Raw genomic sequence first — 72,089 nt, forward strand, 5'->3', positions numbered from 1 at the left:
CTCCATCTTACCTTCCCCCCCGCAACAACCCCCACCGACCCTCACAGCAGTCGACAGACCTGTCCCGGGGTGGCAAAACAAGTGCCCAGCCTCCAGAGGGGCCAGGCTGCCCCCCAGTAGCAGGCCGCCGAGTCCACTCAACCAGCCAGGACCCCCAGCACCTGCCCCCCCCCAGCACACCAGCCACCAGGACCCCCAGAAAAATAGGGAGAAGGAGACAAAAGGGAAAGAGGGAGTGAGAAAGGCAGAGAAGGAAAGAGGGAGATAGAGAAGAATTAGAAACAGAAGGAACGTACCTGAGGTCAGACATCCAGCTCCTCCCCCGCACCACTGGCCACCACCATCTTGCAATGAGAGCGACTAAAAGAAACCGACACCCAAGGAGTCCAAGGCAGCTTAACCAAGGGCATAGCTGCAGGCTATTGGGCCCGAGGTCTTTGCTTAAGGGAGGGGTCTGCTAACTCTAACAATGCCACATCCCAACTGGAAGAGACAAGTCCCGGGTCCAAGAAGTACTCTGTCCAGGCCGATCAGGTGCTAGAGTAACGCTCTCGGGTATTCCTACAAGTGGCGATCCAGTCCTCCGCCTCCCGTATCTCACCCACCTTGCGAATCCATTCCTCCCTGCTGGGAACCTGCGGGCGCTTCCAATATATTGGAAGTAGCCGCTTCGCTGCGTTCAAGAGATGGGGCAGCAGGCTGCGCTTATACTGGCTCGCCGGCATGGGAGGAATGTGCAACAGAAAGTGGATCGGGGTGAACAGGACGTCCAGGTCCAGAATTTCCTTAATCTGGGACTGTATATCCAACCAGAAAGGTCTGATCACTGGGCAGTCCCACCAGATGTGCAGGAGTGTACCCCTGTGGCCGCAACCCCTCCAGCATCGGTCAGACGTGGAAGGGTAGATCCTAGCTAAGTCCACAGGTACCCGGTACCAACGCGACAGTAGTTTGTAGTTTGTTTCTTGTGTCTTGGAATCAATGGAGCTAGATCGGGTGAATTGGTACAGTTGCGCCAGCTGGTTAGGGGTAAAAGTTGTTTCCAAGTCTCGTTCCCATGTCCGGACAAAAGCGGGTTTCTGTATGAGGGACGCAAAACTAAGCACGCGATAAAGTTCAGATATCATGTGTGGAATCGGTTCCTCTACAATAAAGAGGCATTCAAAGGCCTTGAGCATAGAGGTGTCCCTGATTGAGTCCCCGTGGGTCGCAAAAAAGTGATGAAGCTGTCGATAGCGCCAGAAGTCCATGGGAAAGCGTCTCTAGGGGCACAAGCTTACCGTCTCGCAGGAGCTTACCGCAGCTAGCGTTACTATCCTCCACCCATGGCCCGAAAAAACCCGCCTGCTCCCCCGGTGGGAACCACAGGAAGCCGCCCAATGGGGCTAAAGGGGACACAGGAGGGGCCAACGTCAGCCGAGCGTTGAGCCGGTCCCAGATCCCAAGGTCTGAACCGTCAGCGGGGAAGCAGAGTCCGACAGTCCTCTATCTCCCTGGGACAGCCAAGGGGCATAAGAGAGGTTCCTACCCGCCATACACTTTTCCATGGAAATCCAAATCTTAGAGGCAGTGTGGAAGCGCCAATTAAGTATCCTCTGGAGGACAATTGCCCTATGGTATCTCTGAATGTCAGGGAGACCCAGGCCCCCTGCCTCCCTCGGGCGTGTGAGCAACCGGAGCGCAATTCTCTGCCTCCGATACATTGGATACTCCTGATATAGCAGGAGTAACCTTACGCCTTCAAAAAACCTTACATAAACGATGGAAAAAAATCCGCCGGGCGCACGTACGTTCCTGAATCGGCGTATCTAGCTCATTTGCATATTCTACGCCAAAATCAACGGAAGCGCCACCTAGCGGACAGCGTAAATATGCACCCTAAGATACGACGGCGTAGGAGACCTACGCCGCTCGTATCTTAGCCTAATTTAAGCTTATCCGGTTTACAGAATACGCTTACATTTATGACGGCGTAGATTCAGAGTTACGACGGCGTATCTACTGATACGCCGGCGTAACTCTCTCTGAATCTAGCCCTATAGATTTTGCGCAAACCAACCGATAAACGCCTATTGCGATTTTTTTTATCAAAAATAGGTAGAAGAATACGTATCGACCTAAACTGAGGAATTTTTTTTTTTTTTATATATATATTTTTGGGGGATATTTATTATAGCAAAAAGTAAAAAATATTGAATTTTTTTCAAAATTGTCGCTCTATTTTTTTTAATAGCGCAAAAATAGAAACCGCAGAGGTGATCAAATACCACCAAAAGAAAGCTCTATTTGTGGGAAAAAAAGGATGCCAATTGTGTTTGGGAGCCACGTCGCACGACCGCGCAATTGTCAGTTAAAGCGACGCAGTGCCGAATTGCAAAAAGGGGCAAGGTCCTTTAGCTGCATTTTGGTCCGGGTCTTAAGTGGTTAAACATTGCTTGGAACTGGGGTACAAGCAGGGGTCAAGTCCTGGGGAAAAAAGTGTGGGAACTCCCACCCAAGATCCACCAAAAAAAAAAAAAAAATGATACGCTCATATGCATAATTACTAAATCACATGTTTTTTTTTTTTTCGATCCACTGTACCTTAGTAATCCTTTATGTTACTGGTCACTTCCTGTATATGGATTCATCGGATAGTGTGCGGGTATTCCGTCACTTCCTCGATGCCGCAATGTCTCCTGGGAGCTTTTGTCATTGTTCCCAGGAGACATTGCGGAGGTCTGCTGCGAGTTATAGCGGGATTTAGAAAGAACTTTAAGCACCTGACAGTGACTCAAGCTGGGCATTGCCGCTTAGTGAAGGATTGGCTCGAGGCTGCTCGAGGCTGCTCTAGTACTGCTAAGGGAACTGAGTTCCTGCTGTGAAAAAAGTGCAGAGACTCCGTTCCCACGCGTTCCCGCAGGACTTGAGCCCTGGGTTTGTGTCTGTTTGGGCAGTTAAAAGCAGAAGACATGTTTTTTGGCAAACTCTATTCTTGAATACTCACCTTTTTGGGACACGTTTCACACATGTAGACACCCAAAAAATGCACAGGAGCACCTGTGTGAGTCACCCTAAAAAGGTTGTTCTGGTGGCACACACTAGTGCTCTTGAATGCAGATGTGTAAAAAGCTGTGGAGTGTCCTCTCCTTTAGACTGATCTAATTTTGAGGTGAATTCTAGTTACAAACACATCAGCTAGACACCTATTTAAAGATATTTTTGGAATATAATCAAGCCTAGGTAAATTAAGTTAACCCTGTATCTTCTGAAAACACTGGGCCAGATTCAGAGACATTTGCCCCATTTGCCCTGGCGCAGCGTATCAGGGCAAATCAGCGTATCCGCTCCCTGAAACTTGGCTTGAACCCCGGACTTATCTCTGTCTGTTCCCTGAACCTGAACTACACCTGCATTCCGGACCTGTTTACATTTGTCTCCTGATTCCGGCTGCCGCCCCGCAGGATCTGCTGCTGCCTACTACAGCCACCATCAAGTTCTGCTATCCCACTGGCACCGGTACCTCCTCGTGCTTCTGCCTCCTGTCTCAACTCCAGGGGGCGGGCCTGCTGGGTCGTAAAGGTGAGCCGCCCTCAGCATTTTGGTCTCGGTGAGTACTTGAGTCCTGACAGTATAAACCAGCCAAAATGTCCGAGGCCGACAGGGCGCGCTCACCTTTCGAGACACTCTGCCAGCAGGTGTCCGCACTTACCGAGGCGGTACAAAAGCTCCAAGAAGGATACGTACAGATCGATGGCCATCTTCAGCAACTAACTGGTTCTCCTGGGCCCTCACCTCCACCTGCTGTACCTTCTGCTGGAACCTCATCACCTCAGGCAGCTCCAAATCCAGCTGTAGTGGTGACCCACCCAGAACCTCGGGTCCCCACTCCGGAGCGATTTTCAGGCGACCGCCGAAAATTCCGAGCCTTTAAGAATGCTTGCAACTTATACCTGGCTCTCCAACCCAGGACCTTCTTCTCTGAATCCGTGAAGGTGGGATTTGTGATATCCCTCTTGGCTGAAGAACCTCAAGCATGGGCTCACAGCCTTATGGAACAACGAAGCCCAATCCTGGACTCTTTCGACACCTTTTTCGATCATATGGCAAAGTTATATGACGATCCACAGCGCACGGCCTCGGCCGAAGCAATCCTCCATAACCTTATGCAAGGGCGAAGGCCGGTTGAGGACTATACCGCCGAGTTCCGGAAATGGTCAGCTGATACAGGCTGGAACGAAGCCGCACTAAAGTACCAGTTCCGCCAGGGTCTTTCAGAGACACTTAAAGATGAGTTGGCAAGGACAGAGACCCCTGCTTCCCTGGAAGCCCTGATCCAATCCGCTACTCAATTAGATAGACGCCTGCGGGAAAGACAATCTGAGCGGTTTCAAACTTCACGTCCTGCCTGGGTTCCTCCTAGGCCTGCTTCAGCTCCACCTCCTCCCTCGGCTCCACAAAATACCATACTGCCTGAGCCGGAGCCCATGCAACTCGGTCTGGTCCGAGCTCCCCTTACCAGTGAGAAGAGGCTGCGGAGGCGCCAGAACAACTTGTGCCTGTATTGCGGAGCAGCTGGCCACTTCCTCCGCACTTGCCCTATAAGACCTAGTAAGTCTACACCTCAACCTGCCCTCAATTATCAGAATATTAGCAAATATTCCTCAAGCTCATCTTGTCCTCTTTATTTCTTTACAGTTGCCGGAAGGGACCACCCGCCTACCGGCCATCATTGATTCAGGTGCATGCAGTTGCTTCCTGGACTCCGCTTTGGCCCAAAAACTGCACGTTCCTCTCCGCAATAAGGACCATCATCTTCAAATTCACTTGGCCGATGGTTCCCTTCCTCAATCTGGACTGATCACACAAGAGACTGTACCCCTTCAAGCCACCACCGATTCAGGCCACCGGGAATTCCTACGGTTAGACCTCATCCCATCTCCACTGTTTCCCATCATCCTGGGACTTCCCTGGTTACAGGCTCATCAACCCTGCATAAATTAGCTAAAGAAAGAGGTCAACTTCACATCTTCCTACTGCACCCAACATTGCTTTGCATCCACAGTTGCCACTTGTTCCACCATGACAACCTCACTTGAACTTCCTCCTCACGTCCCCCCTGTCTACCGGGAGTTTAAAGACGTTTTTGATAAGCAGCAGGCCGAATGCCTTCCTCCCCATCGGCCGTATGATTGTCCGATTGATCTTTTACCCGGTTCCGAGATCCCCTTCAGCCGTATCTTCCCGTTATCGGAAACTGAACTTGAAGCCCTCAAGGCTTATATTGATGAAAATTTACAAAAGAACTTCATTCGCCCTTCATCCTCTCCAGCTGGTGCGGGAATTTTTTTTGTCCAAAAGAAGGACGGCTCCTTGAGGCCTTGTATAGACTATAGAGAGCTCAATAAGGTCACGATCAAGAATAGGTACCCGTTACCTCTCATACCAGAACTTTTCCAGCGGTTCCGATCAGCTCAAGTGTTTTCTAAATTGGATTTGAGAGGTGATTATAACCTCGTCAGAATCAGGGCCGGGGACGAGTGGAAAACCGCTTTCAGGTCGCGGTTTGGACATTTTGAGTATCTCGTTATGCCGTTCGGACTCTGTAACGCTCCAGCCACTTTTCAACACTTAGTTAATGACATTTTCCGTGAACATCTAGATGATTTTTTGGTCGTGTACCTGGACGACATTCTTATTTTTTCAACCTCAGTCGAGCTGCACAGGCACCACGTCAAAAGGGTACTCACTATTCTCAGGGAGCATAAACTATACTTAAAAGCTGAAAAGTGTGAGTTTGAGAAAACTTCAGTACAGTTTCTGGGGTTCATTATCTCCACTGGTGGGGTTGCCATGGATCCCCAAAAAGTTAAAGCCATCCAGGATTGGCCGACCCTGGTGGATAAGAAGGGGGTGCAGCGGTTTATTGGCTTTGCCAACTTCTATCGGAGGTTTATCGTTGGGTTCTCTTCCATCGTAGGCCCTATCACCCAGCTTACCCATCAGGGCAGTCGCTTCCACTGGCCACAGGAAGCCCGAGAAGCCTTCGAGAAACTGAAGGGGGTTTTTTCTACTGCACCCATTCTGCAACACCCAAACCCAACGTTGCCCTTTACCCTGGAGGTAGACGCCTCAGAGACCGCCACGGGAGCCATTTTATCACAGAGACAAGGCGTAAAATCCCTGCTACACCCTGTGGCTTACGCCTCTCGGAAATTGACAGCTCCCGAGAGGAACTATGATGTCGGAGACAGGGAACTACTCGCCATTAAGTTTGCTCTCAAGGAGTGGAGGTATCTTCTGGAAGGAGCGGCCCATCCTATAATGATCTTTACCGACCACAAGAACCTCGAGTATTTGCGATCAGCAAAGCGCTTAAGACCTAGACAACTTCCACATCACCTACAGGCCCGGTTCAAAAAATGGGAAAGCGGACGCTCTTTCCAGGATGTTCCCCGAAACTCCCAGTACAGCAGAGCCAAGTACCATCCTGCCTTCCCGGAATTTCCTTCTGATCTCCCAAGTTGACCTGTTAAATTCCATTAAAGCAGCATCCAGACAACACTCTGACCCGGAATTATCGTCATTAGAGGAGCATGACGATCTACTTTGGTTTTGGGGTAAAATCTATGTCCCAGCCGAAACCAGACAACTGGTTTTGAGTACCTTCCATGACCTTAGACTGGCAGGCCATTTTGGGGGCACGGAAAACCTCCGAATTGATTTCCCGGTACTTTTGGTGGCCAAAATGGAGACAGGACTGTAAAGCTTACGTTACATCTTGCACCAGGTGTCAGCGAAACAAGGGCCCTAACACCAAGACCTGGGGACCCATGGGCCAATATTTCCTTAGATTTCATTGTGGACTTGCCCCCGTCTGAAGGATTTACCACAATCCTAGTTGTCGTAGATCGCCTGTACAAAATGGCACATTTTCTACCTATGGTAGGAACTCCATCCGCTGTTGAGACAGCTAAAATCTTTTTCAAAGAAATCGTTAGGCTCCATGGGGTTCCCAAGAGCATCGTCTCGGACAGGGGCGTCCAATTCACCTCCAAATTTTGGAGAGAACTCTGCAAGTCCTTGGAAGTTAAAACCTGCCTTTCCTCTGCTTACCATCCGCAGAGTAACGGCCAAACGGAAAGGACAAACCAAACACTTGAGCAGTACCTTAGATGTTTTTGTTCTGCCCCCCCAGGATGATTGGTCATCTTTGTTGCCTTCCGCTAAATTTTCTTATAATAACTCTGTTCACGCTACCACTAACCAAACGCCTTTCTGGGCCAACTTCGGCTTTCACCCACCCTTTCTTCCAGACCCTCTCCCGGAGATACCCATCCCAGCTGCCCAGGAGCACATAACTGCCATTCAATCAAATTTTTTGAAGCTTCAAGAGGTGATGCAACAGGCCCAGGAGGATTATAAAAGGTTCTACGATAAGGGAAGAAAGGACGGTCCCGCTTTTGAAGTTGGGGAGGAGGTCTGGCTTTCTGCCGCTAATCTAAAATTACCGGTCCCCTCTCGGAAACTGGGTCCGAGATTCATTGGCCCCTTTAGGATCAGACGAAGAATTAATGCTGTGACCTTCGAACTTTCCCTACCCAATTCCTACAGGATCCACCCGGTCTTCCATGCCTCCCTCCTCAAACCTGTCACCCCTGATCCCTTCCAAGGGAGGGTGGGACTCCCTCCACCACCAGTGGAGGTCGAGGGGGAAGAGGAGTTTGAGGTAGAATCCATTGTGAGCTGTAGGAAGAAGGGAAGGCAACTCCAGTACTTGATCAAATGGAGGGGTTACCACCCGGAGGACAATTCCTGGGAACCTTCAAGAAATTTGCATGCTCCTCGGTTAATCCGTGCCTTCCACCAAGAACACCCAGAGTTGAAGTCCAGTTTGGGCGTCCAGAGTCCGCCCCTCGGGAAGGGGCACTGTCAGGGCCCCAGCTCTACAGTCGTCCGTGCGGCGCGCATGCGCGGTAGATCTGCGCTCCGACGCTTACATGGGCACTGTGAGCAGGTGCGCGTGCGCATGCGTGGTGCGGGGCGCCGTGTGCATGGGCGCGTGCACGGGCGTGCAACATTGCGGGACCAATCAGAGGCATGACCGCCTTATTTAAACCAGCCCCTGTCTGAGGACAGGTTGCTGGTTTATCGTCAGCTCATGTGTCCCTGTTGCTGTTCCCTTGTACCTGGACTTGGAATTCCTCCTGACTCAGCTCTCTCCCGGAACTTCGACCTTGGCTTGTTTCTGACTTCGCTGCTCTCTCCTGACCCCGACCTTTGGCCTGTGACCCGGATCTTGCTACTGTCTCCTGCCCCTGAACCTTTGGCTTGTGACCTGGACCTGCTGCTGTCTCCACTCCCTGAAACTTGGATTGAACCCCAGACTTATCTCTGTCTGTTCCCTGAACCTGAACTACACCTGCATTCCGGACCTGTTTCCACCTGCCTCCTGTTTCCGGCTGCCGCCCTGCAGGATATGCTGCTGCCTACTACAGCCACCATCAAGTTCCGCTTTCCCGCTGGCACCGGTACCTCCTCGTGCTTCTGCCTCCTGTCTCAACTCCAGGGGGCGGGCGCGCTGGGTCGTAAAGGTGAGCCGCTCCCAGCATTTTGGTCTCGTGAGTACTTGAGTCCTGACACACCTGCTCATCTGCTTCGGCCACGTCATCTTTTATGGATGATCTAGGTCGAATTGGAGACACCTGCTCATGTAATGCCGCCACGTTGGTTTTTCTGGATGATCTAGGCCTCATTACAGACACCTGCTCATCTGATTCCGCCATATCGTCGTTTTCTGATGAACTTGGCCTAATATCAGACACCTGCTCATCTAATTCCGCCATGACGTCGTGTTTAGACGAACATGGCCAAGTATCACACACCTGCTCATCTAATTCCGCCATGTCGTTTGCGTGCCGAAAGAGAAGGGGCGGGGAAACATCGAGTAAGAACGTCATGGGCGGGCGACGTGTGCGGAGTGTCACAAATGCGTAGTGTATATAAAGCTTAACACACATGTGTCGTACGTACGATCGGTGTGCGGAGGAAGACGTTAGAACGATGAACGTGTGGACGAAGGTATGATTTGAACTTGGGACATCAGTGGCCTATACTGCTAAGAGATTTAAAGGCTATATGGGGATAAAGATTACTAGAGTTTATAGACTGTGATTGACATTAGTATATTTGTCTTTTGTTATGTCTGGCAGAAAATATGAATCCATTTCATGAGAGGGAGTTCCTGGCGGAATTCATTGATAGGCTAAGGGAGCAGTCCGTTCTTTGGGCGACAAAAGACCCCAACCACAGAAATAAAGAATTAAGGACAGCAGCACTGAATAGCCTGCTCCCATTTGTGCACACAAAGGTGCCCCATGTAACAGCTGGAGACCAAAAATTGGGACCTTGAGAGGCACATACAGGAATGCACGCAACATGGTCCTGGCTTCTCAGAGGTCTGGAGCATCATTAGGGAAGATATATGTCCCGAAGTTGTGGTACTACAGCAGAATGTCCTTTCTGGATGACCACCAGATTCACTTTCCAGCCTTCCCCCCAGACAACCCTCCAGAAAAATCACAAGAAAAAGCTCCAGCCTTTCCTCCAGCCAAGCCTCCAGCCTTCCCTGCAGCCAAGCTGATACTTCTCAAGGTGAGCCCTCTCAGGAGCAAGATGAGCCTTCCATCCTGGAGGAAGACCCGGATTTGGCTGTCTGGAGCATGGTATAGTATTTAAAAAAATTTGTTTGGTGAAAAAAAGGATAGGAAATAGAGGTAATATGTAAAAAATATCTAATGTCTGATCTAAAAGTGTTTTCCATATCAATAGTCAGTAGTGGCCGAATAAGTTGGTGGGAAAAGAATGCAAACTGCTGGGGTCAGAATGATTGTCTTTTCTATTTATTTTCAATCAATTTGCAACAGTCATGAGCTGAAAATTGTGTGTGATTTTTGAACCCAAATCTCAAACTGTCCCTTTTTTAAACACAGGAGGACATCAGCCAGGATGAGGGTCTGGAAAGTGTCAGGCAGGAGAAGGCCAGGGTGAGTGTCACAGAGGAGATGACAGGAGTGAGTGGCACAGAGGAGGTGGCAAGGCCAAGTGGCAGCACAAGGTGCCAGGTGCCTCCCATACGCCCTCCTACAAGAAGGGCCAGGGATATAAGGGTGAGCGAGGCAGCACTGGCCCTGATTAGAGAGGCACAGGCCACCCTCCAGCAGCCAACCACCCCTGAAGATGGCTATGGCACCCTCGTAATGGACAAAATGAGCCAAATGACCGAGGAACAACGCCTTCTCCTTCTCCTTCTTCTCCTCCTCCTTCTTCTCCTCCACCTTCTTCTCCTCCTCCTTCTTCTCCTCCACCTCATCCACCTCCACCTCCTCCACTTTCTTCACCTCCACCTCCTCCACCTTCTTCTCCTCCTCCTGGCACGAGTACATCTCCAGAGGCACAGGCTCCAGCCAAGCAAAGAAGAAAGGCTGCAGAGAAGGCTGCAGAGAAGGTTGCAGAGCAGGCTGCAAAGAAGACAGCAAGGAAGGCTGCAGGGAAGGCTACCAGGAAGACCAAGAAGTGATGGCCTTGCTTCAAGGTGGTCTGACAGAAGGCAGCCTGCTGTAGTACCACGACCTTGGGACATATATCTGACCTGCTGCTTTTCCTGACCTCTGGGAGTCCAGGACCAGATTGGGCTCCCTCCTGTATGTGCTACTCAATGTCCCAACTTTAGTGTCCACACACAAGTGCACAAATGGCAGCAGGTTCTTCAGTGCTGCCTTGTATTTATTTTATTTACTGTATATTCTTTACCAGAATAAATGGTCATTTTTTGTTTACAGTTCATACTTGTCTATGTGTTTTTCCTCAAACCAAAAATGTAGCTTGTGAGTAGGCAGGTTAACTTTAATAAAACTACTAAAGGTCTAATTATAAAGGGACAGATCAGATAAGACCAAACACTAATGCCTCGTACAGACAAGCAAACATGTCCGGGCAGCGTACATGTCTGCCCGGAGATTTCTGTATGATGGCTGTACTCACCATCATACAGAAATCCGCGCGTACTCGATACGCGGCGACGAGGCCGTGCCGTCGCCGCGTGCGCGGCCCTGGCAGTTCAATGCTTCCACGCATGCGTCAAAGTCATTCGACGCATGCGAGGGATGGCGGCCGCTCGGACATGTATGATAGGTCTGTACAGACGACCAAACATGTCCGACGGACAGGATTCCAGCGGGCTGTTTCTAAACAAGTTTGGAAATATTTGCCCGCTGGAAAAAGACCCGGCAGGCAAATGTACGCTGGAATCCTGTCCGCTCGGCTGTACAGACGACCGAACATGTCTGCTGAAACTGGTCCGCGGACCTGTTTCAGCAGACATGTTCGGTCGTCTGTACGGGGCCTAAGGCCTCGTACACACGACCGAACATGTCTGCTGAAACTGGTCCGCGGACCAGTTTCCGCGGACATGTTCGGTCGTGTGTACAGCCGACCGGACAATTTTCTGGCGGATCGGACAGGTTTCCAGTGGACAAATGTTTCTTAGCATGCTAAGAAACATGTCCGCTGGAAGCCTGTCCGTCGAACATGTTCAGTCGTCTGTACGACTCACTGGACATGAAGTGATTCGACGCATGTGTGGAAGCATTGACCTGCCAGGGTCGCGCACGTCGCCGCGTCATCGTTGCGGCGAAGGCGCAGCCACGTCACCGCGTTCGCTGTCCGTGGGAAATTTGGTCTGATGGTGTGTACAGCCATCAGACCAAAATCCGGCAGCGGACATGTCCGATGAAAACGGTCCGCGGACCGTTTTCATCGGACATGTCCCGTCGTGTGTACGAGGCTTAATGTTACAATGGTGGTAACTTGACAACCAAAAAAAAAAAACATGGAGATGACTAGAAAAAATTTCTTGATGGATTCTGTCGAGGAAAACGGTCGTGTATACGAGGCCTGACAGTACTAAATTTGGTCTGGACATCTAGACTTCAGTGACCCTTGATTAATAAATTAGGCTGATTGTATGTTTGCTAGCCACAGCTACATCCAATAAAAAAAAAAAAAAAATGTTTTCCTTATATTAACCACTTAAGCCCCGGACCAAAATGCTGCCTAAAGACCCAAGGGGTTTTTACAGTTCTGGACTGCGTCGCTTTAACAGACAATTGCGCGGTCGTGCGACGTGGCTCCCAAACAAAATTGGCGTCCTTTTTTCCCCACAAATAGAGCTTTCTTTTGGTGGTATTTGATCACCTCTGCGGTTTTTATTTTTTGCGCTATAAACAAAAATAGAACTTTTTGCTATAATAAATATCCCCCAAAAACATGTATAATTTTTTTTTTCCTCAGTTTAGGCCGATACGTATTCTTCTACCTATTTTTGGTAAAAAAAATCGCAATAATCATTTATCGGTTGGTTTGCGCAAAATTTATAGCGTTTACAAAATAGGGGATAGTTTTATTGCATTTTTTTTTTTTTTTTTTTTTACTACTAATGGCGGCGATCAGCGTTTTTTTTTTGTGACTGCGACATTATGGCGGACACTTCGGACAATGTTGACACATTTTTGGGACCATTGTAATTTTCACAGCAAAAAATTCATTTAAATTGCATTCTTTATTGTGAAAATGACAGTTGCAGTTTGGGAGTTAACCACAGGGGGCGCTGTAGGAGTTAGGGTGCACCTAGTGTGTGTTTACAACTGTAGGGGGGTGTGGCTGTAGGACTGATGTCATCGATCGAGTCTCCTTTATAAAAAGGATCACTCGATCGATACGCCGCCACAGTGAAGCACGGGGAAGCCGTGTTTACATACGGCTCTCCCCGTGCTTCAGCCTCGGGGAGCGATCGCGACGGAGCGGCTATAAACGGATAGCCGTGCCGTCGTCCCGGATCGCTCCCCGAGGGAACCCGACCGCCGCATGTCGCGGGGGGGTCCCGATCGGACCCCTCACCCGCGGAAAGGCAAGGACGTACATGTACGTGCCATACTGTGGACGTACATTTACATGCGGCGGTCGGGAAGTGGTTAAAAACGTACTAATATACAAGTAATGTTATAAAATTGATTTATGAAATGTGTATTTTGATGAAAATATTGTTTCTATAATGCCTTGTACACACGATCGGAATTTCAGATGAAAAAAGTCAGACAGAGTTTTTTTCATCGGATATTCCAGTTCAGAAATAGAACATGTTTTATTCCGATCGTCTGTGTGGAACTCCGACAGAAAAAAAACAACGCATGCTTGGAAACATTGAACTTAATTTTTCTCAGCTCGTCGTAGTGTTTTACGTCACTGTGTTTCGGACGTTCGGAATTTGGTCTGACAGTGTGTATGCAAGACAGTGTGTATGCTTGAACGAAATTCCGACAGAAAATTCCATCAGATTTTATCCGATTGGAAAATCCGATTGTGTGTACAGGGCATAAGAAACCAACTGCACTAAAAAATCTACAATAATTTTTATGTAAAAGATATAATTAATTCTGGTGAAAAATCCAATCAAATCTGACAAAATGTAGCTTTATTTATGTGTCAAACGATAATTTTCAAGAGAAAGATTGCATTAAACTAATTTGGGATTCATATACTGTACATCAGCAAGCACAGCAAACACTATTATTGTGCTTTTTTTTTTTAAATAACATTGCACATATAAAACTATTTAATTTACAGTTATAGAAAATAACAGTATTAATAATGCAGAAAACATTTAATTTCAGAACTATTTATCATATTTTGTGTTGTTTACTTGGGAGCTCTCCCCAATTTTTTAATTGGATGCTCTGTACTGGCTCCTTGTGGGATATTCTGTAATTTATCATCATATTGAAATAGCATGCATTATAGAATGGTGTGCTCATGCCATCTATAGACTTATTATGATACTGCATTTAATATCCAGCTAGAAATCCTGAGCTGATTCTCCTCAATGACAATGACTAACAAAAAAATGAAATTGTTGTACATTTTTCTCCTTTTCTGTTATAATATACACACAGTAAACTGCCATATATTTATAAACATTTTTTTTAACATGTATATAAAAGTATAAAAGATGCCTATTAGAAACATGCAAAGCAGCACTTTGTATAATTATAGCAGCAATATCAGTTATAACAATTACCGTATTAATATAAGTTACTGTAAGCGTATTATGTTTTCAATAATGCTTTGCAGAGTACACAAATTATGCAAAAAAACTGCAGAAGCTTATGGTAAACAGATTTCAGTTTGCTCACGTCAGATTAGTAGAAGATGATTTGTTATTACAGAAGATATGGGTTATTGTATATTTTGCATAGTAAAGGTTTTTTTGTGGGTTACTACGTATGGATTATTTAACCAATAAGTGCAAATTTCTAAGTATTTTAGTAACCTTTAGCAATCAATTGCATTTCTTACAATTCCCCTTTGAATTCAAGTCCTCAAAAATCTGAATGTTTCATCTGCTGCACATTCACCACACATGTATTTGTAAAATGTTTATGGCATTTATCAAAAATGTTTACCATGAAGATTAATATACACCTCTTCACCTGATCTAGCAGCATTTACCAACATCTGTTTGTTTTTTTATGGGAAAAAGGCGATTATTATCCTTTTAGTCCACCCAATTTGACACACTACAATTTCACATTAATACTGCAAAACAAATCTTTACATGTGTGTTATATTGAAATGCCAGATCTGTGCTTTAAAGGTTATGTGTAAATAAGCAAACTATGGGTAATTGTCAATTTGACCCTTAATAGTGATGTCAGCATGGGATTCTATGTTCTCTGCAATGAATACAGTATTATATTAAACTTGTAACAACGATAATTGAATAGGCTGTTTAATTGATCCTAAAGCCCCGTACACACGGTCGGATTTTCGGCCAACCAACTTCAAAATCCGGCACTTTTCTAATTTCTCCGACCGTGTGTACGTTTCATCGGACCAACTTTTTTGGCTTCAATCGGACAAAAAGTTGGGTCTGTGAACGGACCAACTTTCTGTTCTGAAAAGTCCGATTGTGCAAAGTGCGACCGTGTGTACAGAAAACCATCGGATTTTTCAAAAAAAGCTAAATGCGCATGCCCCGAAATAAAGAGCACCCGGAAGCCAGCTGTCTAGTAAAACTAGCGTTCGTATTTGAAAATGCTCATTCGTCACGCGGCAAGTTTCGAAATCTCAAATAGCAGCGCATATTCTATTTTTCTTTAGAATGTCCTAATATGTACATCTGCTCAACTGGTGATACGGACGGATTAAAAACAAATGTATTTACTTTGGATTAGTGTATTTTCTGGATATGAATCCAGCCTTTTTTTTCTTATTTATTTGAAATGCAAAACCAATAAATATCCCCAATTCTTTATGCTGTGCAAAGTAATAACTACCCTATTTATGTCCCTTCAATTTTAGCAAAGGGCCTGCCTACTCACAAACTTACATTTGACTTTCCACACATAATGCACAAGTTTTTAGCATCATCATTTTATTTAGCAAAAAATGGGAAAAATAATAACAGATCCAAATACAAAACAACAGGAAGGCAGCAATTGAAGAACTGGTTGAGTTGGCAAAGCCTCTGTACCCCAGGGCATACATAAATTAGGTTATAATCTCCAAACTTGGGGACCTGAGCATTAACTAAAATATAAGGAGCCCAAGAAGATTGTGGTCTCCAAAAGATGGGGAGCAGCAGCAGCAGACATATTTGTGCCCAGGCTGTGGTACTTCAACAGGCTGATATTTCAGCATACCAAACTGGCCAACACTCTCCACACTTCACACCTCATCAGCTGAAGCGTTATAATTTTTAACACTCACACCACAATACCAAAAACAATAATATCTAAAAAATAAAGATTTTATGCCATAATTCGAGCATTTTTTCTTAAGCCAAACCAAACAAAACATACTCAACTACAAATAATAGCAAAAATATGTTCAAAATCATAGATATTTAAAGATAAATTAGTATCCCCTAAAATCGGGGCTCTGAGTTGGCCACTGACCCCCATGCTGCTGTGGTGGGTTGGCTTGCTGGGGTGGGTTGGCTTGCTGGGGTGGGTTGGCTTGCTGGGGTGGGTGGGCTTGCTGGGGTGGGTAGGTTGGCTGGGGTGGGTAGGTTGGCTGGTGTGGCTCGGCTTGCTGGGGTGGGTGGGCTTGCTGGGGTGGGTAGGTTGGCTGGGGTGGGTAGTTTGGCTGGTGTGGCTCGGCTTGCTGGGGTGGGTGGGATTGCTGGGGTGGGTAGGTTGGCTGGGGTGGGTAGGTTGGCTGGGGTGGGTAGGTTGGCTGGTGTGGCTCGGCTTGCTGGGGTGGGTGGGATTGCTGGGGTGGGTAGGTTGGCTGGTGTGGCTCGGCTTGCTGGGGTGGGTAGGTTGGCTGGTGTGGGTAGGTTGGCTGGGGTGGGTAGGTTGGCTGGTGTGGGTAGGCAGGCTGGTGTGGGTAGGTTGGCTGGTGTGGGTAGGCTGGGTGTGCTTGGAAGCTTGTCTGTTGTTGGTAGGCCTGTTGTACATTGGCTGGAGGTGTGTGATCTATATCACAGACATGTGAAATAGGGGTTAGCTCCCGTTTCCTGGCCTTGCTAAGGAGCTGGACCATGATCCCCTCACATAGCTCCCTTTGATCGGCATCAATCTCCCGTAGTTTGTTTGCTATAAAACAGCCAAACCCTTCTGCACTATCGGGTGCTGTGGTGATGACCGATGTGGCCCTACTTAGAAAATCAGCCGTGGCATCATCCAGATGTTGCCTCTTCTTGGCCCTTTTCCTAGGAGGGTTCAGTGTAGGGATTCTACATTGTGTGGACTGTCTGCTGGGCCCAGCCTCTTCTTGGCTGGCAACGTCCTGTGTCTGAAAAAGGAGCATCATTTTATTTTCTTGCCATCATAACAACACATTAACATCATAGTCAGGGGCGTACCTAGAGCATTTTGCACCCGGGGCAGATCCAATATCTGGCCCCCCCCCCCCCCACACGTTAAAATGTACAAACACCCCACTGTGCCCCCTGCATACCTCTGCATCCTTCAATATCATTTTTTTACTACTGCGTACCCCTCTCCACAACTGCACGTCTGGACCCCTTTACATTACCCAGCACCCTACACCTCTGGTCATGTCACCCCCCTAGCAACGCCACTGATCATAGTATATCTGAATGCACATATTTTCAGGAATACTATACCTGTGTCAAGCTGAGCTCCTCCTCCTCCTCCTCCTCCTCCTCCTCCTCCTCCTCATCCTGAGTTGGTTCAGCCTCAGTATCTGTGGCCTCTGCTGATGCGGATGCAAGTGTGGACAGATGTTTTCTTGGCTCTGTTTGGTCCTTTAAAAACATCAGGCTGCTGAAGTACCATAGCTTGGGCACATAAACATCATCTGCTGCCGCTCCCGATCTTTTTGAACACTCAATCTTCTTGAGCTCCCTCTTAAAAGTGCTCCTCAGGCCCCCAATTTTTGCTTTTATTTGGGTCTCGTTGGCCCTGGGGTACACAGTCTTTGCTTCTGCCACCAGTTCATCAATTGCTGCCTGCCTTTTATTTTTATTGGAGTAGTCTTTATTGGTGACCTGCCACAGACATGTGTGTGATCTATAGAGATCAATAAAAGCAGTGATGAATGCTTTGGAATTAAGCTTTCCACCCTTTGCTTTCGGCATTATTTGGATGAGATATCTGCAATAAAGGATACAATACGACCAATAAGTGCTTGCTGTAACTTCCTAACCTGCTTATACAATCTCTGTTTGCTCTAAGCTAAATCATGCAGTAACCACTAGTGTCCCAATGTATTCACCTACCTTCGTTCCGCGTAGACCTTCGGCTGCACGTAGAGTCGTTCCGTTAGGTTCGTGCATGCGTCCGTGACATCGAGCGCTCGTTCTTGATTTATATAGCCTACGCATGCGTGAAGCTTCGCTCTACGTGCGTCATGACGCTGGGGCGGGACCACAATCCTTTTTCTTCATGCGACATTCTGGGATGTGTGAGGGAGAATGTGATGGCGGAACCCACGAAAACGAATAGGCCCCGCAGTGGAGGCGTTTATAGAAAACACAAGGCCACCCCCATGAGCAAGGGGGAGATGGTGGAGATGGTTCGCATCTTTGAGAAGTACGATTACGATTGTAAACTTGAAAATTATGATAGGCCCAACAGCCATAAAGACTGGGTTCTGGAGAAGGTCCTCGCGGTATTGGAAGGAGATTATGGTATCCAACGAACGAAAGACCAAATCCGCAAACGATGGTCAGATTTGAAGCACAGAGAGCAAGAAAATTTAGAAGCCATTCACCGCACCATTATCAAAAGAAGTAAGTACATGTAATTTGAGAATTATTTGTCTGTACATTATAGATGGATGAAATTTAATGATTTAGTTTTCTGGTGGGGCCTACAGAAGAAGTTAATGGAAGTTTAAAAGCAGTTCATTAAAATTGTAAAGTTTTTATTATGTCTTGGCTACTTTTGGCAAATCCTTAATATACTGTATTCTAATTTTTTCAACAGGACAAAGGCACAGAGAAAGACACCACAGGGGACAAAGGGAGGCTTCCCTTGGCCGGGCTCCAACAGGGGAGAGAACAGGGGAGACAACAGGCCCCAAATCTGCCCCAAAACGTAAGTTAATAAAAATGCTTATGTGCTTTTGCCAGTGACAGGGGTGTTTATAGATAGGACAAACGCCATGGTGTCAGGACTGAACTTAAGGGGTACATTACACTTTATGTTAGATGCGTGGCTCATCACTGACCATTAATGACGCATTTACAGGGTAGAGATGGGTAGAGGAGAGTCCCTGGGGATCAGAGTCACACATAGTCACGCCTGCTAGATTTCACATCATATAAACCATATTGCCATATCAAACAAGAGTGATGGGTGCCATCTGCCTGAGTTGTTTAATGTGGCCTAGATATAGACATGTCTTCATAGATTTTATATGACATCATACTCCTGTTCCCTAGCATAGCGTTTATTGTAATAATGCATAGTGTAGTACACTAGTGTGGCGCAAACTGGTTCACCAGGGCAAGGTTGGTGGACTTTAAAAGCAGCACATGTGATTATGTTAATATCATTTAATTTTGGCAACGATTCATAGATGATTTATTCTTTCATTTTAGAGGATTGTGAGTGTGCTCAACACCAACCTTTGCAGGATTTGGAGGATAGTGCCGGACCCAGCAAAGAGCCACCAGTCGACAGCACATCCCCAGACACCAGATATGCTGAGGGTGAAGGAGTGCAAGAAATGCAAGATGAGCCTTCGGAGGTTGTTGTTTGCCACAGTAAGTTTTTGGAACATGTGCCTTGCAAAATCAACACCTGTTTTTTTTTTCTAGGTCCACACCACACACGCCTACACCACAATAGCAAATTATTTAGTGTATTCAAAATTTGAGCATGTAGAAGGGAGAGGTGGCAGTGGTGTTTAGGTAGATGCATTTGAAGACACATGGATATGCACCTGGCCCAAGATTTACAGAGTATTATCTGTAGTGTGTACATTCACTAGTAGTGTAGGTGTATTATGAAGATGAAAAAGGTTGTTAGGACTAATTGAGTGTCTAGGTTTAGGTAAGTATTTCAATAAAATAGACCCCATTGTAACATTTTGGTTTATTTTGGGATTGCCTCAGTCACTTCACCATCAAACACATACTAAATTTTTGTCTTTTTCCAAGGCCACCAACTACCAGGATGCACTATTGGTCGGATCAGTGCTGATATGCTGCAGGCAATGACAGAGCTGGAAAATCTCAAGGAGGCTGCCACTGGTGTTCAGAGACGAATCCGGGATTATTACGACCTGTTAGCAAAATTTTAGTTTTTTTCTATCGTTGTTTTATAATTACAAATGTTCCCTCGTGTTCAAGGTTTTATCATGGAAATATTTGTAATTAGCCTTGTTTGCACATGCTCAGTTTGTGATAATTGAAAGAATTTGCACTAATTCTATTTGCACTACGCACATTTTGTAAAATCTGAGTTTTTTCTACAAAAAAAAGTGTTAATGGTAGGTCATTACCACAAAATGACTATCTTTATGTGTGATTTCAGGGTCTCAGCTGAGTGTTTATCCACTCTTCTTCTCCTGGTGCCTACAAATGTCATTTTGTTATATTTTAAGGGCTTGACCTTAAAATCATACAAAAATGCACATATAGAAATGCCCAATGTATCGAGGCCAAAAGTGGAACAACTTGTCATTCTGACCCTGGGATTGCACCAGGAGAAGGAGAGTTGGTAAAGACTGTGCTAAGGGTCAGTTCACATCAGACGCAGTTCCATTCATTTTGGTGTGCATTTTTGTATGCGACAAAGATGCAGGCACAGGGTTTGACATGCACTCCATTATGGTTCCGGTCGGCTCTAGCTCACAACATGGTAGTCCGTTTCCGGTGATAAGGCTAACTACATGTTGTGAGCTACAGCCAACCACAACCCACGGGGCGCATGGAGACCACTGTGCATGCATTTTTGCCACACCCAAAAATGGAACACAGAATGAACAAAAGTGCATCTGGACAGACATTTACATTGCTAATTTTTTTTTTGTTGCGTGAAGAAAGCTGAAAAAGGAAAAATTTTTATGTAAAAAAGTTTGCTATGTCTAGGGCTGAGTTTGAAAAGATGCATGTTTAGCATTTTACCCAAAAAATACACAATTGTGTTATTCCTGAACTAACAATGTTTTTTGATTTTGTAAACTGCCAAAAAGTGACATTGGATTGTGCAGGATTGAACAAATATATTTTTGGAAACATTTTGTGGATTATTATTTATCTGATCACTACTACCAGTATATTTGCATATGGAAAAGGTGTGTATCAGAAACAAAAAGGCATAATAATAATACACATAGCTGTTTGTAACTTTAGAAAGGCTAATTAAACATTTGGTTGTTCTAAAATATTTAATGGTAATCACAGCAACATTTCATTAATCAGTAAAATAATAGTAATAAACAAACATAACAGCATCTTGGAAACGAATTTAAGGTTTTCAAAAGGAACATCCTAAAGGTTCACAAAAAACTAAAGGACATCTTGCTGCCAAGGCACTGCCCCTCTACCCACAAAATACTCCATATATTGCTCCCGCACCAGACGGGCATTCTGGGAGGAGACAGCAGGTCGAGTTTGTTGCAGGGCTGGCATCACTGCATCTTCAGCTGGACGTCCACCTGAGGGGTCATCAGTATGCCCGGAACCTATGTAGTTAGCAGCATTCCTCCGTAGAAAATTATGGAGGATGCAGCAGCACAAAACAACATGATTTAGTTTGTATTCCGCCAAGTGAATGGCAGTCAGAAAAAGCCTAAAACGACATGACAAAATGCCAAAGGCGTTTTCAACCACCCTTCTGGCACGAGATAGTCTGTAGTTATATATCCGTTGCTCACGAGTGAGGTTCCTCATTGGAAAGGGCTTCAAAAGATGTTCCCCAAGAGCAAACGCCTCATCTGCCACAAATACAAAGTTGAGGCCCTCCACGTTGTCCTGCGCAGGTGGCAAATGTAAGGTGCCAGACGTAAGACGCTGATAGAATTCGGTATGAGCCATGACACCTCCATCAGAATGACGACCATTCATACCGACATCTACATATAAAAACTCATAATTTGCTGAAACAATAGCAAGCAAAACTATGCTGTTAAAGCCCTTATAATTATAAAAAAAAGAGCCTGAGGCCGGTGGAGGAACAATTCGGACATGTTTGCCATCAATGGCACCCCCACAGTTGGGAAAATTCCACTGATTGGCAAACTGGGCTGCAACATCCTGCCATTCCTCACGGTTTGAAGGAAACTGTGGAGTGAAGCAAAGAAAAATTAGTTAAGACTTGAGCAGAAAATATTATCAGCATTTTGAAAACATACATTATAGGGGCAAGAGAACACTAAAATATATCAAAACATTTGTGGAATAACAATTAAGAAGCAGAGCAAATAATATGCTTCATGACTCCCTCTGGTGGCAGATTAAATACATTTTGTGTAGATAATGTTAAATGCTTAAAGCTTGGCAAGTGGTAAGAACTCTCTCCTTTGCCATGGGACCAATATGGTGAACCAAGGAAGGATCAGGTTGCAACCGACTTGGGTTTTTGTGACTGTCACACCAGAGGGTAGACAATAACATAATATATACAAATAAGACAAAGTACTAATAAAATATTTTGGAGAAATCATGAAGTGTATCAAATGTGAAAACAAAGAAAAAAACTTACCCGAATATAGTCCTTCTGCAGGACTTGAATAATGGCACAGCAAGTGTCCGGAATTATGTGTCCCAGAGCCTGGGGAGAGATCCCAGTAGTAAACTTTATGTCCTGTAGATTTCTCCCTGTCGCCAAATATCGCAAAGTGGCTATGAGCCGTTGCTCTGCAGGAATAGCAGGCCTCATACAGGTGTCCTTCTTGCTAATATATGGGGACAGCAAGTTTAGAAGACGCTGGAAGCAGGCATCGGACATCCGAAGATAGTTCCGAAAATCATTCGGATTATTTTCCTGCAGCTCCCTCAGCAATGCCATATGTGAAAATTGGTCCCGATGAAGCAACCAATTTTTGGTCCAAACAGTCCTCCTCTTCCTGGTCCTGGTCCGGGCTTGAGCAATAGCCAGAACTCCAAGACCATAAATAGCCCGTTCTCTCGCTGGATTCCGCAACATCTCGTTATCGAGCGAACGCACGCAAAGTAACGAGCAAAAAGGCACGAAAATGGAAATCGGGAAAGCACTCACACGAAACGTAAACTAACTATATAGTAGCTGATGGAACGCAACGCGGGACGTACGAAACTTGAACTTCCTCTTTGAATCGCGTGGCCGTACGTTAAAACGTCACTACGTTCGTGTTGGTTGAGGAAAAAGTCCGAGTGTGTGTATGCTATGGGTGTGATCGGACAAATCAATTAAGTCAAAAATCCAAGGGAAATTTTGTTGGATGTCCGACCGTGTGTACGAGCCTTAAGTTCTTATTTATACACTGTAAGGGTTTTTTCATAAAACAATAATAATTTTAGAAATCTATATCACAGAAATTATATATGTAAATTATGTAGCTTTAATGTCATATACAATCGAAAAAATTCAAACAGATGGAAAAAATATAGGGCTGTGGAAATTAACTATTAATTCCTCGATTAATCCTAAAAAAATGTTATCGATCAAAATTCTTTTGATCGGTACTTACCTCTCCGTCGGCTTCCGGGTCATCAGGGAGTTCCGTCAGAGATCCGGTGATGTCACGGACAACGGCGGGGCTTGCCGTGTCCATCTGAAGGGCTCCTTTGCGGTTCCTTCATATCTGCATGCCGGCGGGACCTTACTATGTGCCACACGCAAGGGCTGTTACACTTCCCTCTATCACTTCCCTCTATCAACCTGGGATTCTACAACCATCCACTGGGAGTTGTGATAGTTCCCTTCACGGGACATTTACATGGCGACGGACTGATGTTAACCCCTCCTCATCTGGATTCAGCAGTAGTATCGTTGTACACATTTTTATACCAGTATCATATTTAGGTACAGGTTTTTATGACTGATTTTGCTACCATTTGGTATTACGCACACCATTTTTACAGTTTATGTAGCTACATTGATTTTATCTCCGGTGCAATATTTATTTTGTTACCTACTTGAAGACTATAATAGTTTTAATGCTATTCCTATCGAGCTCTGCCTTTGTGTGTTTTTTGTATCCTGCTATTCATTTTTCCAGTGGTTGGTAGCTGCACTGGGAATCAGCCTGCAAGGAGATCAGCTAAAAGTAGTTGGATCTGTATGTGCGTTATAATTAATCAAAATTAGTTGATTGATCGATAAAAAAAAATAGATTAAATTAACAGCCCTAAAAAAATAATAAATGAAAAACATATTTCAAATAATATATCTAACCAATTTAAACCATGCGGGTCTCTTGCACATGGGAGCTTGGGCCTGTACAACATAAATTCAAGCACATTTCCCCCACTTGCAAAACCTAGGTGCTGCCCATAGGTATCAATTGCTGTGCCTGGCGGCGTTTGGGTATACACGGGTGGTTAAGTAAAAAATAGGAAATGTAGTATTTTTTGCATACGACTGAATGCTACACTGATGTTTATGGAGGTAAAAAGCAGGGTCTGTTCCTGCAAGTCTGGGAAAGTTGGTAAGTAAGCAGCAATTTTCCAAGAGAAACATAAACAACAATAAAAATAAATACTATAGTATATCAGGGGAAGGCTGGAATCACTATGGTGGCCCAATAATCTAGGTAATACATCATTACAGTCAAAATACTGGCACCCCCTGACCCAACTGCCATACATCTGTGATCAGAACAGTGAGGCCGCGTACACACGGTCGGTCCAAACCGATGAAAACCGTTGTCCTTCGGTCAAAAATTTTAGAACTTGCTTTAAAATCGAACCAATGGACCGCTGCCCGATAGGTCCAAACTGATGGTTAGTACACAAAAGCATCGGTTCAAAACCCGCGCATGCTCAGAATCAAGTCGACACATGCTTGGACAGACCGTTTTCAACGGTTCACCGCTGAAGCAGACTAATGGTCTGATGTGCCTACACACCATCAGTTCAAAAACCGATCGAGTCCAACGCGGTGATGTAAAACACAACGACGTGCTGAAAAAAATGAAGTTCAATGCTTCCAAGCATGTGTCGACTTGATTCTGAGCATGCGCAGGTTTTGAACCGATGCTTTTGTGTACTAACCATCGGTTTGGACCTATCGGGCAGCGGTCCATTGGTTCGATTTTAAAGCAAGTTCTAAAATTTTTGACAGAAGGACAACGGACTGATGGGCCGTACACACGGTCGGTTTGGACCGATGGACTTCAGGCCGTTTTCATCGGTTTGGACCGACCGTGTGTACGCGGCCTCACTGTTCTGATCACAGATGTATGGCAGTTGGGTCAGGGGGTGCCAGTATTTTGACTGTAATGATGTATTACCTAAGTTATTGGGTCACCATAGTGATTCCAGCCTTCCCCTGATATACGTCCATTTGAATCTGCCGCCCAGCGGGTGCGCGGAGTGCGGCCGCGGGTCCCGGGAACTCGATGTTACTGGTAGTCCCGCTATTGTGGTCGGCAAGAGCAGAACAGGGGAATGCCTTTGTAAACAAGGCATTCCCCTATTCTGCCTAGTGACACTGTCACTGATGACCATTCCCATGATCGGGAACGGTCATCAGTTATGTGTAGTCACGCCCCCAACATTAAAAATCACTTCCTAGGAAACACTTAACCCCTGCAGCGCCACCTCTTGGTTAACCCCTTCACTGCCAGTGTCATTTTTACAGTAATCAGTGCATTTTCATACCACGGATCGCTGTAAAAATGGTGTTAAAAATGTCTGATGTGTCCGCCATAATGTCGCAGTCACGATAAAAATCGCTGATCGCCGCCATAACTAGTAAAAAAATAATAATAAAAATGCCATAAAACAGTCCCCTATTTTGTAGACGCTATAACTTTTGTGCAAACCAATCAATAAACGCTTAATGCGATTTTTTTTACCAAAAATATGTAGAAGAATACGTATTGGCCTAAACTGTGGAAAAAAAATGTTATATATATTTCTTGGGGATATTTATTATAGCAAAAAGTAAAAATATTTGTTTAAATTTAATTTTTTTTTTGTTTATAGCGCAAAAAATAAAAATCGCAGAGGTGATCAAATAATACCAAAAGAAAGCTCTGTTTGTGGTAAAAAAAAAAAGAACGTCAATTTTGTTTGGGAGACACGTCGCACGACCGCACAATTGTCAGTTAAAGCGAGGCAGTGCCGAATCGTAAAAAGTAGCCTGGTCTTTAACCACCAAAATGGTCTGGGGCTGAAGTGGTTAACTAAGTTCTCACAGTTTGTTAACACCTCTCACATGTATAAATAAAGCATTTAAAGTTCAAAAATTCAACTATGAGGCCTCGTACACACGACTGTTTTCCTCGACAGAATCCATCAAGAAACCTGGTGGCAGAGCTTTTTTTGCCAAGGAAAACGGTTGTGTGTATGTTTTTCATCGAGAAAACTGTTGAGGAACTCGACGGGAAAAAATGAGAACAAGTTCTCTTTTTCCTCGACGGGAGTCTCAATTTCCTCGTCGTGTTCCTCATCGGGCTGGTTTACGTCGAGAAACACGATTGTGTGTATGCTAAGAAACCCGCGCATGCTCAGAATAAAGTATGAGACGGGAGCGCACCTTCGGTAAAAGTAGCGTTTGTAATGGAGATAACACATTTGTCACGCTGTGACAATCTGAAAAGTGGAAATCGTCTCTTACCAAACTTTTACTTAACACGCAGTAACATGAGATTAGCAAAAGCAGCCCCAAGGGTTGTGCCAGTGGCCTGGGCCTCGTACACACAACCGAGGAACTTGTCGTAAATGAAACATAGTTTTCCTCAACGAGTTCCTTGTTAGACTTGTCGAGAAACTTGACAATCTTGTCGTTCTCAAACGCGGTGACGTAAAACACGTACGACGCCACCCTTCTGAGCACGTGCGGGTTTCTATGCATACACGCGAACATGTTTCTCTTTGAAAACCAGCCCGACGAGAAACACAACGAGGAAATTGAGACTCCCGACGAGGTAAAAGAGAACTTGTTCTCTTTTTTTCTCATAGATTTCGACAGTTTTCTCGATGAAAAACATACACACGACTGTTTTCCTCTGCAAAAAAGCTCTGCCATCAAGTTTCTTGATGGATTCTGTTGAGGAAAATGGTCGTGTGTACGAGGCCTGAGTGTCTCTTGTCTCAAATATGAAAGATTCTGAATGAGTTAGAAGGCAAATAAATACATTCAGAGAAACTACCACAATGTTATTGCCCAATGATTCTATTTTGAATGCTGTAGTGAACATATTTATTATTTTTTCTTAAATTTAAGTAGCTTGCTGTGCACTTAGGAAACATCTTACCATTAAAAAGTGTTAACTGCAGTTCATATAAAAATGGAAGCTTAATTTGTTTAACATTATGCTCCAAGCCATAACATTTTCAAGAGGTGTATTTAGTTCTATGTGAAATAAATACTGCAAACATCCTTACACTGGAAAGTTGTTAAACCACTGTACCAATATACACATTAATTGGTTTGACTTGATAGTAGGGTAAAAAAGGTCAACATGCATTTTCATTCTTTGATAAGGTTTAATCCTTATACCCTTTCCTTGGCAAGAGTGTATCACATTGAATTTTAATAGCATACATATACACAGTAACTGAAAACAACTGCAATGCATAATTAGTGTGTCCACTCTGCGCTTAATACAGTGTATGTATTTACTTGTGTATAGTGAATTAAACATCTATAATACTCAGAGGGTTATGTAATATTCGGTATAGACAAATTGATATGTAAAAAAAGTTATTCCTTTATAATTTATAGCTAAGAAAATGTTATTTTCAATTTTTATATTTAAAGAAGAATTCCAGGAATTAGCTCGCTATTTAAAATGTGCTGACATACAGTGCGTTAAGTCCAACTAGGTGTGTGTCAACTTGAAGATTTATCTCTTATTTACAATTGACAGCTTACCCACTTCCAGTCCAGGCCAATTCTGACGTACATTATATAAAAGTATATTGAGTTGCCCCCCCCCCCCCTTTGCAGCTATAACAGCTTCAACTCTTGTGGGAAGTTCCACAAGGTTAAGGAGTATGTCTATGAGAATGTTTGACCAATCTTCCTGAAGCGCATTTATGAGGTCAGGCACTGATGTTGGACAAGAAGGCCTGGCTCAAAATCTCCGCTATAATTCATCCCAAAGGTGTTCTATCAGGTTGAGGTCATGACCCTGTACAGGTCAGTCAAGTTCCTCTACCCCAAACTTGCTCATCCATGTCTTTATGGACCTTGCTTTGTGAACTGGTGCACAGTCATATTGGAACAGGAAGGGGCCATCCCCAAACTGGTCACACCAAGTAGGGAGCATGAAATTGTCCAAAATGTCTTGGTATGTTAACACCTTAAGAATTCTCTTCACTGGAACTAAGGGGCCAACCCCAACCCCTGAAAAACAACCCCACACCATAATCCCCCCTCCACCAAATGATTTGGACTAGTGCACAAAGCAAGGTCCATAAAGATATGGATGAGCGAAACTATTATTGCAGTCACATTGTATTAGGCGTCTTATAATGTACTGGACCTGTCATTTTTTCTATATTCTAGAGCAGGCCTCACCTCAGCCCTTGCTTTCTTTTATAGAAAACTCCTCCATGACTACCTGGTATTAGGGATGAGCTTCGAGTTCGACGAACAACAAACAATTAGGGGTGTTCGCGGCAAATTCGAAAAGTCTATGGGAGAAATCTAAAGTGCTAATTTTAAAGGCTAATATGCAAGTTATTGTCCTAAAAAGTGTTTGGAGACCTGGGTCCTGTCCCAGGGGACATGTATCAATGCAAAAAAAAGTTTTAAAAACGACAGTTTTTTCAGGAGCAGTGAATTTAATAATGCTAAAAGTGAAACAATAAAAGTGAAATATTCCTTTAAATTTCATACCTAGGGGGGGTGTAAAGTTAGCATGTGAAATAGCGCATGTTTCCCGTACATAGAACTGTCCCTGCACAAAGTGTCATTTCTGAAAGGGAAAAAAAGTATTTTAAAACCGGCTTTGCGTCTATAATGAATTGTCGGCTCTGGCAATTCAGAGCAAATTCATTCATAAAAAAAAATAGCGTGGGCGTCCCCTCAAATTCCATTACTAGGCCCTTCAGGTCTGAAATGGATATTAAGGGGAACCCCACTGTCAATTAAAAAAAAATGACGTGGGGGACCCCCCAAATATCCATTCCAGACCCTTCAGGTTTGGTGTGGATTTTAAGGGGAACTCCACCCCAAATTTAAAAAAAATTCACACCAGACCCCTTATCAGACCCCTTATCCGGCCGCAGAAAAGAGGGGGGACAGAGTGCGCCCCCCCTCTCCTGAACCGTACCAGGCCACATGCCCTCAACATGGGGAGGATGTCCCCATGTTGATGGGGACAAGGGCCTCATCCCCACAACCCTTGCACGGTGGTTGTGAGGGTCTGCGGGCGGGGGGCTTATCAGAATCTGGAAGACCCCTTTAACAAAGGGGACCTCCAGATCCTGGCCCCCCTATGTGAATTGGTAATGGGGTACATTGTACCCCTACCATTTCACGAAGCAAGTGTAAATAGTTAAAAAAAAACACACACACACCGTAGAAAAAAGTCCTTTATTAATAAAAAAAAAAAAAAGAAAAGAAATCCAGCGGTGACACTCGTTCCCAGCCTCCTGCTCCAACGTTGTCTGTATCCAGCGACGGATGTGGGTGATCTCCAGTCCAGTGATGAGAAGATCCATCCATCCAGAGCGAAGCATCGCCGACCTCCTCTAACCGATGGACACAGTCCAGCGAATGAGCGGCTGAAGCTGTGACATTTCTTATATAGGGGTGGCGGGCCACCCGTCATGTGACCCCGCACCCTCTGACGCACCCTCTGTTACATCACTGGGGAAGCCCAGTCTTCCCCCTTGCTGGGCTTCCCCAGTGACGTTGCAGAGGGTGCATCAGAGGGTGCGGGGTCAATGTAATAATTTATTCAAGACACTTTTACAGTTCCAGTGAATGTCAGGAACATATGCCAATACTCATATTCACATATCTCTCTCTCTCTCTCTCTCTCTCTCTCTCCCCCCTTCTACCTCTATCTCTCCCTCCCCTCCCTCTATCACTCCATCTCCCTCCCCTCTCTCTCCCTCCCCTCTCTCTCTCTCCCTCCCCTCTATCCCCCCTCTCTCTCTCCCATTTATCTCCCCCTCTTTCTCTCCTCCCTCTCTCTCCCTCTCCATCTCTCTCTCGTTGTCTCTCCCTCTCTCTCCCCCTCTCTCTCTCTCTATCTCTCACTCCCATATATCTCTCTCCTTCTCCCTCCCACTCTCCCCCTTCTCTCTCTATCTCTTTCTCTCCCTCTCCTCCCTCTATCACTCCCTCTGCCTCCCGTCTCTCTCCCTCCCTCTCTTCCCCTCTCTCTGTCTCTCTCTTTCTCCCTATCTACCTCTCTCTCCTCCTCCTCTCTCTCCCTCCTCTCTCTCTCAGCTCTCTCTCTATCTCATGTCTCTCTCCTTCTCCCTCCCCCTCTCCCTTTTTATATCCCTCTCTCTCTCTCTCTCCCTCTCCCTCCTCCTCTCCCCCTCTCTCCCCCTCCCACTCTCCTTCGCTCTCTCGTTCTCTCTCTCCACCTCTCTCTCTCCCCCCTCTCATCTCTCCCTCCCCTCTCCCTCTTCCTCCCTCCCTATCTCTCTCTCTCTTCCTCTCCCTCCCCCTCTCCCTCTCCTCTCCCTCTCCCCTCTCTCTCCCTCTCTCTCTTCCCCTATTTCTTTCCCTCTCCCTGCCTCCCTCTCTCTCTCTTTATCTCTCTCTCTCCCCCCTCTCTCTCCCTCCCTCTATCTACCTCCCTCCCTTACTCCCTATCACTGTCTCCCTCTATCCCTCCCTCTGCCTCTCTCCTATCTCTCTCTCCCTCTCACCCCCCCTACCCCATTGTGCTGCAGGACTACCATGAAATCCAGAAGACTGAAGCCATCACTACAACAGTAGTGAATCCTACAGAGATTTGCAGCTTACACAGGGATAATCATGTATGAGATATGCATATTTACATTGGTCCATTCATCATTTTTGAAATCTTATAGAAATAAGCTGACATTTAAGAGTTCCTTTCACTGATCTTAAAAAAAAATCATCTTTGGTTCAGATCTGTAATATCATAATTATTATAACATGACAGAGAAAAATTAAAGACATCATCATTGCTTAAAATACACTAGATAAACTACACAATGTTGTGCATATATTGTATAATTTAATTATTAATCAATGAGAATTCCTTTATTGGGTGAAAAAGAAATATGCATTGTAAAGTATTCATAAGATGAATGTAGAAACCCAGCAATTAATTAAAAATTGGCAAACACAGTTCTAAAGAATTATTAGGGAAAATGTAGTTTGCTAGTGCAGGTAAAAATGGATGTACATGATATGAAAATTGTATAATTATGGGTCAGCAAAAGCTAAAGTACTGTTATTTACAGAGGCATGCTTGGTGTTATAGCTGTAATTACTGTCTGGTGAAATAATTTAAAGACATGAGGGAATCTGACGTTAGGGAATGTTTCCTGGGTACTAAAGTATAACAACTCTCTAGGTTGTGACCAGCCGAAATTGTCCAAAAAGCAAAGAATTTAACATCCAGTTGGACTTATTACAATCCACTAGAGACATAGGGGGTGATTTACTAGCAGTGCAACATGGTGAGAATATTCATTCTAGTGAATGAACATGCAGCCAGAAGGTTTTTCTCTGCTGGGGTGGATTTACTAAAGACAAATAGACTGTACACTTTGCAAGTACAGTTGCACTCATTTTCCTTAGTAAATGTAATACAGTAAAGCTTCACTTTGTAAAGAATACCCAATCAGGTGCAAGGAAAAAAAATTGCTTGCAAACGATTGGATGATGTAAATCGGAACAGCTTTACCACATTTACTAAGCTCTGGGGAAAATGAGTGCAACTGCACTTGCAAATTTTACAGTCTTTTTGCCTTTAGTAAATACACCCAGTAGAGCTAACCCCTCTGGCTAGAAATAATATTCTCAGTGTTGCACTGCTAGGACAAAATGCGATCACAACCTTTAAATACAAAAGGGGACAGAATCCCCATTTAAATACAAAATGGGAGAGAAAGGCCATTATTAGTGTGCAAGCAGGGGGCTGATCAGAGTATAAAGGCCCCTGCTCGCAGACCCCCACAACCACTTGGCCAAGGTTGTAGAAAAGAGGCCCTTTTTGTGAACCAGTAAAGTCATTTCTATGAACCTAATAAATCACTCAGTGTTGTCTGCATGCAGTGCAATGCTCTATCTTCCACTACTAAGAGGAAGCAGGCTTACTAATTCAGGTAGCCCTTCAGATTATAAATGGTCTAATAGAACTGTCTATCATACATATTTCTCATTCCTCCCAAACTTCTATTTAATGTGATTTAGGTGAACATTCAGGTTATGAAAGCTCTAACAGTGGTGTTAATCCCAGTTAGCCTTCATGAACACTGTTTTACAGACAAATGCACTCAAAGACTCAGGGCTCCTTGTCATTACTCCTAGACCCCAGCTCAGCGCTTCCAGATATACTACAGACAGGACATAAGATATAGTAAGCACTGACCAGGAGCTTTCCTTAAATTGTTGGTCCAGGTTGTGAATTGACAAAACTAGACTTTTGTATACCTGGATTCTATTTTCGGTGGGGAGGTGAAGCTTGAGAACAAAATGCTCTGCAGACAACACTAAAGCCCTGTACACACGATCAGATATCTGATGGAATCTAATCCAAAGGATTCTTTTGTCGGATATCCGATGAAGCTGACTTTCATCAGTCTTGCCTACACACAATCGGTCAAAAATCCGACCGTGTCCAAACGCGGTGACGTAAAACACTACAACGTGCTGAGAAAAATGAAGTTCAATGCTTCCGAGCATGCGCCCACTTGATTCTGAGCATGCATGGATTTTTGACCGATGGACTTCCACACAGACGATCATTTTTTTCTATCTGTTTTTTATCCATAGGAAAATGTGAAGCCCCGTACACACGACCAGTTTCCTCGGCAGAATTCAGCTTCCGACCGAGTTTCTGGCTGAATTCTGCCGAGAAACCCGGCCGTGTGTACAATTTCGCCGAGGAAGCCGACGAGGAGCTCGACGAGGAAATAGAGAACATGTTCTCTAGTTCCTCGTTGTTCTATGGGAGCTCTCGGCCCGCCGAGCTCCTCGGCGGCTTCAGGGCTGAACTGGCTGAGGAACTCGATGTGTTTGGCACGTCGAGTTCCTCGGCCGTGTGTACGGGGCCTGAGACGTGTTCTATTTTTTTTTCACCGATGGAAAACAAACCGATGAGGCCCACATATGATCAGTTTGACCGATGAAAACAGTCCATCGGTCTGTTTTCATCAGACAAACCGATCGCGTGTACAGGGCTTAATAGTAACAATTTGGAGAAATTATTTTGTGGATATCAAACAGATTGTCTGTCCTTCAAATAATGTGTTCCTTTCTCCTTTGCTCCACTATGTGCTAAGTTCTAGGATTCCAATATGAAATTTCAGCTGTCTCACAGGTTACTTGTAGTTACGTACACCATCAATGAATAGAGAACTCCCAAATTAGGGGAATTGGTAAACTTCATTTTTAGAATTAGTCTGAAACTTTGTATAGTATATAGACGTGTCCAAAATGCATGGAATCGCACCATTCACATTATCAGATTTATGTGCATTTTATAAATTGATGATTCTCCGCAGATCAGATAGATCTGCTTACAAAACACTATACATTGCTAATTCTCCTGATTAATACATATATAAACCTAAACTAAACAAAACCACTATTGAACTTTTTCATGTTTACCTGAAATTAATGTTACAGTAATCTATAAAATATTCATAAACTGTCATTGTTTCTCAAATATGTCAGACAAAAACATGTTTTCATCAGGGCTTTTATATTTAATTTCAAAGCAAATTGTATACTTCATATTTAAGATTTTGTTTAATCAGCTCAGCATGATTCTATTGATAGTGAATAAGAAAATGGAGATGGTAGTTGGAAATTTCATGTGACATTTCCACGCCGTCATCTTCCTTTCATCAGAGAATGCATCGCTGATTACTATTTCGCTTTCTTCTTCTGGTAACGATGGAGATAAAGATGTGAAATTAAGGATTACATTGTGCATACATTTGACAAATAACAAAAGTGCTTCACACAAAAATTAGTGCTTGGCTCCAAAAACACAACATAAGCAAGTAAACTGTATATACATATCAGTAATAATACAGAAAAACTGAAGAAAATACTGTAATAATGAAGAAAATGTTTGCCCTATATTCATCTACAGCCCTCAAATTTTCCCTCGCCTACTCGCATTTTGCGAGTGGAAAATTGTTTCTGGCGAGGAGCTGGGCTGCCTGGGAGGGGGGGCACGAGTACCGCCGGCATGCAGGTTTGATCGGGAGCTGAGCATAAGGAAGAGAAAAGCCGCAGGATTACTGAACGGATAGCCGGCTGTTACAGCCGAGTTTACATTACAATTGCCCCCCCTCTGCTCCGATTGTGGTTACAGATAGCCCTGCCTCCTGACCCCGCTCCTGTGATAGACAGAACACGTCCCAACATTGGACTGGCATTCTGTCTATCACAGAAGCGGGGTCAGGAGGCGGGGCTATGTGTAACCACGAACAGAGCGGAGCGGAGAGGAGGCAATTGTAATGTAAACTCGGCTGTAACAGCCAGCTATTCGCTCTGTAATCCCGCAGCTTTTCTCTTTCTTCATGCTGAGGCTGCAATGGTGGGGAAAAGGTAACTGAGGCTGCAATGGTGGGGAAAAGGTAACAGGCTGCAATGGTGGGGAAAAGGTAACTGAGGCTGCAATGGTGAGCACAGGTAACTGAGGCTGCAATGGTGGGCACAGGTAACTGAGGCTGCAATGGTGAGCACAGGTAACTGAGGCTGCAATGGTAAGCACAGGTAACTGAGGCTGCAATGGTAAGCACAGGTAAGCTGCGGCTGCAATGGTGAGCATAGGTAAGCTGCAACTGCAATGGTGGGCACAGGTAAGCTGCGGCTGCAGTGATGGGCACAGGTAATCTGCGGCTGAAATGGTAGGCACAGGTGAGGTGAGGCTGCAATGATGGCACAGGTGAGGCTGCATTGATGGACACTAGTGAGGCTGCACTGATAAAGTTGTTAATATTTATTTTTGTAGCTTAATTCTGCATAAAACATTTAAGTGTCATTTCATGAGATAATTTATGAGGGCGTGTAGGGATCGGTTGGGGCAACTGGTGGCGAGTAACCCTTAAGGCCTGGCTAGTAGCTCTGGACTTGAAATTTTGAGCCCTGTTCCTCTATATTGTGAAGTTATCAATATTTAACATATTGACTATACAATCAATTTAAAGTGGTTATACCAATCATTTAACAAGTCTGCATAAATACATTTCTGACATGTGACAATACAAAAAATCATGTATCAGTGTAATTTTTTTGAGGCTTGTGGATCTTTCATGATACAAACAAGACAAGAATATGGTGCTTAACTCTCTCTTGTTGAGACTTGTTGTTTGCCATGATTGTTGTTTTTTTTCTCAGAATCTTGCCATCCAAATCATTGCTACTTATTCTGGGCCCTGTCACTTCTGAGTCTCATTCTTGTTAACAGGGATTGTTAACAGGGATGAGACAGGCTGTCTCCTGTGTTTTTTATCATTTTTGATACTTTTTGGTGAAATGGTAGGGGTACAATGTACCCCGTTACCCAGTGGCGTAGCGTGGGTTGTCAGCACCCGGGGCAAGGCAAGGAATTTGCGCACCCCCCTAACCTGCAGGCTTAGACAACCCCGAGTCCCTTCCAACAATACAATAGTTCTGACCAATCTGATTACTTTACTGACCATTACACACTACACTAACCACCATACTATACTGTCCACTACACTGAGAACTACACTGACCACTACACAGACCACTACACTACACTGTCCACGACACTGACCACTACACTGACCACTATACTATACTGTCCACTACACTACACTGACCACGGCACTGACCACTACACTACACTGACCACTACACTACACTGACCATTATACTATACTGTCCACTACACTGAGAACTACACTACACTACACTGACCACTATACTGTCCACTACACTGACCACTACACTACACTGTCCACTACACTGACCACTATACTACACTGACCACTATATTATACTGTCCACTACACTACACTGACCACTATACTGTCCACTACACTACACTGACCAGGACACTGACCATTACACTACACTGACCACTACACTACACTGACCACTATACTATCCTCTACACTGAGAACTACACCACACTACACTGTCCACTACACTACACTGAACGATATATTATACTGTACACTACACTACACTGACCACGACACTGTCCACTACACTACACTGACCACTATACATTCCACTACACTACACTGACCACTATACTGTCCACTACACTAAACACTACACTGACCACTATACTGTCCACTACACTACACTGACCACTATACTGTCCATTATACTATACTGTCCACTACACTACAATGACCACTGTACTGTCCACTACACTGACCACTATACTGTGCACTACACTGACCACTACACTACACTGTCCACTAAACTGACCACTGTACTATACTGTCCACTACACTGACCACTATACTATACTGTCCACTACACTGACCACTACACTGACCACTATACTGTCCACTACACTGACCACTCTACTGACCACTATACTATACTGTCCACTTGTAATGTACGAGAACGTACCTGGTAGTCTAGTTGCAGGAGGAGGCCTCTCTTACAGCCCTGGCTCAGGAGCCGCTGGATTTGGTACAGCGGGCTCAGGAGCACAGTGGGGTAGGAGTGCCTGGGAGATGACAGTAATCAGGCACAGGATGCTGGTCCTTCAGGAACGGCTGGTGCAGAGGACGGCTGGTGCAGATGAGAAGGGTCAGCCACTCTTGAGCTGGCACAAGTACTGGAACAGCGGCAGCCAGGGCTGAGTAAGGAAGCCAGGTTAGTACAGCGTGATCAGACAGTAGCGGGGTCAGGCAGGTCGGGTCAAACACGTAGTCAGGCAGAGGATATCGTAGGCTAAAGCGTGGTCAAGGTTCAGGCAGGAAGTCTGGCAACGGTAGGTATAAGGCAAAGCGAGGTCAGAGCAAGCCAAGGGTTGGGCTGGAGAGGTTCGGATGGTCAGACGGAGCCGGGTCAGTACAGATAACAGGTTCAACAGGATCACAGGATCTATGCACAATGCTGCAGATCAGACAGCAAAGTGACACTGCAGCTTTCTGGCTTTTATGGCAGAAATGGCGCCAATCGTGCGCTAACGTGCACGCACCCGTCGTGCATGTGCACACGCCATTGACGCGCCGGCGTACAGGTACAGGCAGTGGGGACTGTTCTAAACAAAGGAAAAACATGCCACTTTACAGGCATACTGTAGACACCCCCCAGGTAAGAAATTTAAAGAAGATTTCACTTTTATTGTTTCAGCATTATTAAAATCACTTCTGAAAAAACTGACCCTTAATTTGCTTCAAAGTTGTTTATTTTAAAAATATGTTTCTCCTGAAACTTCCCTCTTAATATTGGGGTGCGTGTTATATATAAATACGGTATATAAAAAATAAAAAAGCCCCAGATAGTTGTTTTATTGTTCTTCTCTCTCAATATTGTTCTCTCTCTATTGCAGCCCAAATAAAGTCCTCAATGCAGCCTGATCATTGTCATCAATGCCTTTTTTAAACTCAGGGACTCATCAATGCAAACATCTTGATCAGGGATAAACAAGGCTGCTAATTTTGTGGTTTATGAGGGGCCGAATATTATGGAGCCAATCATGTTCAGGGTCACCAAGTATGACAGAGTTTATTGTCATTGAAATTCATGAACCGCAATATCTGCTCATACCTAGCCCTGGCCATGGCAGCAGAGAACACGGGCATATGGTGAATTGGGTCAGTGGACCAATATGACCTCAACTCACACTTTTTAGTAATGCAATGTTGAGGAATAGGCCCAGAAAGGTCCTAAATTCAGGAACCATTATAGGTTTCCAGACAAATTGTCTGGCAAGGGTCAAATTGTGACAAGAAAAAAATGTAATTTTCAAAAACTCGTCATGCCTCTTACTAAATACCTTGGACAAGCAGGTGTTTTTCATACAAAACATCAGAGTGTCATCCTGCACATATTAGAGCTGTGTAAAATTACCTGGCTAACCATTAGGCTTCATGTCCATGGAAGTTTTTAAAAACTGGCTGTAAAGCTACTACAGACGCCTGGAAAAAATGTGGCGTTTTTAACACGGTGTGGGGGATTCCCCTTACGATCCATATCAGACTGAAGGGCTTGGTTTTATCCTGGGGGAACCTCAACCAGGCAATTTTTTTTTCGGGGGGGGGGGGTCCCCTTCAAGATTCTGAGCACACGAGCCAGTCATCTTGATCTGACTTCTCGTGCGACCTCTATTCAAATCAATGGGCTCCCATAGGGAACCATTGATTTTGAATAGAGAAAGAAACGCCGGACGAGGCTTAACACACCGTTAAGCCTTGTTAAATCACGTTTTCCGGCATCTGACGCCTTTACAGCTCTAACACTGGAGCTTCAGAACGCACAGGTCTTGTTTTTTTTTTTGCAGCTTAAAAACGGCTCAGCCATTTACAGCTCAAAACGTCATGGTGGGCATGAGGCCATAGGCTAACATGGAGAGCTGTTTTTAAACTGCAAAAATCGCTCAGAAAAGTGGCTGTAAAAACGTCCGTGGACATGAGGCCTTATATGTTCTGTATTTTGGTGTTTATTAGACATGTGCAGACTGAAATATTTTGTTTCGGAATTTCGTTTTCGTCCGAAAAATTCATTTATTTAGTTACTCCCGAAATTTGTTTTTATTTATTTTGTTTCGTTATAAAATGCATTCATCTGAAAATCTGAATTAATTAAGGTTGAATCTTTCAATTGAAGGCTTATGGTGTCTGTCGAATGTTCTAAGAAGATTCGACGGAGCAGCTAAACTGTACGATGCCGCAATCATACATTTCCGGTTGAATGTTTCGCCTACAAGCTATATAAGAATTTCTAATGTTGTATGACACTAGTATTAATTATATTTATAAATTATTCTTACTAGTCAACTAACATTTGAATTATTCTATAGCCTATGGGTAGAGCATTTGACCGAAAATGTATGATTGCAGTGTCGTACAGTTTAGCTGCTTGTCGAATCTTTGTTGTCGACATTTGTATGTTTTTCTCTGCTTCATTGAATCTTCGTCATTCATGACAAATGGTCTACCCCAACACTGTCTCTATAATGTCGAATCTTTCCTCTCTATGTAGAATAATCTTGGACTAAAAGAGTTAATGTTAGGCACATTCGACCACAGATTTGATAGACACAGATTTCTATTGTCAGCGTCATGTCGAATCTCCTATCTATATCAAACTGTTGTAGCAACGGAAATTAAAATAAAACATTTTTTTATGTACGATCTTTCAGATTTCGGATTCTGCGCGTTCGTTTTCGTTTGTTAAAACGATAACGAAAATACCCGAAAATCGGACGAAAATGCATTTGGACGAAAACGAATGCACATGTCTAGTGTTTATCAGTTTCCATTCATGTTAGTTTTATATCTATATGGAAATGAGATCCTGTTTTTGTCTTAACCTGCCTGGCAGTATTCCAGAGTCTGACTCAGGGTTAGATTTTCCTGCTGCGAGCGGTAACCCTGAGTCAGACTCTGGGTTTGCCTCGCTAGATCCACAGGCACTGTTTACTTACCTTGTCCCTGGATCCAGCGATGCCACCATGCTGTGTGAGCGAGCGGGACCTCGCTCGATTCACACAGCGTCCTCCTGTGCCGCCGATCTCCGTTCCCTGCGACGTTACGACGCACGGGGACGGAGAACGGCGCCAAATTCAAAAAAGTAAACAAACACATTACATACAGTATACTGTAATCTTATAGATTACAGTACTGTATGTAAAAAAAACACACCCCCCTTGTCCCTAGTGGTCTGCCCTGTGTCATGCATGTTCTTTTATAAAATAAAAACGTTTCTTTCTCCCTGCAAACTGTAGATTGTCCATAGCAACCAAAAGTGTCCATTTATGTCAAATATAGTTTTAGATCAGCTAAAAAACAGCGATAATAAATTATAATCACTTGCAGAATTGTGTGATAGCGATTTGTGGGGAAATTCGTCATAAAAAAAATAAAATAATGACAGCGACAATTCTGCAACTGAGCAAGTTTCAGTGATTTTGATTTGATTACATTATTGAATAATTTTTATTATAATTATATTATTTGTTATAATTATTTATAATTATTTATTATATTATAATTTATAATTTTGTTTTTAAAAAAATGTCATACCCGGGATGCCTATTAGAATCTTGTTTGGTCAGATTTAAGTGAGTTATTTCTAAAAATTACAGACCTACAATATAAAACGCCAAATTTCCTTGCAAATAATGGTACCGCTTTCAGCATGTTTTTTCTGAAAGAATCATACCGCCAGGGAGGTTAAGGAGGTTGGCATTTTCTAAGGGGGTATAATCTTAAAACTTTTCTTTACTTGTATAGATTGTGATTTGAAGGGACATGCATGCTGACGCAGACACTTCAATATTTAAATCATGAGAATATATATACATAGACAGAAATATAACATAAATGTGGGGCTTATGTTTATTTCATCTTATACCTTGCATCACTATACTCCACTGGGTTTGTGAGTGTAAAAGTTTTTGGCAAACATTTGGGCATGACTAAGTGAATTTCATCTGCAGTTAGGGTATGTGAGAGAGTTGTAGGTGAATGGTAGATAGCGGCAACATGCCTTACCGTTTAATAAAACTTAAGGTTGGTCAATCCATTTTTATTAATTGGTGTATATAATGGTCCTTCCTGGCCACCCTCAGATCTACGACTAAGCTCATTGGAGTGAAACTTAGCAGAGTGGGCAGTTTCTAGGTGGGAACTTGCTGATAGCAGATTGTGGCTGAATCAAGGCCCCATCAATGCAATTCACAAAAGCACAGTTTTCTAACTGGCCCCATTCTGTGCAGGTTAGCTTCTCCCCTGTCATCTCCCTATAGCACTTTTTTTAAATTCACAATACCACTGGTTTAACATGAAGAGGCTGGTTTATTCTAACTGCTATCCTATTGGCACGTCTATGCATACTGTCCATGTTTTAAAGGAGTTGTAAAGGAAAACATTTTTTTGCCTAAAATTAATGTCTGCAAGGTAGAGAGACAGAATAGTGTAATGATTCTGTTAAAAAAAATAGTAAATACCTATTAAATTCCTTCATCTATATCACCTCCGGCGTTCAAGTTTCTGTTCTCTCATTCACTTCCTGGTATGCGGCTCTCGTTCATGTAAGAACTACATTTCCCAGTATGAATTACGGCACGCCCAGTAATTCACACCTCCTTGAAGTCTCTAACACGTAGAGAGCGTCCTGCCGCAAAGATGTAGTTCCCAGGAGGGGGAGAGCATGTCACTGACCACCGCAGTAAAGCCTCCCTTTACGGTGGTGAGTAACAATCAGACAAGCAGGAAGTGAACAGAACAAAGAAGAAATAAAGCAACTTCTGAGCAAAAACGAACAACGAGGAAGTGAAAAAAGGAATGTCTGCAGGTAAAGGATGCTTATTATGAAAAAAAAAATCCTTTACGACCCCTTTAAATGCTGGGCAGTGTCTCATGGTTGATATGTATATGTGGTAGCTGCAAGGCCTTGTCAGGGCCCATCTGTATAGGGCAGACTGAATGCTAGTGTATGAGAACCTCCATGAGCATACTGTAAGCGGAGTGTAAGGCCGCGTACACAAGGTCGATCCATTCGAAGAGAATGGTCCGACAGACGTTTTCATCGGTTCACAGCTGACTAAGTGAATTTCATCTGCAGTTAGGGTATGTGAGAGAGTTGTAGGTGAATGGTAGATAGCGGCAACATGCCTTACCGTTTAATAAAACTTAAGGTTGGTCAATCCATTTTTATTAATTGGTGTATATAATGGTCCTTCCTGGCCACCCTCAGATCTACGACTAAGCTCATTGGAGTGAAACTTAGCAGAGTGGGCAGTTTCTAGGTGGGAACTTGCTGATAGCAGATTGTGGCTGAATCAAGGCCCCATCAATGCAATTCACAAAAGCACAGTTTTCTAACTGGCCCCATTCTGTGCAGGTTAGCTTCTCCCCTGTCATCTCCCTATAGCACTTTTTTTAAATTCACAATACCACTGGTTTAACATGAAGAGGCTGGTTTATTCTAACTGCTATCCTATTGGCACGTCTATGCATACTGTCCATGGTTTAAAGGAGTTGTAAAGGAAAACATTTTTTTGCCTAAAATTAATGTCTGCAAGGTAGAGAGACAGAATAGTGTAATGATTCTGTTAAAAAAAATAGTAAATACCTATTAAATTCCTTCATCTATATCACCTCCGGCGTTCAAGTTTCTGTTCTCTCATTCACTTCCTGGTATGCGGCTCTCGTTCATGTAAGAACTACATTTCCCAGTATGAATTACGGCACGCCCAGTAATTCACACCTCCTTGAAGTCTCTAACACGTAGAGAGCGTCCTGCCGCAAAGATGTAGTTCCCAGGAGGGGGAGAGCATGTCACTGACCACCGCAGTAAAGCCTCCCTTTACGGTGGTGAGTAACAATCAGACAAGCAGGAAGTGAACAGAACAAAGAAGAAATAAAGCAACTTCTGAGCAAAAACGAACAACGAGGAAGTGAAAAAAGGAATGTCTGCAGGTAAAGGATGCTTATTATGAAAAAAAAAATCCTTTACGACCCCTTTAAATGCTGGGCAGTGTCTCATGGTTGATATGTATATGTGGTAGCTGCAAGGCCTTGTCAGGGCCCATCTGTATAGGGCAGACTGAATGCTAGTGTATGAGAACCTCCATGAGCATACTGTAAGCGGAGTGTAAGGCCGCGTACACAAGGTCGATCCATTCGAAGAGAATGGTCCGACAGACGTTTTCATCGGTTCACAGCTGACTAAGTGAATTTCATCTGCAGTTAGGGTATGTGAGAGAGTTGTAGGTGAATGGTAGATAGCGGCAACATGCCTTACCGTTTAATAAAACTTAAGGTTGGTCAATCCATTTTTATTAATTGGTGTATATAATGGTCCTTCCTGGCCACCCTCAGATCTACGACTAAGCTCATTGGAGTGAAACTTAGCAGAGTGGGCAGTTTCTAGGTGGGAACTTGCTGATAGCAGATTGTGGCTGAATCAAGGCCCCATCAATGCAATTCACAAAAGCACAGTTTTCTAACTGGCCCCATTCTGTGCAGGTTAGCTTCTCCCCTGTCATCTCCCTATAGCACTTTTTTTAAATTCACAATACCACTGGTTTAACATGAAGAGGCTGGTTTATTCTAACTGCTATCCTATTGGCACGTCTATGCATACTGTCCATGGTTTAAAGGAGTTGTAAAGGAAAACATTTTTTTGCCTAAAATTAATGTCTGCAAGGTAGAGAGACAGAATAGTGTAATGATTCTGTTAAAAAAAATAGTAAATACCTATTAAATTCCTTCATCTATATCACCTCCGGCGTTCAAGTTTCTGTTCTCTCATTCACTTCCTGGTATGCGGCTCTCGTTCATGTAAGAACTACATTTCCCAGTATGAATTACGGCACGCCCAGTAATTCACACCTCCTTGAAGTCTCTAACACGTAGAGAGCGTCCTGCCGCAAAGATGTAGTTCCCAGGAGGGGGAGAGCATGTCACTGACCACCGCAGTAAAGCCTCCCTTTACGGTGGTGAGTAACAATCAGACAAGCAGGAAGTGAACAGAACAAAGAAGAAATAAAGCAACTTCTGAGCAAAAACGAACAACGAGGAAGTGAAAAAAGGAATGTCTGCAGGTAAAGGATGCTTATTATGAAAAAAAAAATCCTTTACGACCCCTTTAAATGCTGGGCAGTGTCTCATGGTTGATATGTATATGTGGTAGCTGCAAGGCCTTGTCAGGGCCCATCTGTATAGGGCAGACTGAATGCTAGTGTATGAGAACCTCCATGAGCATACTGTAAGCGGAGTGTAAGGCCGCGTACACAAGGTCGATCCATTCGAAGAGAATGGTCCGACAGACGTTTTCATCGGTTCACAGCTGAAGCAGACCGATGCTCTGATGTGCGTACACACCATCAGTTCAAAACCCGATCGGGTCAGAACGCGGTGACGTAAAACACACGACGTGCTGAAAAAAACGAAGTTCAATGCTTTCAAGCATGCGTCGACTTGATTCTGAGCATGCGATGGGCCGTACACGCGGTCGGTTTGGACTGATAAAACTGGACTTCAGGCCGTTTTCAACGGTTTGGATCGACCGTGTGAACGCGGCCTTAGTTGTGGGTATAATGCTCCCTGGGTGAGCAACATTTCCAGGCACAGGAACCAGTCCAGTAGCATATTGACAAATAGTTGTGTGTATATTGTGTGTATATTGGTGCTATTTACAGGCTATTTTCAGGTTCTGTACAGTGCTCCAAAAGTAAAACAGTTAAAAAAACTTCAAACACAAAACACAAACACAAAACCCTAATGATGTACCAGTACTAACTACACAAAAGGCAATTCTCACTAATAGGCTGTCCAAGCCTAGCATTTGTCAGTTTACCCAAACATAGTTTTGCAGTTTTCACCAACCTTTCAGCTTTAACAGACATGACCTGTTGTATAGCAGTGCTCCAGGTGAGCCTAAATGGTCTGAAATTGAGAGATTTAGCAGATCAAAGATCCCAAGAGATATATGAAAGCCTGGGAGCTGTGTAAGTCCTGAACAGGACTTTTCCAGGCTCCCTGCAAGTCACTCTGCTACTATACACATAGTTAAATAGTTACATAATTAATCTGGTTAAAAAAAAAGACACCAAAAAAGTCCATCCAGATCAGCCCACAGAGGAAAAAAAACACATACACAAACCTCCATATGCACAATCCTATACCCACAGTAGATCCAGGGGAAGGCAAAAAAAAGCACCAATAAAGCATGACCAGATTTGCTTCACTGGGGGAAAACAATCCTGCCTGATCCACCAAGAGGCAATTCGGATTTTGCCTGGATCAACCTTACCTACAAATATTAATAAAAGTCCAAAATGCAACGCTTTTTTCAAATAACCAATCTTTCTAAGAAGGGATATATATGAAAGGACTCTTCACAAGCTTCAGTGTGTATGGGAAAGCACACCACATCCAATGTGAGTCCAATCTGCTTACCAGAAAGTGGTGATAAATGAGCATATAATCATCAATCACAAAGCATCACTGCATCGCTTCTCCAAACACTGATGGTAAATTATCTGATCGAATCATAGAACACAGGCTTGTAATGGGCATTTTTTTACAAAAAGCCATTAGAATCACAAACTCCAAAGGTGGGTAGATGTAATTATTCAGTCAATAGGTCAGTGATACCCAAAGGAAAAGAATGAGGCAGCAATAGTGAAGCCCGTCACATATAAAAAGCTAATTTATTGTAGTTCACTTACAGTTAGTTACAGGGTACAGACATCATGATTTGTAAAACTGGGGCTCTCAGTGTGCTTGCATCTGCCCGCCTTAAATGTTTTATGCATCCGGATTTCATTAGAGGCGTGGCCTGATGACGCAAGCATGCCCTTTTTAACATAATCACAGGTGATGTGCTTTCCGGAGGGCGGAACCCTCCGGCCACCGCTCCAGCTGAAAATGAAGTCATTGGAGCGTACAGCAGCCGCTCAGGAAGGGCACAGGAAATAGGCAGAGAGCGCTCTCAAGTCAATCCAGTGGCCAAAAACAAAAACATAATACAATCTCCCATCCTGAGCGCTCTGTCACTAAAATATAAGCAATTAGTAATCTCAATTGATCATTAATTCAAACAATGTAAACAAAAAACAAGTAGGATAGGCAATTAGGTTTTATTTAGGAGAGTCTCCAGCATAGCCTAAGAAGCCAGACATTGTATGTGTAACATCCAATGCTGCACTACTGATTATTAAAATGAATCAATTATCAATAAAGATACAGACCATTGGTACAATGTAATATATAGAACATACATATAAAAAGCCTGAAAAGAATAATATAAAACATTTTTTTTAAAGAAAACCACTGGCATCTAGTGTTAAGCATAGGTAATACATACAAAGGGAAAAATATAAAGAATAATCTTTAAAATAGGTATATGAAATTAGCCATTATTTAAAAACAATTCACGTCCCAATTTACGTTTAATCCAAAGGGGTATATCATTTTATGAATGAATGAAAAACTTATATAGCGCGGCACATGCGAACTGAATCGCCTCTGGGCGCTTTTAGGTCGTAAATCCAGCGAGTTTCTAACCGTGAGATCTCTCTCTTGGTCATACTTCCTCACCAATGGGGAGTAAATTTATCTGTGGCTAAAAACATTGCCCCAGCTGGATTTTTATTATGGCATTCAAGATAATGGCGAAAAACGCTATGTTTAGGGAACCTCTTCTTAATGTTCGTTATGTGTTCTTTCGCTCTAACGCTCATCGCTCTCATAGTGCAGCCTACGTATTGTAGGCCACATGGACAAATTAATAGATAAACAACATTTTGAGAAGTACAAGTAATACATATATTAATAACAAATAACCTGGCTGTGACATTAGACTTGAATTGACAAATGTTTCTGTCCTTATTGTATTTATGAATGAATGAATGAATGAAAACGTATATAGCGTGGCACATGCAAACTAAATCGCCTCTGGGCGCTTGTTGTTCCTGTCTCCTTTGATATCAAAAGAGATGAGTTTTGATCTTTCTCCTGAATGCTAAGTGGTTCTCCTCCAACCGAATGCTGGTTGGTAAAGCGTTCCATAGTCTGGGACCCCTGGACCGCGAATCTTCTATCTCCTTTGGATTTGTGAAATATGTGTAAAAAAATATTCGATGCGCTACTGTGAGTATACAGTTATGGTAATAAAGTGTATAAAGTGTATCTGAGGCAGCTGTATCTAAAAGTGTTCACATAACACAAAAATAACACAAAATTAAATAAAATATATGATAAGCGCTTCAAATATGTGACAAAATCACAGCAGGGTATTATATCAAACGTGTGTGCACAAACACAATAAGTGACTGAACTAGGGTATGTAGGTATAATACCCAACTGTAAATATTGACAAACAAGAGTGAACCTCTAAATAGTGCAAGGGTGAAAACCTCTATGCACCTGGATAAATCCAGAAGCACAGAGATGTGCAAAAGGTAATGAAAAGTTCAAAATAAAGTGATAAAAAACAGTCTATGGGAAAATGATGAAAAAATGATGAAAAACATAGATGAAAAAATATTCCAAACTTCTGGGCTTCTGCTCTCTTCACTCAGATAAATGGTTATGCATCCTCACACGTAATGTAATGCCCTTACCTTAAAGGTGCTGTATGTGGGCATATAATGCTGTCTCTGCAGTGCTGTAGTCTCGTCTCTCCCAGGGATGGTCACCTGGACTGCTCCCGCTGCTGTGTACCTCCAATGTATCCGGGCTCAGAGTTCCAGAGTCAGGGATGTAATAAGGGAGGGGAGAAGAAAAACAGCCTCCAATAGTGTAGTGGGTTAAGTTCCAACCGGATTTATTGCACCAATAGGTAGCACAGAAAATAAGGTAAATGTGTACAAAACAAAGTTTAAAACGCGCGGGGATGTGGCGATCGAAAAAGCCGCCTGACGTCCGATGGCCTCAGGCTTGTGCGGGTGTTTGAATCGGTCTCGACTCCCTACGGCGTTACGTCACGTGCCTTGTGACTACCCTAGTTCAGTCACTTATTGTGTTTGTGCACACATGTTTGATATAATACCTTGCTGTGATTTTGTCACATATTTGAAGCGCTTATCATATATTTTATTTCCTTTGGATTTGTAGTTGGCAATAACAATAACAATTCTGGCACGGAAAATATCCTTTAGATTTTTGAAAAAAAGAAACCCTGTTTGTGGCATCTAAGATATTCGGTGCAACCTGGAGCTTAGGAGGAGGGACTCCTCTAAAAAATTACCTGTGGACAGTCGGGTAACAGAGGACCCAATACTTTAGCATTTTTTTAATACCACCAAATGTTTAGTCATTATCTTCTTAATGTCATAATATTGACCATGGCCATGATGTAACTCTCCTTCCACTCCATAGTACCCTAGATCACTTGCGAGGAGTCTTTGATATATGACAAGTGGCTGTAAAAACATTCAGGATGTGACAAAGTCTAACCCACTGATAATAGGCCTCCCTGGTGGATTAATGGGATGCTTGTGGACGTTCGGTAAAAAATAAATAACCAGTTTGTTACAGTGGGGACATAAGTATAAAAAAATATGCTCTCTCCTTTTTATTGAGTAAGTCATTATTAAAACTTAACTCTATGAGTTAAGCTCTTTTTTATATTTTAAAGTAGGATCATGGTTTAATGAGGTATATGTATCTATATCGGAAAGGATTTTATTCATCTCTGCAATATAGTCTGTTTTAATCAACACCACGATCCCTCGCCCTTTATCCGCTGAGTGGATGATAATGTCACTTCTCTTTTTCAAAGACTCCAATCCTTCATGATTATTTAGAACAGGCTTTGACTCTGAAAAATGTATTAATTGATGAGGGGTATATGACAGCTAATCTTGATAAAATATTCAAAGAAGTGGGAGCCATGGAAAGGGCCTCTATGTTAAGACGTAATGATCACAATCTCTCTATGATCATGACCTATTCACATCGATATTCTGACATTAAGAAGATAATGACTAATCATTGGGCGGTATTAAAAAATGATAAAGTATTGGGTCCTGTGTTACCCGACCGTCCACAGGTCATTTTTAGAGGAGTGCCCCCTCTATAGCTATTTAAGGCCCCGTATGAGAATGGTCCGACGGACCATTTTCATCGGTTCACCTCTGAAGTGGCCATATGGCCTGAACGCGGGTCAGAACGCGGTGACGTAAAACACACAACGTGCTGAATAAAAGTTCAATGCTTCCAAGCATGCGTCTACTTGATTCTGAGCATGCGTGGGTTTTGAACCAATGCTTTTCTGTACTAACCATCGGTTTGGTCCAATGGGGCAGCGGTCCATCGGTTCGGTTTTGAAGCATGTTTTAAAATTTTGGACCGAAGGAAAACAGACCGATAGCCTATACACACGGTCGGTTTGGTCCGATGAAAATTAACTTTGGTTCATTCTCATAGGACCAAACCGACCGCGTGTACGGGGCCTTAGAGATTCTTTATATTTTTCCCTTTGCATGCATTGCCTATGCTTAACACTAGATGGCAGTGGTTTTATTTTTATTATTCCTTTCAGACTTATGTATGTTCTATATATGATATTGTATCAACAGTCTGTATCTTAATTGATTATTGATTTGTTTTAATAATCAGTAGTGCAGCATTGCATGTTACAAATTTAATATCTGGCTTCTTGGGTTTTATTTAGGAGAGCCTCCAGCATAGTAAAATTGCCTCTCCTACTTGTTTTTCTGTTTGAATTAATGATCAATTGAGATGACTAAATGTTTATATTTAATGACAGAGCGCTCAGGATGGGAGATTGTATTATATAGTTTGTTTTTGTTTTCATCCACTGGATTGGCTTGAGATTACTCTCTGGGGCAGATCCACGTACATCGGCGCATATTTCCGCTGGGCGTAGCGTATCTAAGATACACTATGCCGCCGTAACTTACTTTTTTTTTTTAATCCTCAAAGAATGTGCGCCGTAAGTTACGGCGGCATAGTGTATCTTTGGCGGCGTAAGGGTGCGCAATTCAAAGCGATGTGATGGGGGCGTGTTTTATGTAAATACGCCGTGACCCAACGTAAACAACGTTTTTTTTAACGGTGCATGCGCCGTCCGTGGGGGTATCCCAGTGCGCATGCTCGAAATTAAACCGGAACAAGCCAATGCTTACGATGGTGACGTCATTCTACGCAAATCCCTATTCGCGAACGACTTACGCAAACGACGTAAAAAATTCAAATTTCAACGCGGGAACGACGGCCATACTTAACATTGATGTATGACTGCCTAGACACGCCCATAGCTTACGTGATTGGATATAATGCTTAGCTTGGTTTTATATAAATATAAACACTATTGATAATTTTTTAAGCTTCCCTCCTGTGTTCTGTAATAAATGCCCCCTCCTTCTCTATATTATATTATCTTTTTATAGATATATATATTTTTAATTCATTTTACACATCGCTCCTTTGGCGTTCTGCTCGTATGTATCGTTAATTAATGATACATTTCCCCAGACAGGACGAACAGTACGTCACCCCCCCCCTTTTTTGGTCAGTTCGGACCGTATTAAAGTGCAGTATTTCTTAATTCATATATCTCCTTCTTAAAACCCATTGCACAACCCGGCTGAAGTCCATCCACATGTCCGGCACGAATGGCACCAATCAGGTCCGGTGGGCGGAGAGGACTTAACCAATAGCCGTGAGTTGTTCGGGTATAAAGAGATATTGAAGGCGCTGTGTAGCCACGCCCTCAGTTGAAGTCGGAAGTGACGAAACGCGTCAGGGCGTGGCTACAGACAGCGCTACACAGGAAGACAACAGTGCGTTCCACCGCGTTCCACCAGACGCCAACCACAGCAAGGAAAAACACCTTACTATTCCCGCAGCACTCGCGCGGCCCCTGGGGGTTGGAAGACGTCGGCGACAGCGGTGATACCATTTGTTTATATGTTCATTTTCGTTGGATACACTGTACGGGCATTAACTATTAGTTCACCTATATCAGCGGGGCTTTGTTTGTGCAATATTACACTATGCAAGGTGTGTATGTTTTCTTGCCTTTCATGTGTCTCCGTCTGAGAAGTTAACCCCATACAGTACTTATTGATCTGATGGTCTGAGTGTAGAATTTATTCTACTGTGGTAAGTCTGCACCCCAATTGGGGGAGTATTCCACATTCAGGTGATTTTCTTGGTAGTTCGGTGCACCTCTACCATAGTTTAGCACCTATCACACCACCACCGATCTTTGGGATTTATATTACTGAGTGGTCACTTATCCATTCATAAGCGCTGTTTTTTATCTTTTTGAACACCAGTTCACAATTTTCGGATAAACTTATTTCTATACTTAACATTGAGTACGCCACCATATAGCAGGGGTAACTATACGCCGGAAAAAGCCGAACGCAAACGAAGGGAAAAAATGCGCCGGCCGGACATACGTTCGTGGATCGCCGTATCTAGCTGTTTGCATACTCAATGCGGAATTCGACGGAAACGCCACCTAGTGGCCAGCGTAAATATACACCTACGATCCGACGGCGTACTAAGACGTACGCCTGTCGGATCGATCCCTCATTCCATTGTATCTTGTTTTGTGGATCAATAGATACGCCGGCGTAATTTCTTTGTGGATCTGGCCCTCTGTCTATTTCCTGAGCGAGCACTTAGCCGTGGAATGCAAGTGTGGCCATGGTGTGCTTCAGTGACATAATTTCCGGCTGGCGCATGGCCGGAGGGTTCCACCCTTTGGAAAGCGCATCATCCATGATTATTTTAAAAAGGGCGTGCTTCAGTCATTAGGCCACACCTCTTATGGAATCTGATTGGATGAAAAATGTCAGGCAGGCAGATGCAAGCACGCTGAGAGCCGTGGTTTTACACATCATGACGTCTGTACCCTGTAACTAACTGTAAGTGAACTACAATAAATTAGCTGTTTGCATACTCAATGCAGAATTCGACGGAAACGCCACCTAGTGGCCAGCGTAAATATACACCTACGATCCGACGGCGTACTAAGACGTACGCCTGTCGGATCGATCCCTCATTCCATTGTATCTTGTTTTGTGGATTTGGCGTACTAAGACGTACGCCTGTCGGATCGATCCCTCATTCCATTGTATCTTGTTTTGTGGATCAATAGATACGCCGGTGTAATTTCTTTGTGGATCTGGCCCTCTGTCTATTTCCTGAGCGAGCACTTAGCCGTGGAATGCAAGTGTGGCCATGGTGTGCTTCAGTGACATAATTTCCGGCTGGCGCATGGCCGGAGGGTTCCACCCTTTGGAAAGCGCATCATCCATGATTATTTTAAAAAGGGCGTGCTTCAGTCATTAGGCCACACCTCTTATGGAATCTGATTGGATGAAAAATGTCAGGCAGGCAGATGCAAGCACGCTGAGAGCCGTGGTTTTACACATCATGACGTCTGTACCCTGTAACTAACTGTAAGTGAACTACAATAAATTAGCTTTTTATACTTGAAAGGCTTCATTATTGCTCCCTTATTCTTTTCATTTGGGTATCGCTGACCGATTGACTGAATAATTACATCTACTTATTATTGATTGACGATCAACAAACTTTACTGGCTGCTTATGTAGATATTATGGGCCAGATTCTGGTAGAATCTGCGGCGGCGTAGCGTAAGCCATTTACACTATGCCGCCGCAAATTACTGGAGCAAGTGCCGTATTCTCCAAGCACTTGCTCCGTAATTTGCGGCGGCGTAGTGTAAATGGCCCGGCGTAAGGCCGCGTAATTCAAAGGGTGCGGCTTGTAATTAAATTAAGCGCGCCCCTGCGACGATCGAACTGCGCATGCGCCGGGCATAAAAATAGCCCAGTGCGCATGCTCCAGGTCACGATGGAAAACGTCAATGACGCTGACGTAAGCGTCATTGACGTAAAGTCGTATTCGCGAACGACTTACGAAAACGACGGAAACGACGGAAAAAGACGACGCTGACCCGACGCCATACTTAACATGGCTTACGACGGACCTTCGTAAACTTGCCCCTCATATAGCAGGGGCACGTTTACGCTTACGGAAACTTCGTAAATTAATTGCGTCGTCCGCGCGTACGTTCGGGAATCGCTGTAAATAGCTAATTTGCATTGACGACGGGGAAAACGACGAGGCGACACCTAGCGGCGGGAAAAAAAATGCATTTAAGATCTGACAGCGTAAGAGCCTTACGCCTGTCAGATCTAAGGTATATCTATGCGTAACTGATTCTAAGAATCAGTCGCATAGATACGCCGGGCCAGATTAGGACTTACGACGGCGCGAATGGCGTTGCGCCGTCGTAAGCCTTTTAAGAATCTGGCCCTATGTTTTTATAGATAGCGTGGATGCCCACTGCCATTTTTACTTTATTCAACTATAAATATTAATATCCAGTTATATTTTGTGCATGTAGGAAATAATCCAGGCCTTTTTTAACACAATCTACTACACATTAGACTAGTCATAAATTGGGGCAGTTGTCATTTTTTTTTTAGCTTGCTTAAGTTGACACAGGGACATTTTGAATGCCTTCAGACATTGTGCATTGCTGGGCTTCCAGTGTGCCCCTCTGCACACAATGAGGAAACCATTACCTTCAGGACTACCTTACCCTAATTCATCCATTACTATAAATGCTCCAACATGAATATTCTCATGGACTGAAGGGGGTGGGAGGTGGGTGATAAAGCAGTGAGACTTCCACATCTATTTGTAAATGTTGTGCAAGTAAAACCTCTGTTTTAATGCAAATTGTTAGACAGTGTAATTTGTTTGTAAGTGTACTGGGAAACATTTTGATTAGCATGTTCCCTATAACAAATCCACCGCTATATAAAAGAAGCCACCAATCGCCATTTTAATAAAACAAATCACCTCTATTAAGTTATTATAAAGTACTGCCTTACCTCTCTGGGATTACTTGATTTATGATTGCTCACAAAGCACAAATGTCATTCCTAACTCGTTCTCTTATGGTGTTGATTGGATAAACAATAGATAAGTAGGAAATACGGACACACAAGGTTTGGTAATAACCTCATAATTCCTTTGTGTACCATTTTATTATTTTGTTCAGTGTTTTTAAACACTACATTTAGCTGCATTATATAGCAGCACTAAACTTAACAATGAGTATTGCAATATGAAACGGTCAAAGGATGAAGTGGGAGAAGGTTTCATCCTTTGTATTGTAATATATTTTTACCTTAAAATGTTTCCCTTTGAACTTTTTTTTATTGTTCACACATTTTAGAGAACATTAGGTACAAAACATTCTGTTCTGTAGACCTTGAAAACACATGATTTTCTTAAAACAGTAGTATTTCAGTTTATTAAATCAATTATTAAAAAACAAAATGTAATTGTTAAAAAATTATAACAAAGAATAATGGAGCCCAATAAATCATTTGTTTGCTTTTTTTTATTACCTTTTCCAACGTCTCCAGGCTGGTCAAGTAATACTGCAGGGTCCTTTTTATTTTTGCCACCTCTCCAGGCTAAGGGATTTATAGTGTTTCAGGGAAAAAAATTGTGTAATGACATCAGTGCTACTATCTGCACCAGTACAGTTTAAATGAAGGGTGCTGTGGTAAGACCTTGGAAGGGGGGCCAAGACACCCTGCATTCACAGCAGTCTTCAGTCTTATATATTGAGTAACATTGGGTGTGATTTGACCTTGTAGTCGAAGGACATTATTAGCCAAAAAGAGGTACTGCAGGGGGCAGCTCTGGATTAAGCATCCCTGTCAGTAGTAAATGGTTTGTCTCATTTCTCTAACTGCTACATCTGCAAGAAAGCTTTTTCTTTTGAAAAACAATAGACTTACTGGCCATATCGCCAGGTGAAAATAAGGGAAAGAAAGCCTAAAAAATAAAACCAGTGCAGGCACCATACAGTATCTAAGAATCAGTAATTTGAAATATAATAAATGTTTCCTTTTGGGTCTAATGGTGCTTTAAATATCAGATCTAAGCATGGCTGAGAGTCAGGAGTTCTTTCCATAATTAAAGTAAAACTGTAGCATGACTGAAGCCTCGTAAACATGTATGGGTTTCCTGGCAGACTTTTTACCGCCGGGAAACCCGAGGGGAAAACCGAGAACCCGCTCTGTAACTTTTTCCCCTACACATGACCGGCTTTCCCGACAGGAAAACTGCCATGAGAGCTTTGGTCTGGAATCCTGGCTGTGCGTATGCTCCATCGCAGTGTTTCCCATAGGAAAACTGCCGGGTTAAAAACCGCCGGTTTTCCAGCGGGAAAAAAGAGAGCTGGTTCTCTTTTTTTTTCTGGCAGTTTTACTGTCGGGAAAACTGCGATGGAGCATACACAAGACTGGTTTTCTCGGCCAAAAGCTCTCATGGCAGTTTTCCCGACGGGAAAACCGGTCATGTGTACGAGGCTTGAGGGTTGATGGGTCTTGTCTTAATGTCCATCTTTTGAAAACATTATTGCAAATTTTAGCAAGACTTACCTCTTGATTTGCCCTCCTCCAGTGTTATTTGCTCCGCAATCCTCATCACTACTTCATCTGTCATTGCAGTGATGTTCTCCACCTTCTTCTGGTGCTGTATCTTTTTTCTTTTAGTCACTGGGTTCCCCCAATGATGTACTTGAGTTACTTTGTCACAGAACCTGGCTCAATTCTTGCCATCATACATTGACTTAGTAAGTGCTTTAGCGAAGTCCATATGTAATGTACAGTATCTCACAAAAGTGAATACACCCCTCACATTTTTGTAAATATTTTATTTTATCTTTTCATGTGACAACACTGAAGAAACTACACTGTGCTACAATGTAAAGTAGTGAGTGCACATCTTGTATAACATTGTAACTTTTCTGTCCCCTAAAAATAACTTGACACACAGCCATTAATGTCTGAACCTCTGGCAACAAAAGTGACTACACCCCTAAGGGAAAATGCCCAAATTGGGCCAAAAGTGTCAACATTTTTGTGGCCACCATTATTTTCCATAAGTGCCTTAACCCTCTTGGGCATGAAGTTCACCAGAGCTTTACAGGTTGCCACTGCAGTCCTCTTCCCCTCCTCCATGAAAACATCACGGAGCTGGTGGATGTAAGAGACCTTGCGCTCCTCCACCTTCCATTTTAAGACGCCCCACAGATGCTAAATAGGGTTTAGGTCTGAAGACATGTTTGGCCAGTCCATCACCTTTACCCTTAGCTTCTTTAGCAAAGCAGTGGTCAACTTGGAGGTGTGTTTAGGGTTGTTATCATGTTGGAATACTGCCCTGTTGCCCAGTCTCCAAAGGGAGGGTTTAATGTGCTACTTCAGTATGTCACTGTACATATTGGCATTCATGGTTCCCTCGATGAACTGTAGCTCCCCAGTGCTGGCAGCACTCATGCACCCCAGGACCATGACACTTCCACCACCATGCTTGACTGTTGGCAAGACACACTTGTCTTTGTACTCCCCACCTGGGTACCACCACACACGCTTGACACCATCTGCACCAAAGTTTATCTTGGTCTCATCAGACCACAGGACATGGTTCCAATAATCCATGTCCTTTGTCTGCTTGTCTTCAGCAAACTGTTTGTGGTCTTTCTTGTGCATCCTCTTTAGAAGAGGCTTCCTTCTGGGATGACAGCCATGCAAACCAATTTGATGCAGTAAGCAGCGTATGGTCTGAGCACTGACAATCTGACCCTCCACCCCTTCAACTTCTGCAGCAATGCTGGCAGCACTCATGTGTCTACAGTATTTCCCAAGGACAACCTCTGGATATGGTGCTGAGCATGTGCACTCAACTGCTTTGGTCGACCATAGCAAGACCTGCTCTGAGTGGAACCTGTCCTGTTAAATCTCTGTATGGTCTTGGCCACCATGCTGCAGCTCAGTTTCAGGGTTTTCGCAATCTTCTTATAGCCTGGGCCATCTTTATTTTTTCTCTGCCATGTGGTGCCATGTTGAGGTGCCAAAGCAAAGGAAAAGGCCTTTAAAAAATACAAGGCTGATGGATTATCATCAGCATTCAGACTTTATAAAGAATGCAACAAGAAATGTAAGGGTTCAATTAGAGCAGCTAAGATATAACACAAAAGGCAGATAGGAGAGGAGAGCAAAAAAAAAGTATATAAACAGTAAAAGAGGGGGGACAGACCATTTCCTACCAACCCACTTCTCCATTCCCACTCCCTCAATTATATTTAAAGCGGGAGTTCACCCGGAAAAAAAAAATAACATTAGATTTAGGCTAATTATGCGAAGCAGAATCGGGTGTTTATTTTAAAATAAATTCAGTACTTACCGTTTTAGAAATAGATGTTCTCCGTGGCTTCCGGGTATGATCTTCGGGAATGGGCGTTCTTATTAGATTGACAGCCTTCCGACGGTCGCATACAGCGCGTCACCAGTTGCCGAAAGAAGCTGAACGTCGGTGCGGCTCTATACAGCGCCTGTGCACCGACGTTCGGCGACTTGTGACGCGATGTATGCGACCGTCGGAAGGCCCAGTCCCGCAGCCCATACCCGGAAGCAGCGGGAGAACATCGATCTCTAAAACAGTAAGTACAGCATTGATTTTAAAATAAACACCCGATTCTGCTTCGCATACTTAGCCTCAATCTAATGTTAAAAAATTATTTTTTGGGTGAACCTCCACTTTAATCAATTAATTTGCACTCCCACATTCCTCACTTTTATGTCAGTTTTCACTACCTTCCCAACATGTATTTCTTCTCTTTCCAGTTGGTTTCCTTTGATTATCAAATATTTATAATAGGCTTATAATAAATCTACCCTATTGATATACCACATAGGTATTCTGTGATGTAATTATATTGCCTTGACGTGTAATAGACTGGCCAACAATTAACCAATATTTATAATTTACCTTGAACTTTCGATTTCTACATGTGTACTTTTCAACCATATCCCCTGCTGGTTTTCTGCAGGTGCTGCTTTTCTTGTTTCCTCCCCCCACCCCCCGTGCGTGGCCCAGATGCAGGAATTTGCTCCCATCAGTGTGACTCCTTGTAAGCCACTATTTGGATGGGTAGGACACCTCCCCTGGAACACCGACTGGCCGGGGGATTCCTGGTGGGATTATGTAAAGACCTTTTTAAAGGGGTTGTAAAGGATTTTTTATTTTCCCTAAATAGCTTCCTTTACCTTAGTGCAGTCCTCCTTTACTTACCTCATCCTTCAATTTTGCTTTTAAATGTCCTTATTTCTTCTGAGAAATGCTCAGTTCCTGTTCTTCTGTCTGTAACTCACCATCGTAATGCAAGGCTTTCTTCCTGGTGTAGAGAAAGCCTCTTGAGGGGGGAGGGGGCGAGCAGGTAAGTCAGGACACTCTCTACTTTGCAGATAGAGAAAGGAGCTGTGTGTTAGTGGGCGTCCTGACACTCCTGCTCGCCCCCTCCCCCCTCAAGAGGCTTTCTCCACACCAGGAAGAAAGCCTCGCATTACGGTGGTGAGTTACAGACAGAAGAACAGGAAGTGAGCATTTCTCAGAAGAAATAAGGACATTTAAAAGCAAAATGGAAGGATGAGGTAAGTGAAGGAGGACTGCACTAAGGTAAAGGAAGCTATTTAGGGGGGGGGGGGATTCCTTTACAACCCCTTTAAAGGATATATGGTCACGAGACTTCTGTCAATACAGTGTGATTGGTAATTATGCATTAAAATGTTCATAAACTTCAGCAATATTTTAAATTATAAACTTGATTTATTTATTAAATGCAATTCCTTCACAGCGAACTTACCTTCTGAGGAAGACCCTGATAGGTCAAAACTCATCAGGATTTACGTGTTTACCGGCATGTTTGACTCTTAAAGCGGTGGTTCACCCTCAGTGACACGATTTTACCATCGAGACAGGCATTGTAGCGCGAGCTACAGTATGCCTGTCCCGATTTTTTTACCCCCGTACTCACTGTGTACTCGTACATTATAGATTTCGGCTCCCGCGGGGAATGGGCGTGCCTATGGAGAGGGAGGATGATTGACGGCCGGCCCTGGCACGTCACTCTCCCCGAAGACACCCGGAGTAGGTCTCGGCTCTTCACGGCGCCTGCGCACAGGCTATGCGCAGGCGCCGTGAAGAGCCAAGCCTATTTCGGCTATTTCCGGAGAAGCGTGACGCGCCAGAGCCGGCCGTCAATCATCCTCCGTCTCCATAGGCACGCCCATTCCCCGAGGGGAGTCGGTATCTTCGATGTACGAGTACACGGTGAGTACGGGGATAAAAAAATCGGGACAGGCATACTGTAGCTCGCGCTACAATGCCTGATTTTATGGTAGAAGAAATTATTTTATTTTTTTTGGGGTTTATAGGGTGAACCCCCGCTTTAATGCCGGGTATTACACTGTGTTCGCGCTATATGTATTGATATTTTAACTCTTTGTCCCAGAGCTCATATTTTAATCATCAACATCATTTGTTATGTTTGTCATCAATAAAATGTCATTTTTATAAACCACTATTATCATTATTTTCTTAATCCCTGCTGCCGAGAAAACCCCTATTTGGGGAAACTTCCCTTTTAACATTGTTCAGGGTGTGCAGCACCTTTTCCTTATCTCCCTTAAGTGTCTTTATCATGATTTCAATTTACGAATACCGTGTGGGTGACTCCACAATAGGGATAAAACTTTTCCGTGGAAGGGAGTTTAACAAGATATGTGACCACTCATTAAAATTAAAAGAAAATAGGTTTAACCTTAAACTGCGTAGAGGGTTCTTTACTGTAAAGGATGTGGAATTCCCTTCCACAAGTGGTGGTTTCATCGAGGAGCATCGATAGTTTCAAGAAACTATTAGATAAGCACCTGAACTACCACAACATACAGGGAGATAAAAAGTAATACTGACATAAAATCACACACATAGGTTGGATTTGCTGTTTTTTTTCAACCTCACCTACTATGTAACTATTTTGAACTTCCAGTGACCAGTATGAGAGCGATAACACCAAATTTAATACACCTGCTCCTCATTCAAACCTGAGACCTTGTAACACTAACGAGTCACATGATACTGGGGAGAGAAATAGGCTAATTGGGATAAATTTGGACATTTTCACTTAGGGGTGTATTCACTTTTTTTTAATGGCTGTGTGTTGAGTTTTTTTGAGGGGACAGCAAATCCACACTGTTTTACAAGCTGTACAGTTACTACTTTACATTGTAGCAAAGTGCCATTTCGCCACTATTGCCACATGAAAAGATATAATAAAATATTTACAAAAATGTGAGGGATGTACTCACTTTTAACTTACCCCCTCATGAAAATTACAATATAACAATGTATCTTATATGAACTTACAGTATGTTGAGAATTTTACATGGCATTTTTTAGTCAGTTAAAAAATAATTTTGTATGTTATGCACTGAAAACCGAGCCACGGACATCGCCGATGGCTTGGTTCTCACTCGGCCCCCAGAGGAGAGCTGCTGACTGTCAGTCAGCATTCTTCCTGCTGTGTTCCTCCACGCTCACTGGAGCACTGAGCTGTGGAGGGATGGGGGGCGGGACGGGGATCGGCCATCTCAGCGGTTTGCTGAGACTGCCATCAGTCAAGGCAGCTGGCGGATCCAGACTTCTGAAGTCGGGATGACGCGGTGCCCCGACTGATTGCAATGATGTCAGCTGAGAGCAGACTTCAGACCACTCTCCGCTGAGGCTGGGTTCACACTACTACACTACTTTCATCCTACTTTGCTCTGCTACATTGGTCCTACATTTATCCTACATTGGTCCTACATCCATCCTACTTTCATGAACAGGATACTACTTTGGTCCGACTTCAATATTATTCAATGGGCCTGAAGTAGGATCAATGTAGGACCAAAAGTAGTACAGGGAGCATTTTCAAAGTCGGACCGACTTGTGTAGGACACTACAAGACGCTCTCATAGGGAAACATTGAACACAGAGCAAAGTAGGATGAAAGTAGTGTAGTAGTGTGAACCCAGCCTGAAAACGGGTCACAGGAGTACAAAACTAATGGCACTCCTGTGACCCATAGGAGAAGCCCAGCCTAAAAAGCCCAGGCTGGACTTCTCCTTTAAGCATGCTCAGATACTATACAAGCTTCTCTTTTGTTGGAAAAATAATCTTGAAAGATCCGTTTTGGCTATACTCTCCTCCTGTTAGCTAGTATTTTCCACAAGCGTGAAGAATGATTAAAATATGCATAAGATCTGAGCTTGTCTCAGATACAATTACAGTGTCTCGAAAAAGTATTCATACCACTTGAAATTTTCTGCATTTTGTCAAACCTAAATGTATTTTATTGGGATTTTATTTGATAGACAAAGTGGCACATAATTGTGACGTGGAAGGAAAATGATAAATGGTTTTCAGAATTTTTTACAAAAAAATATCTGAAAAGTGTGGTGTACATTTCTTTTCAGCCCCTCTGAGCCACACACATCGTCTCTGGCGATGCACGCCAGCGCGTGCCTGCTATAGCTGTTACACGGAGTACCGTACTGGTACGGCGATTCATGCAATAGAGCTGCCCTGCCACAGTATATCTGTGGCAGCTGGTCGGCACGTGGTTAAACTTCTCCAGAACTTTATCTCTGACCTGTCTGGTGTGTTCCTAGGCCTTCATGATGCTGTTTGTTCAGTAAGTTTCTCTAACAAACCTAAAAGGGCTTTACAGAACAATTGTATTTACTGAGATTAAATTACACACATGTGGACTCTATTTACTAATTGGGTGACTTCTGAAGGAAATTGGTTCCACTAGTTTATAGTAAGACCCCTTTCACACTGAAGCGTTTTTACAGCATTTTAGCGTTAAAAAAAGCGCTATGAAAACGCTGATAAAACGCTCTCCATGCATCTCAATGGACCCTTTCACACCGAGACCTGCAAGTAGCATCTTTGGAGCAGCTTTTGGGCGCTGAAAAAAACACTCCAAAAACGCCCCTCTCCATTGAAATGAATTGAAAGCGCTGTAAAAATGCCTTACCCTTTCACACTGAGGCATTGCACTGGCGGGGCGTTGAGAAAAGTCCTGCAAGAAGCATCTTTGGAGCAGCTTTTGGGTGCTGAAAAAAATGCTCCAAAAACGCCCCTCTCCATTGAAATGAATTGAAAGCGCTGTAAAACGCCTTACCCTTTCAAACTGAGGCACTGCAAAAACGCCCTAAAACGTTAGGATCTTAGCGGTGCTTTACCAGCACATTGGGATTGTAGATGAGGCTTTGCTCGAAAAACACTCGAATAACGCCCCAGTGTGAAAGGGGCCTTAGGGTTAAGGGGGTTAAAAACAAATACACGCCACAATTTTTTCAGATATTTATTTGTAAAAAAATTGAAAACCATTTATCATTTTCCCTCCACTTGACAATGATGTGCCAGTTTGTGTTGGTTTATCACATAACTTCCCAATAAAATACATATTATTAGGTGTATCAATGCAATTTTTTATTTATTCTTTGAAACAATTGCTTTTTCAGGAGCAGTGATTTTTTTTTATTTTTTTTAAGTGTATTTTGTGTGTATACTCGAGAGAGGAGCCGGACTGCAGGAGTTGGGAGTAGGCAGGCCTCCCCCAGAGGCAATCTGACACCTTGGGTGGCAATGGCGGGTGTGTGAGGGGGTCCTCCCACACAGTCCGCCCTACCTGCTCCGCTTTGAAGCCCAACGGGGCAGAGGGACTCCCTATAAGGGAGTGAGAGGATTTGCTCGCTAAACCAGCCCCGTTAGTCCTTTGCCTCTCTTTTAGAGACTGCGTGGTCAAAGTGCGTGCATGTTAACCCAATTTCGAGTGCGTGTAAGTGTGGTGTTTTTTTTTGTGGTTAGGGGGGTGGGCGTACTAAGCGCAGGCTTACCTTGCATAGCACACCCACCGGGAGCCGGGCTGAGACCACCAAACTCAATTCACATGTAGCTGAGACCAGGATCCGAACCCCTAGCTGCAGAGGTGAATGGCTTGTCAGCGCAGTGCCAATCGCGTTGAGCCACCGCAGCTCCCAGGAGCAGTGATTTTAACCACTTGCCGCCCGCCAATGACAAATTGACGTTGGCAAAGTGGTTGTAGAATCCTGTCTTTGACGTCATATGACGTCCTCAGGATTCTGAGCCGCTGCGCGCCCCCGGGGGCGCACATCGCGGCGATCGTTGTTGCAGGGTGTCAGTCTGACACCCCGCAACATCGATCAAGGTAAAGAGTCTCTCACGGAGACTCTTTATCATGTGATCAGCCGTGTTCAATCACGGCTGATCACGATGTAAACAGGAAAAGCCGGTTATCGGCTTTTCCTCACTCGCGTCTGTCAGACACGAGTAGAGGAGAGCCGATCGGCTGCTCCTGTGACAGGGGGGGGGGGTTTGTGCTGATTGATTATCAGCACAGCCCCCCCGAGGATGCCCACTGGACCACAAGGAATGCCCACTGGACCACCAGGGATGCCCACTGGACCACCAGGGATTAAAAAAAAAGTATGCCACCCTAGACCACCAGGGATGAGAAGGACACAAAAAATGGATGCCAATCAGTGCCGAAATGGATGCCAATCAGTGCCCACAATGGGCATCACTGATTGGCAGGCATTGTTTGGCACTGATTGGCATCCATTAGTACAACACATACGATAGTGCCCATCTATGCCCATCCGTGCCACCTATCAGTGCCCATCCATGCTGCCTATCAGTGCCCATCTGTGTTGCCTATCAGTGCCCATCCGTGCCGCCTATCTGTGCCCATCCATGCCGCCTATCCGTGCCCAGCTGTGCTGCCTATCTGTGCCACCTATCTGTGCCGCCTATCCAAGCCCATACATGCCGCCTATCCGTGCTGCCTATCAGTGCCCATCCGTGCCGCCCATCAGTGCCGCCTATTAGTGCCCATCAATGCCACCACATCAGTGCCACCTCATCGGTGCCCATCAATGCCGCCTTTTCAGTGCCCATCAGTGCAGTACCATCAGTGCCCATCAGTGAAGGAGAAAATGTACTTATTTACAATGTTTTATAACAGAAACAAAAAAAAACTTATTTTTTCAAAAAAATTGGTAATTTTTTTATTTTTTTTTGCAGAAAATAAATATCCCAGAGGTGATCTAATACCACCAAAAGAAAGCTCTATTTGTGGGTACAAAATGATAAAAATTTCATTTGGGTACAGTGTAGCATGACCGCGCAATTGTCATTCAAAGTGCAACAGCGCTGAAAGCTAAAAATTGGTCTGGGCGGGAAGGTGTATAAGTGCCCTGTATGGAAGTGGTTAAAGATGCTTAAAGTGCAACAATACCAATTTTAAATTCCCTTAAATTTAGTGCCTGACTGGCCCCCTTAGGCTGCCTGTAAAGTGGTGCCTCTGTAGCATATATAGAACATTCTGCAGCAAAAATGACATTTCAAAAGAAAAAAAAAAAGAGAGTCAAATCACTTTTGTCATTTAAAATGACTCGCGGTTGCAATTGCCGGCATCCGGCTATTGAAAAAAATGAAGAAAAAAAACATATGAGGTCCCCCACAGCCCATATCAGGCCCTTTGGGTATGGTATGGATTTTAAGGGGAACTCTACGCCAAAATAAAAAAAAAACGATGTGAGGGTCCCCCCAAAATCCATGCTAGGCCACATGCCCTCCACATGGAGGGGTGGGTGCTTTGAGGCAGGGGTGGCCGGTGGTTGTGGGGCTCTGCAGGTGGGGAGGCTTATCAGAATCTGGAAGCCACCTTTAACAAGGGGGCCCCCAGATCCTGCCCCCTATGTGAATAAGTATTTTGTACATAGTTCCCCCAACCCATTCACCGAAAAAGTGTCAAAAAGTAATAAAAAACTAGAGACAGTTTTTGACAATTCCTTTATTAAAAAAAAACTTAAAAATGCTCCCGCCAACACGAAGGCTGGCTCCCATCATGCAGTCTCTGCCATTTGACAGTTTTTATATATGCAAGGGGTGGGGCCACCTTGCTACATCACCTGGTGGTACCGCCCCTTCTGACGTCACGGACTGGTGCATGTTGGGTTGGCAATGTTACAAGGGGCGGTACCACCAGGTGACGTAGCTAGGTTACCCTGCTCCTTACCTTTATAAGAACTGTCAAACAATGGAGCCTGCAGTAGGCAGTCAGCCTAATGTCAGCAGGAGCGTTCTTTTTATTTCGATTTTTTTTGGGGTGCGCCATGCAGTCTGATTGACAATATACAGTATTTACATCAGGGGACACTGTTTTTTTATTATTTTAATAAAGGAATTAACAAAAAACTGTGTGTGTTTTTATTTATTTTTGACACTTTTTTGGTGAATGGGTAGGTACCCCTACCTATTTTTTTTTTTTACTTGGAAAAAAACAACTTTATTCATTCAAAGCACTTAATACAAGACAGATCAATCACATTTGTCAATAACAATACAGTATCATACGGTGAAATGCATGCTCATTTTGTTTACTCGTATACCTTTAGTCATACATTCACATGTTCACGAGGGCCAAGGAACATTTTAAGATGGAACAACCTCCGGGTACGGAACAATCAGACACACGCCTCCCCGTCCCCCAGCCATCTATCCCAAACCTTGGAGAACTTCTGCGTGGCGCCCCTGTGTGTGTAGATCAGCTTCTTGAATGGCAAGGCGTCATTAACCGCCTTTTTCCACATCGGTAGAGTGGGGGGCAGGACCTGCATCCATCTCTGCGCAATTACTTTTCGAGCTAAAAATAAGGTTTCCAATATGAAAATTGTGTGATATTTATCCACCTCTACGTCCGGAATCAGCCCCAGAATACACAGCTTAGGGTCAAGCACCACAGGGGACCCCATATTGTCATGCAGAAAGAGGACAACCTGCGTCCAGTAAGTCTGAATATTTGGACAACTCCAAATGAGATGATAAAATGTGCCACTCGTGGACTGACACAGACGACAGGTTGGATCGGGTATGCGTTGGAATTTGGCCAGTCTCAGTGGTGTTAGGTAGGCTCTGTGAACAATATAAAGTTGTGTCAGTCTATCTGACAGTTTAGGTAATGCAGTCTTGGTCCCCTCTAGTATCTCATCCCAGTCTGCACCCTCTATTGGGCCTACGTCCCGCTCCCAGGCCATCTTAGCTTTTTGGGTAACGGCTACTGTACCTCGATGTCTAATGGTGCGGTATAGGTGCGAGATAAGTTTGGAGGGATCACTCCCCATGACAATATCTAGTACCGGCGGGGGCTCCGCCTCCACCTCTAGAGATGGCAGTTGGGTACGAAGTGCATGCCGGAGCTGCAGGTATTTAAATGCTAATTGCTGTGGGAGCGAAAATTCTTCTCTAAGTGCCTGAAACTGCTTGAGCCCTGGGCCTGATAGGACTTGGTGCAAGTATATTATTCCGTGTCTGGCCCACACCACCGAGTCGGGGACCCCCGCTAGTTCTGGCATATGGCTGTTAATCCACAATGAAGTGTGGGAATAAAATTGACCAATATTCTGTTTTTTAAGGGATATTTCCCAAATCTGTTGGTGGTGCTGTAACATCCCTGAGTTATACCTCGAGGCCTGTGTTTGTTTCCCACGGAGGATTGCCTGAAGGGGCGTGTGCGCCGGGTGCCCGGGTTTGTCGCAGACCAAAGCCCTATAGCGTTGAAGTTCCGAGGTGTTAAAGCGATACAGGTGAGAGAGCTGCGAGGCCAGATAATATTCATGGAGGTCCGGGAGGGAAACACCTCCCATATCCGTCGGGTTTTTTAAAATGTGCCAGGCAAGTTTGTGTCTACCACTCCCCCACACGAAGGAATTCAGAATAGCTTCCATTTGTTTGAAGATTTTTAAGGGAATGTATAGAGGGGCGTGCCACACCATGTATAAGATTTTGGGCAGAATAATCATTTTTATGATATTTATGCGCCCCATCACCCCTAATGGTAATCTAGCCCACGTTTGCGTTTTACGTTTGATCATGTCAAACAGCGGTGCCACATTCAGAGGTGTATAGTTTGTTAATCTCCTGGTGACCTCAACTCCTAGGTATCTAATCCTGGACAGTGGCAGTGGAGGGGTCACCACAGGGGGGGGGGAGACATCTATGGGGAGAATTTGGGACTTGTCCCAGTTAATGTGCAGTCCCGAATAGCCACCCATTTGTTCGATAAGTCGCAGCGCTGTTTGCAGTGATGGACCCTGATCTGCCATGTATAGGATAGTATCGTCAGCATAAAGGCCTATCTTGTCGACTGTGTTTCCCCGACGCAAGCCCTGAATATCAGGGTGTGCTCTAATAGTGATAGCCAATGGCTCAGCGGCCAAGGCGTACAGCAAAGGGGAGAGGGGACACCCCTGACGAGTACCCCTCTCCAGAGGAGACCGCTCTGAGAGCCATCCATTAACAAAGATTCTCGCCTTGGGGGTCTGGTATAGGAGTTGCACCCATTTTATGAAATGTGGTCCAAAGCCATAATTATGCAGACACTCCCATAGGTAAGGCCACTCAACTGAGTCAAAGGCCTTGGCCGTATCCAATGCCACCACCACCCTGGTCCCTGAGTTATCATGTCGCGCCTGAATGTTCATGTGCAACCGCCTAATATTCATGGCGGTGTTCTTGCGCGGCATGAACCCTGTTTGGTCCATGTGAATAAGTGACAATATGGCAGTATTCAACCTAGTTGCTAATATTTTAGCTAAAAATGTTATATCCACCTGTAGTAGTGAAATTGGCCGGTAAGATTCAGGGTAGTGGGGGTCCTTCCCAGGTTTGGGGAGTACTATAATCTGGGCTTCTTGCATAGATTCTGGGAGTATGTTTGTATCGAAAATAGAGTGATACAGGGCCTTTAGTTTGGGGGTTAGGATATCAGAGTATGTACTATAAAATTCTAAAGGGAGTCTGTCCAGACCTGGAGCTTTCGATTTGGCTAATTGGGCAATCGCCTCATCAATGTCATGTGTCGTAATAGGTGCTTCTAGTAGTTTAACCTGCTCTTGGTTAAGCCGGGGAAACCGAATGGTGGCTAAATAGGACCGCAGTTCCTCATGCGTGTGGGTTCCCTGAGACTTATAAAGGGTACTATAGAATTGTTGAAACTTAGCTGCAACTTGCCTCGGGTCAGTAATACTACTTCCATTAGGGTCAGTAACCCCTACCTATTTACATAGGGGAGTTTTTCTTAAAATACATACCAGACCCTAAGGGCCTGGTATGCACTTGGGGGGGGGCATGCCATTTTTTCTTTATTTTTTTAACCATTATTTTTTTTTTATTTAGGTGTCAGTGGGGAAACTCAGTGGCAGATGATGACTCAGTTTAAGTACGCTTTCCAGCCCCACTCTTTAACAACCAGCTTATACTGCACCCTGAATGGGGAAAGCTTTGCCCAATCAGGAAACACAATTAACTGTGCGGGGCACAGTGCATTGTGGGGCGTTCAGCAGGGCAAGCACCCGCCAAACACCCTGCAAGTTCAGGTATAGGACAAACAGGCCGAACAGCCAATGTTTGGCCCGAACTCATGCTCCGGCCGAACCATTCGCCCAACATTACCAAAAATGCTATAGTGTTTATGGAATTTTTATGTCAGCCAATATATTATAGAATTTAGTTAGGAGGATGTAGTCAGCAGGAACAATGATATAAGGCTTAGGAAGATAAAAGTATATAGCCAAACTGAAAAAAATAAGGGAATCAAGAGTCAAAAAAGTCAGGTGACAAAGCTAAGGATACAGGAACAAAAACGAAACAAGGTGGGGGGATATGTGACAGTAAAGGTTCCCTGTCATGGCACATGTCACCCAGAACTCTCAATAAGGCAGGTTGAAGGGCTCCAGGGTGCTTTCTACCAAGGAAACGGAAAAAATGGTTTCCTTCAAGGTATTGAAGGAAACCGTTTTTTTCAGTTTCTTTGGTGGTTGTAAAAACACTTTTTGGGATCTGGAGCCCAGAGATTTCGCAGTGATCTGAGTGGACGGAAACCTCCAATCCTGGAACCAGGATTTAGAAAAAGTCAGGACACTGATTGTGCAGGTGGATTCTGGGCTCCATCCTCCCAATGAGTTCAGGTGTGCAAGGGAGAAGCCAGAGGACTGCATGGTGCAGTCTGTGATGGAACAGAGGGCCCAAGCCTGTGGACTGGAGGAGCAGTAAAGCTGTGGTAGAAAGAGTGCTAACTGAGATACAGTATTTGCACATGATAAAGGGACACTGTTATATGGTCAGGGAGACCGAGGCACAAAGCCTGAGCAATGATGTGGCTAAAAAGAACCAGGAGTCTGAACATTACGACCCTGTTCAGATTTCAAAAACAGTAGGGTCTTAAAGGGGCATTAAATACCAGGATTGCATTACATACAGAGCGCATAGTTCAGGGGGTTACACACATATATATATATATATATATATATATATATATATACACACATACATTATATATATATATATATATATATATATATATATATATATATATATATATTATATATTATATACACACACAGTATATCACGTCATTTTAAGGTGTTAAAAATGCTGGTAAAGGACAAAGTTGTTTTACATGGAACTGTGTTACTGCAGTACTCGAGATTGAATTATAGTACACTGAATATTGTCTCAAGTAAGTAAGCATGCTTTTATTTCTCCAAATAATGTTTTTTGCTGCATTTATAGAAAATTATTGGAAAAAATAACCATATATAAAATAGTAGTGAATTTTCCAATCTTTTGGGAGCTGCACTTAAGTTCTCAATATCTATTGATTTACTCACTCGAAGGAAAATTCCGCTGTTCTCAAATGTTACAATAATAATTTCCTGACATATTTTGTTCTTGAGTACTGTAAATGTGCTTTTCTGTGAGATCTCTGCCTTTGTCAATATCAATAATATACCCCTAAATTAGATATTCTCAATGCGCACTATGCCAAGTAACTTAACGATGGATTCATTGCAAGATCTTCACTTTTGGGAATGGAATATTTTTAAATATGTACAGTAAGTTAATATACAATGGGTACAATCTAGGACAAACCAAATGCATTTTCTTGTCAAAGCATGGATTTCCAGTAAGTTTAATATCTTATTACAGAAAGTAGAAATTTAGTTGTAAGTTATACTATAGAATGGTTCTATAGCAAATTATGTCAAATCACATGGTTTGTCATTATCTAGAATTGTTCCTACATGTTAAAATTTGCTTTATTTCTGGTTAGATTGAATCTAATATAGGTACTATGGGCCAGATTCACAGCGGAGATACGACGGAGTATCTCTGATACAACGTTGTATCTCTCAGAGTATCTATGCGACTGATTCATAGAACCAGTTACGCATAGATAGCCCTAAGATCCGACAGGTGTAATTGACTTACACCGTCGGATCTTAGGATGCAGTACCTCGGCCGCCGCTGGGGGGAGTTTGCGTCGTATTCCAGCGTCGGGTATGCAAATGAGGATTTACGGCGATCCACGAAGGTTTTTCCCGCGTTACGTCGGCGCAAGTCTTTTTTCCCGTCGCAAAGTTAGGTGTGCTATTAACATGGTGTAAAATTACTCCACCATGTTAAAGTATGGCCGTCGTTCCCGCGTCACTTTTGATTTTTTTTTTCAGGCGTAAGTACGTTACGCACATCGCGATTCACAAACACGTCGGGCCACCGTAAGTTCGCGCAAAGCACGTCGGGAAAATTGCGAACGGAGCATGCGCAGGACGAGTTTACGTTACACCGCCGCAAGTTTCCAGGTAAGTGCTTTGAGAATCAGGCACTTACACTGAAAACTTGCGGCGGTGTAACGTAAACGGGTTATGTTACACGGCCGCAAATTATTCGTGAATCTGGCCCTATATGCATAGTTATATATACAGTAATTAACATTTACTATGTCTGCAATATAGACCTTAAAAAAGTAGCTACAGTATGTTTAGTTATTGTAGATCATGCAAATTACAGAATAATAAAAATATAATAGTACAGTGGAACAATTCCCACACATATTTTCCAATTATTACATTAGTTTAAGAGCAAAGACTATGATCAGAATATCTTGATAAAATGTACATGCCACCCGACACCAATATTGAAAGGGTACTTTTAGCTGGCTGTGAAAAAAGTATTAGTCAAGGAAATTACCCTTATTTTTTTGCTGTAGAGGGCTAAGGCATAGTGTTGCTCACGAATATTCGCATTGCGAATATTCGACTCGAATATAGCATATTCGAGAAATCGCGCTATATTTCGAATTTCGCGGTGAATATTCGCAATTCCGAATATTCGAATTTTTTCAATTTTATTTTTAAACCAGATCACATCCTATTGACGTCTAAAAGCATTGCTGGTATGATTAGAGACCCTGGGCCGAGTAGCTAAGCTGAGGCGATCCTTTTATGTTGCCAAATTGAAAAAAAAAAAATTGCGATTTTTCGCTATTGCGAATGCGAAAATGATTGCGAATTTTCGATAACTGTGGTAGGAGAATTCTGATTGTCTCTGATGCAAAAGGGGGGGGCTTTGTGTATGTGTATGTTATGAATATTTGTATGTTTGATATTATTATTTTTTGTAAGAAGGAAAAAATTGCGCATACCTTAAAAAGGGGAGAATACAGCAGCAACTCAAAAATGTTATACAACATAAATTAATACAAGACAGAAAATGGAGTCGCTCTACAAGAATAAAAAATATGTCTAGTGACAAGACATGTGGGCAAATTATAAAATAAGCAAGCGCAAATAACTTGTGAAATACACAGTGAAACAAATATATAAAGAAATATAGTCCCAATAATAGAAAAATAATCTTTCATAAAAATGTCTTTGATATGTGAAGTGAAAAAAAGTCCAAAGCATGCAGCATGAACGTGTTCAATCTTCAAGGTGTTTGATTGACAAATGGCTGTGACAGATGGATAGAGTAAAGAATCACCACCAATGCAAAACACTTTTTATTTTCTATTGTAAAATATCACGAATATTCTGAGCCAATCAGAGTGCTCCTTCCGCATTTGCCGAATATTCGCAATTATTTTGTATTGTAAAATATCAAGAATATTCTGAGCCAATCAGAGTGCTCCTTCTGCATTTGCCGAATATTCGCAATTATTTTGTATTGTAGAATATCAAGAATATTCTGAGCCAATCAGAGTGCTCCTTCCGCATTTGCCGAATATTCGCAATTATTTTGTATTGTAAAATATCACGAATATTCTGAGCCAATCAGAGTGCTCCTACAGCATTTGTCGAAATTGCGCAATAAATATCGCATTCGCATGTTGCGATATTTCGATAAAATATCACGAATATTCTGAGCCAATCAGAGTGCTCCTACAGCATTTGTCGAAATTGCGCAATAAATATCGCATTCGCATGTTGCGATATTTCGATAAAATATCACGAATATTCTGAGCCAATCAGAGTGCTCCTACAGCATTTGTCGAAATTGCGCAATAAATATCGCATTCGCATGTTGCGATATTTCGATAAAATATCACGAATATTCTGAGCCAATTAGAGTGCTCCTACCGCAGTTATCAAAAAATCGCAATTATTTTCGCATTCGCAATAGCGAAAAATCGCAATCATTTAATTTCGATAAAATATCACGAATATTCGAATTTAGCGAATATATCTCGAATATTCGAATATATATTCGAGATATATCGCGAAATCGAATATGGCATATTCTGCTCAACACTACTAAGGCATGACAAATGGTTACAATCTAAGAAAACTAC

This window comes from Rana temporaria, chromosome 2 (assembly GCF_905171775.1).
Source record: "Rana temporaria chromosome 2, aRanTem1.1, whole genome shotgun sequence".
Lineage (NCBI taxonomy): Eukaryota > Metazoa > Chordata > Amphibia > Anura > Ranidae > Rana > Rana temporaria.